At 36.2% G+C, this 69,939-nt stretch overlaps 7 protein-coding genes and 1 long non-coding RNA gene across 12 annotated transcripts; 3 read left to right on the top strand and 5 right to left on the bottom strand.

The window, feature by feature from the left end:
* Positions 1 to 2,386: 2,386 nt before the first annotated feature.
* LOC117615359 lies at positions 2,387 to 6,496 on the top strand. Its single transcript, XM_034344433.1, has 4 exons — positions 2,387 to 2,458; positions 3,072 to 3,139; positions 5,698 to 6,062; positions 6,120 to 6,496. Exons 1-4 carry the CDS (start codon positions 2,387 to 2,389, stop codon positions 6,494 to 6,496), a joined length of 882 nt encoding a protein of 293 aa, XP_034200324.1.
* An 8,665-nt stretch (positions 6,497 to 15,161) lies between these two features.
* On the bottom strand, positions 15,162 to 16,364 carry LOC117629077 (putative CCR4-associated factor 1 homolog 8). The gene has a single exon (XM_034361597.1). The coding sequence runs from the start codon at positions 16,349 to 16,351 to the stop codon at positions 15,296 to 15,298; it is 1,056 nt and encodes a 351-aa protein (XP_034217488.1). The 5' UTR covers positions 16,352 to 16,364; the 3' UTR covers positions 15,162 to 15,295.
* A 7,344-nt stretch (positions 16,365 to 23,708) lies between these two features.
* LOC117629086 (protein EMBRYO DEFECTIVE 1674-like) lies at positions 23,709 to 26,403 on the top strand. Its single transcript, XM_034361602.1, has 4 exons — positions 23,709 to 24,183; positions 24,282 to 24,355; positions 25,141 to 25,285; positions 25,545 to 26,403. The coding sequence occupies exons 1-4, from the start codon at positions 24,043 to 24,045 to the stop codon at positions 26,076 to 26,078; spliced, it is 894 nt and encodes a 297-aa protein (XP_034217493.1). The 5' UTR covers positions 23,709 to 24,042; the 3' UTR covers positions 26,079 to 26,403.
* Positions 26,404 to 27,062: 659 nt separating this feature from the next.
* Positions 27,063 to 30,701, bottom strand: LOC117629097 (vesicle transport protein GOT1-like). Its single transcript, XM_034361607.1, has 8 exons — positions 30,561 to 30,701; positions 30,320 to 30,375; positions 30,120 to 30,166; positions 29,727 to 29,818; positions 29,502 to 29,582; positions 29,278 to 29,375; positions 29,116 to 29,197; positions 27,063 to 27,499 (listed from the first exon to the last, which is right to left on the bottom strand). Exons 3-8 carry the CDS (start codon positions 30,148 to 30,150, stop codon positions 27,461 to 27,463), a joined length of 423 nt encoding a protein of 140 aa, XP_034217498.1. The 5' UTR covers positions 30,151 to 30,166; positions 30,320 to 30,375; positions 30,561 to 30,701; the 3' UTR covers positions 27,063 to 27,460.
* Positions 30,702 to 31,441: 740 nt separating this feature from the next.
* Positions 31,442 to 37,574, bottom strand: LOC117629051. Of its 2 annotated transcripts, XM_034361574.1 has the most exons (8): positions 36,636 to 37,571; positions 36,308 to 36,363; positions 34,983 to 35,092; positions 34,717 to 34,876; positions 33,811 to 33,903; positions 32,386 to 32,517; positions 31,876 to 31,951; positions 31,442 to 31,777 (listed from the first exon to the last, which is right to left on the bottom strand). In XM_034361574.1, exons 1-7 carry the CDS (start codon positions 37,450 to 37,452, stop codon positions 31,904 to 31,906), a joined length of 1,416 nt encoding a protein of 471 aa, XP_034217465.1. In that variant the 5' UTR covers positions 37,453 to 37,571; the 3' UTR covers positions 31,442 to 31,777; positions 31,876 to 31,903. The 2 variants fall into 2 exon arrangements, with proteins under 2 accessions (XP_034217465.1, XP_034217472.1); XM_034361581.1 differs by lacking the exon at positions 31,876 to 31,951 and having other exon boundaries at positions 36,636 to 37,574.
* A 1,720-nt stretch (positions 37,575 to 39,294) lies between these two features.
* On the bottom strand, positions 39,295 to 49,080 carry LOC117629063 (CMP-sialic acid transporter 2-like). Of its 2 annotated transcripts, XR_004586032.1 has the most exons (17): positions 48,730 to 49,080; positions 47,973 to 48,180; positions 47,065 to 47,181; positions 46,364 to 46,420; positions 46,001 to 46,078; positions 45,387 to 45,431; positions 43,843 to 43,902; positions 43,525 to 43,647; positions 43,336 to 43,413; positions 42,597 to 42,666; positions 41,493 to 41,600; positions 41,160 to 41,293; positions 40,916 to 40,995; positions 40,264 to 40,309; positions 40,107 to 40,168; positions 39,711 to 39,777; positions 39,295 to 39,548 (listed from the first exon to the last, which is right to left on the bottom strand). XR_004586032.1 is itself a non-coding variant. In XM_034361587.1 (16 exons), the coding sequence occupies exons 2-15, from the start codon at positions 48,138 to 48,140 to the stop codon at positions 40,118 to 40,120; spliced, it is 1,215 nt and encodes a 404-aa protein (XP_034217478.1). In that variant the 5' UTR covers positions 48,141 to 48,180; positions 48,730 to 49,080; the 3' UTR covers positions 39,295 to 39,777; positions 40,107 to 40,117. The 2 variants fall into 2 exon arrangements, 1 of the variants encoding a protein (XP_034217478.1); XM_034361587.1 differs by having other exon boundaries at positions 39,295 to 39,777.
* Positions 49,081 to 54,695: 5,615 nt separating this feature from the next.
* LOC117629104 lies at positions 54,696 to 58,079 on the top strand. 3 transcript variants are annotated; one of them, XR_004586035.1, is made up of 6 exons: positions 54,696 to 55,733; positions 56,277 to 56,476; positions 56,780 to 56,859; positions 56,996 to 57,139; positions 57,536 to 57,593; positions 57,673 to 58,079. It is a non-coding gene; the product is annotated as an uncharacterized LOC117629104 (long non-coding RNA). The 3 variants fall into 3 exon arrangements; XR_004586034.1 differs by lacking the exon at positions 56,277 to 56,476 and having other exon boundaries at positions 56,996 to 57,093; XR_004586033.1 differs by lacking the exon at positions 56,277 to 56,476.
* Positions 58,080 to 60,963: 2,884 nt separating this feature from the next.
* LOC117615349 (monothiol glutaredoxin-S17-like) lies at positions 60,964 to 69,630 on the bottom strand. Its single transcript, XM_034344421.1, has 3 exons — positions 69,478 to 69,630; positions 64,272 to 64,331; positions 60,964 to 61,461 (listed from the first exon to the last, which is right to left on the bottom strand). Exons 1-3 carry the CDS (start codon positions 69,628 to 69,630, stop codon positions 60,964 to 60,966), a joined length of 711 nt encoding a protein of 236 aa, XP_034200312.1.
* Between the last annotated feature and the right edge of the window lie 309 nt (positions 69,631 to 69,939).

Here is a 69,939-nt window from a genome sequence, read left to right as displayed (position 1 = left end):
AAAAATTTGTTATAAAACATTGATAAATAAATATATCCAAACCCTTTTGATACAAAGTTTGAAAATTATTGACACAAAACATTTTAAAAAAATGAAAATGATACACAATTTGACCTAAATATGTAAATGGCGCCAAATCCTTGCGCAACGAGTCACTCCTCATGGCGCATAGTTTGTGCGACGCAGAATCCACTCGTCGCGTAAAGTTACAACATTGCGCGACAACCTAACATCCGTCGCGTGATGAAATTTTGCGCGACGACAGGATACCTCTCGTCGCGCGAATATATACACACATATATATATTTGAAATTGACGATCGAATTGGTTCATTGTATTCATATAGGGTCAATGAGTGTAGCTGTAAAAAATCATCAAAATCGGAGTTAAAATAACCGTTAAATCATGACTTTTCATTTATAACCGTTGAAAAGTTTTGTCCCGTTACTTGATCTCTGAATGTTTTTTTTTTTCCGATTTTTGGGGTCTAAGATCTCGAAGTATAAACAAACAAGTTTGACGGCTGGATTATTGAAACTAGTTTGGTAGAATGCGTATGCCATCAAAACCATATATTCACCAACAATGAAGAGTTTATTTATACTTTCGTTAAATATAACATAAGATTATGTGGTATCCCCTAGTGTAAACATCTTAAATTGAAGATCAAATTCAGTCATTGTATTCATATAGGGTCAAGAAATGTAGCTGTAAAAAATCATCAAAATCGGAGTTAAAATAACCGTTAAATCATGACTTTTCATTTAGAACCGTCGAAAAGTTTTGTCCCGTTACTTGATCTCTTAATGTTTATTTTTTCCGATTTTCGGCGTATACGATCTCAAAGTATAAAAAAACAAGTTTGCCGGTTGGATCATTGAAACTAGTTTCGGTTTTAGGGTTTAGGGTTTGCACGATGAAAAACGTTTATCCGTCATGCAAAGTGTGCAAAAAACAGGCTTGCGCGACAAAAATATTCCTTCGTCATCGCGCAATCTCAGTCAGACCTTTCACTCTCTCCCCCTCTTGAACACTGTCCAAATTGTTGGCGAATCAAAATCTTGCGCGACGAAAAGAGTACTTCTCAGTCGCGCGAAGTTTACAGAAAATAGGCTTACGTGATGAAGTGTTACGTCTTCGTAGCACAATCCCATTCAAACCTTTCACTCACTCTCCCCCCTGAACACTTGGCCCAAATTTTTGGCAATCACAAGTTTGCGCGACGAAAGGGGTACTTGTTCGTTGCGCAAGGTTTTCACCTTCTCTCCCGCTAAACCCTAAATCCCAAAATTTTGGCAGAATGACAACCTTGCGCGACGAAAGATATGACTATGCATCGTGCAAAATCCCACAACCCTAAACCCTAATTCCAACTTTTGGTGGACTCACAACATTGCGCGACGGAAATTAAATCTCTTTCGTCGCGTAAGAGTCATTTAAAATATTTTGCGAGACGCTTTTAGTTATTCGTCGCGTAAAATCGAATAAAATTTCAAAAACGACTCGAGTGCCTCCTTCTTCCCCAATTTGTGATTTTCTGCCCTAACTCTCTCTCTCTCTCTCTCTCTCTCTCTCTCCGCCGTCACCATCGAGCCTGCCGCCGAAATTTGCTGGGTTTTCACCGAATCTTCGCCGGCCTCGTTCTTTCTCCTCCAGCCACCAAATCCGACACCTGAGGTATGGTTTCTGGACTATTTTTTATGCTTTAGCTGATGGTTAGGTAGGATTTCATTAATTGTCGCAATAGGGCACTCGAAATTAAAACCTAAGTTTCGGCTGGTTTTCGAATTTAAATTTCGGCCACTTCTGGCCTTTTTTTGGGGTAGGTCCGAGAACAATAGTGGCTCCAATTGATGTTTTCAACCTAGGGTTGGAACCTTGGCCCTTAGTTTTTAAAATTTTCCGGCGATTGTTATCGCTTTGGACACACACGCATTGACGGCGCATGGGATATTGTAGCACTCGTGCATTGGATCCTAGTGCAATTCCCTAGTTGTCACGAGCGCGTAGGTGTTTTCGGATTGGAATTTGGTTACTGTTTGAGTCTCGAACGAATTTTGCCTATTGTGCGATTTCGGGTTTGATATGTTCGGACCGTTAGATCAAAATCAAACTCACGTATATTGTACCTTTTATTTTTAGGATCGTGTATGATTTGACGGATCTTGGATTGGAATCCCGGACACTACGAACTCGCAAATCTTAAGTCAAGAATCTTAATAAAATTATATGTGCTTACAAATATTCGTATATTTTATTAATTTGTATGTGTATTAATGAAATTGTGCGGTTGTCAAACCTGATTAGAGGTCGTAAGGCGGTGATGACTATATAGAGTTCGGAGCCCCTGGCTCAGCCGACATCTGCTGCCACTGCGCCAGCACTGATGGACCACTTGGCAGTTGGTCCCATGGGGTCCCAGGCGCCTGCTTTATTGGCTTCATCAGTGGCGCAGCCTGTTAGCGCTAGGCGGCGTCATCGGCCAACCAGCACCACCAACACCACATTGACTGATGCGTTGGGGTCACAGCCAGATATAGAATTCCTTCAACTCCAGTTCTTTCTTCTTCTTCTTTTTTTTGTTTTGTTTTGTTTTTGTTTTTGTTTTTGTTTTTGTTTTTGTTTTTGTTTTTGTTTTTGTTTTTTTGTTTGTTTTTGTTTTTGTTTTTGTTTTTGTTTTTGTTTTTGTTTTTGTGTGTGTATTTTATAGTTAAATTTTTTATTTATTTAACATTAATGTCATCTTTCTTTGCAGCCAAGAAGAACACCCGAGGGCCGTGTCGGCAGTTGAAGACGGCGAAGGTCACCCGGGTGACCAACAGTCGTATCAACATCGGATACGACGAGCGACATCGGGCTGCACCGACGGCGGAGTTGCATAGCTCCTTGGCCCACGACATTGGTCATGTCGTTCGGAGCCATTGCCCGATGAAATGGAAGTCTTGGAAGGTCATGCCTGACGAGATCAAGACGGAGGTTCGCGGCCAGTTGTCGGTATGTAGGCCTTTTAATTCTTTTTCTTTCAAACTTTATATTTCTATTATTTAATGTATGTAATTAATTTATTGCAGACTAACTACAACTTGAAGGACCTCGACGACGAGTCATTGGCATACATCAACAAACTCTTCTCTGAGAGGTACAAACAGTGGAAGAGCAACTTGCACCACTATTTTGAGGCGTTTGATGATCCGCAAGTCACTCTTTAGGAGGGTTACCGAAGGAGCTTGAGGGGTGGGAGGATAGTTGGGCGTGGCTCTGAGCTCATTTTCAAATGCCCGCTTTTGTGGTAATTTGTAATATGAATTTCAAATTTATTATATATTTCTTACTAATGTTTATTTAATTTTTTATATTTCATTTCAATTTCAACTAATACGTTTTATTTTTTGTATAACAGAATAAAGTCAAAGTCAATAAGGGCAATAGGAAGAAGAAACTCTTCTCCATCATTCAGGTTTCAGGCCATTCTCTTATAGGATGGATGCACGGAGGCAGGTAATAATAAAATAATTTTTATTTAATTTATTTTTTTCGTACTAATATTTTTCTTCTCTTGTTCAATTTAGGGGGGTCCAAATTCCCAAAGATCGACATCTTTGCCGACGTTTATGTTCGACCTGGGAATGAGTTGGCCGAGTCCCTTCATGTAAGTATTATTTCATTTAAATTCTTATGTTACGCATTCAAGTTTAAAGGTTATTATATGAATGTTTTAATTTATTTTTTATTCTATGCTAAACAGACGACGATGGTGGAGAGGAGCCAATTGGTTCTTCAGGAGTCCACCTCCCAACTTCCTCCCAATACTCTGATCGAGTCTGTGGATCCTCCACAGGATGCTGGGTTTTAGATCTTGACGGAGACTTTGGATCAGACTCTCGGGAGGAGGCCGAGGACATATTGTTGAGGGATGGGGAATGCCAGGAGGAGGGAACCTAGACCATGTTCATTAGCGCAGTCAAACAGTCAGGTGACTACTTTGACATCACAGGTGGTTACTCTTCAGAGTCAGATGTCGGTCATTCTGCAGTCCCTCGCACAGTCCGGCATTCCAGTCGCTCATTTTGATGCGCCGACCTCTGAGCCCGTCCACCCCGAGCATCCCCACCAGACGACGGCTCATGTAGACCCCCCGACTTCCGAGCCGCATGTGCCAGATGACAATGTAGATTTTGGAACATTATTTGATTAGTTTATTATTTTCATAATTATTTTTTAAATATTTCTCTTGTAGTATACATTTATTTTATTTTATATAATAAATGTGTTCTTTACAATTCATTTTTTTATTGCAATTTCATTTTATTACCAAAAAAAAAAAAACACCAAATTTTTTTTTGACCAAAAAAAAAACCTAATATTAAATTTAAATAATATATTCGCGAGACCATTACCTTTTTTTTATTTTGTAATGAATTTGCGCGACGAAGTCTTTCGTCACACGAAAAGGATATGCTCGACAACGGCAATTTCGTCGCGCAATTTCTTTTGTCTGGTAAACGTTGGAGACACGAATTGAGCGACGAAGAACTCTTCGTGCCGCAAATATCTACGACACGAATCGTGCGACGAATATTATCCGTTGCGCATTATTGTCGCGACGAACAATCTTTCGTCACGCATAATTTTGTGCGACGAACAGTTGTGTCGTCCCTGAACCTTTTGTGCAACAAAGGATAACCATCGTATAGTTTTGCACGACAAATGAAAAAATTGGTCGCGCAAAGTCTTTCTTCACGCTCTTTGCGCGAAGAATTTTCTGTTGTGCTTGAACTAGGTTTGACTTGTAGACCAAGTGTAATAGGTACCCCTATGACACCTTAACAGTGTATGTGTAAAAAAAACCCCTCCTCCTTCCTACAAAAAGTTTCAAAGAGATGAAGGGTATGACGGACTTGTCAATGTAGTCACAAGTGATTGTTTTGACCCGTAAGTTATGAAATAGTAAGTATGTACTTGATTGCAACAAAAAGTTTATTACATAAACATGACTGATAAAATTGAAATTACATACAACTGATACAAAAAATCAACCAAAATGTAGACAAAATGTGTCATTTTTCAACAACAGCAAAAAAATATAACTACACGTTTGGATGAGGAAATTTAAGAGTACAAAGGATTTCATAAATTATGGAATTTAAAATGACGGAAATTAATGTTCTAGAGTTTGTAAAGTTTCTTGTTTGGGTGACGGATTTAAAACACGGAATTTAACCTTTATTTGTAAAGTTATGTTTTTTAAAAACTCAATCGCTCTTGGGATTTTAGAAATGACGACTTTAGATAGAATTTAAAGTTTGGATTTATGATCTTCAAATTCTAAGTTTTTTCCCACAAGGAATTTCTAAATTTCTATGTTTTTTTATCCAAACACGGGAATTGGTTCATGCCAATTTAGAAATTCTGAGTTTTGTCAAAATCCCAAGTTTATTTTCCTCATCTAAAGGGACCGTAAAGGAAAGTAGATGTGCTCCCCACTCTGCACCGGAGTTCGAATCCCCTTCCCTAGTTTAGATTAGATTAAAATAGAATATCGCTTGTATAAAATATATTAAAAACCGAAGGAAAAGAAACGGACGCACCTGACACCTTAAGCCTTGGAGGCACAGGAGACACTGGCTACGCTCTTCTCTCCAATGAAAGATTTGAGGTGTGCGTTACTGTTCAACATCGAAGCCGAAAAACTTTCAGGATTTACGGTTCCAGCAATGGCTTGCTTTGTCTGTCATATGAAAAATTGAACGTCAACAGTCCTATATGGATATATAACCCATCACTTAAGAAACGTGTGACCCTACCAAGGACCAGTTTGTTGTGGCAGCTCCTTCCAGGGAGCAGCATGTCGTGGCGGCCTTTATTCGGATATGGCATGACTCTTGCATTCGGGTTCCACCTGGGTTTGAATGATTACAAGGTGGTAAGGAAGGTATCAATTGATGTAGAGGAGCTTCTCTCTGCAGTGGAGATTTATAGTTTAAGCACAAAGTCTTGGAAGATGGTTGATGTAATTCCTCCTTTGATAAAGAGCATGAAGTGGGTTTGTGGATATGGAATGTGTAATGGAGTAGCATATTGGACTATGTCAAACTAAAAGGATTATCTTGTGTCTTTAGACGCCGGCAATGAGGTATTTCAAGAAATGCAGCTACTGGAGGGTATTGCCGGTGGGATTAACTCTGTTGAGGAGTACAAAGAATCAATTTGCTTGTTGCAACTCAACAAGGATGGGCAAGAGGAGCATATTAACATCTGGATTCTCCAAGAAAATTATTTTAAAAAGTTGGTCACTGTTGGTTTTCCTGGAATGAGTCTTACCCCATTGGGATTTAGAATGAAAAATGAACTTCTTCTCGAGCTTCATGAACAAGATAGTAAAGGATCTGATCTGGCTATATATAATCTTGAGTCCAAGCAGCTCACTCAAACTGGAATTAGGTTGGTGAAAAATTACTATGATGCCTATTCTGTGGCTACTTACGTTGAAGTTTAGTCTTACTCATGGATTAGAAGGAAGAATTTCAAATTATTATAGGTTTGGTATGTGTGTTGTGTTGTTTTTTTTTTGGGGAGTATTTTCATATTCATGTTTTTTTTGTTGGTCAAAATTCATGTATTTTATGTTGCTGCAAACATTTTTGTGACAGTTTTTATGTATTTTATGTGGTGTTGATCATTTTAATATTCCAAATTAAATTATATAGCATTTGCTTTGTGATTTTGCTGAATAATGATAGAAATCTCTATCTGAGTTAGTTGTTAACCATCATTTAGGCTATGGTTATTTGAGAGTTGGTTAAGTTAACTCTATTTTAACTGAGAGAGTCTGTATTGAGAAGTTTAGTTGAGAAATATTGTATTCTGTTCTTATCAAATAAATAATAGCACTTTGTTGTTCTTGAGATATTGAGTCAAGATAGAAGGCATTTTCTTATATTTGTAAATATTAGCATCATCAGTGCACTGAAGTTAGACATATTATCATGGAAAATACTTCTCTCCTTATTATGTAAGTAAGAGCTTTTACATTCCTGCCAATAACAGTGTGATATGTGCGCAGAAGTTTTTCTTCTTATGTTTTTTATGAATTATTTTTACATATGTGTCAAACTGTGATTTGCAAAGAAGAGTATCTCTTTACAGGGAAGGAGGCAATGTGACAAATTGAAACTAAGGTATAAATTCAGGTGACATTTCGACAATTAATATATAATATACATGTAAACCAAATTTAGGGTCCTTAAAAGATTGGGCCCTTGTGTGATGGCACTACTTGCACTACCCCAGAGCTGGCCATGCATGGGAGCATATAAAGTTGTTGGGCTTGTCACATAAATAGCATGCTCTAATAGACTAATACTACACAGGGATAGACCTACAGCTAGCCCAAGTGAGTTTTTAATTTATTTCTTATAGTTAATATATATATATATATATATATTTTTAAAGGTTTAATCTGGTTCAGAATTTAACAGTCCACTTGTAAGGTAAATTTAGCCCATCTAATTTTGAAATCTTGAATCCATCCGTAATATTATATTAATGGCATGTTTACTAATCCGCAATTAAATTAGGAGGAATTGAATTGATGAGAATTAGATTCCGAATTCTTATTGAAGTTGTTTACTAAACCATATGAATTGAGGAGAGTTAGATTCCGGATTCATTTTAAAGTTGTTTACTAAATCATATGGAATTAGGGTATGCGTCGTGCTAATTACTAAAATGTTCTTGTTGTTGGGTTAAAGTGGATGGCAAATTTGGAATTTTTAAAATTATGTGAGGATATAATGAGTAAAAAAGATGAATTCCTAATAGGTTAGTTTTCCGAGAAATAGGATACCACCTCCTACCCAAGAATTGAATTCCTCCAAAATCAGAAACTCAATTCCTAATTTTATTTGGGTTTCACTTAATTCTTTGATGTGAAGTAAACGCAAGAATCCTTCATAGATGGAATTCAATTCGTGATGAAAATTCCAATTCTTGATTAGTAAACACTCCATAAAATATGAGCATCCAATCAAGAACCAATTCACGATATGGGATACTCTCCAGGAACAAAAACGTTTCGGGATGTACGTTGGAGTATTTTTTGCTTTGACTGCCAGATATATGCATATGTAATCCATCAATCAGAGGTTTATATGTTAGAGATACAATATAAATTCCCTAACTGAATGGAAATCAATAAAGAGCCCATTGGGTTGTTACTATCAGCCCAATATAATCTTTATATTGCATTGAGTTTTTTTTCTTCTTATAAAGCATGTGAAAGGAGGAAATCGAACCTATGATCTATGATGTAAAATAAATGTTCTAACTACTTGAGTTATAAGTCCTTTATAATTTTTTAGAAAATATTTTGTGGGTTTACATTGGCCTTTCCCTTTTTCAACTTGGAAGTTAGAACTTTCCTTTTTGTTTTTTATTTTGTAGGCTTTTTTATTCTTCTCTCCCTGCCCTCTATCTCTCTCCTTCCCCATATATTATTGCCTTCTTATTATTTAATATCGTCCTTCCCTTGTCTTCAAATCTCATAACCCGTTGATTGATCAAATAGAAATAAAAATTTCTTCCATCACATCTGTCCCGCTGCACAGTCGTCAGGCTTCTCAGGTAATTAAGGTTGTATTTTCTGTAGATGTGGATTTTCTTCTTCAGTTTTGCTTTTCACGGAGTTGCAGCTCCAAGTTTACCACTGCTTATATTTTTGTTTGCTCCACATGTTTACTAACTAGACACTTAGAGAATGTCTCAATCAAAGATTTAAAAAATCATTATGACATAAACACGTCTGCTTTTTTCCTCCCTTGAAAGTGGAATTTTTGTATGAGAGTTTGGAAGTTCAAGAACTGTTTATAAGCTGGCCTACATTTTAATATTTGACAAACATGGATCTCCTCTTTATGCAAACGACTTTCCTTTTTTTTTCATGTTCTTCCCATTACAAACTAAAAGTGAGAGTCGATTTTCCTTTTGGGTTGGGTTAAAAAAAAATTTCATGCAACAATATTAGGGTAGAAATTGAACAAAGGACCATGGGTATAGGGTTGGAGAAATTATTGTACGTTACTGGAGTATAGCTACGTGATATAACTTGTACACTTGTTATAATATGGAGTACACGATAGAGTTTTTTTTTTTTCCACCTTTTAGAGAATGATATCAATAATATCCACTTATATTATAACACGTAGCCATACTATCATACTATATTATAATTACTTGTAGGATTGAATGTAGCACTAGGTCTAGAATTATTTCCCAATTTTGTTTTCTAACTTATGTCTGTATTATACCTTCCTCTACGTCCACAAACTGCAAGAATTCCATTTACATCCCTGAAGAAATCTTGATCGACATCCTACTAAGACTACCAGTAAAATCCCTTGTTCGGTTTATGTGTGTTTGCAAATCATGGAGGGATTTGATTGAAAGCTCGAGTTTTACAGGCAGACATCTTAATAGGAATGTTAAAAACCATGGCCTTACTTTTCTAGTTGGTCTCGAGTGCACTGAAGTCAAACCCAAAATTCGCCATTCCATTTTCTCTAATGAAACATTTAAGGCAACATGCTTGGACATGGGAGGTTTTGGGCTATATGGTTCAAGTAATGGTTTAGTTTGTCTGTCATGTAAAAGTCTGGATTTGCATTGTCCTGTAACCATATGTAACCCATCAATCATGAGATTTGTCCGCCTTCCAGTCACCAACGTTTCTTGCCCTCCCAAATACCAGCATCGTTGTGTTCTTACATTTGGGTTCAACTCCAGGCTCAACGACTACAAGGTAGTAAGGTTGGTAACGTTTATTCGGGGGAAGAAATGCAATGAAGTGGAGGTTTACAGTTTAAGTACAAACTCTTGGAAGAGCATTGGTGTAATTCCTCCTTGGATATATGCCTTGGGCTGGCACTCTGGACGTGCAGTTTCTAATGGGATAGCATACTGGATTATGGGACGGGAAGAGGGTGATAGCTTTCATCTCGTGTCGTTTGATACTGGCAGTGAGGTATTTGAACAAGTGTTGCTGCCGGAGGCTATTGTGGAGGGAATTGAAGGCGTTGAGGGAGAAATTCAGGCGTACAAGGAGTCGGTTTGCTTATTGCAATGCGAAAGAAGTGAGCCAGAGCTCCACGTCGGCATATGGGTTCTCCAGGAGAAGTGTTTAAATAAGATGCACACTGTTGTTATTCCTGGAATATGGCCTATGCCGTTGGGCTTTAAAACGAATGATGAACTCCTCGTGAACTATGTTGGAAAGAAAGGTGAAATTTATCTGGCTATTTACAATCTTCAAACCAAGCAGATCAATGAAACCAGAGTTAGCTTGCCCAAGCATTGTTCTCTTGACTCTGATGCTGTGGATACTTATGTTGAAAGTTTACTCTTACTCAAGGGTTGGAGCACCCAAACTTAGAAGAATTTCATGTGTATCTTATGTCCTTTATGCTGTGGAAAGTAATATGGAAAATGTAATATCACCTCGTTTTTTTTTTTTTTTTGAGAGTTTCATTTGAGAAATGTTTTAATTTTATTACAGATATACACTCATAATCATATGCTCCATATGTGCTTTGTTTTTCCTTTTTCTTTCTTGTCATTCCATCTTCACCTTTTTGTGTTCTAACAGCATAAGCAGCGTTTTTTGCTCGATCGCGAATACCTAGGCTTCTTCTTACTGATATTTATGCCTTCTTCCAAGTTCCAAGTTTTTACTTCCGCATGCAGTTTTGCATCTTTCTTAGGCAGGAGAAAAGTGGGTTTATGGCGGTTAGTTCTACCGTCATCACTGGCGGTCGCATCCCGGCTTATGACATAATTATGTTCGTTTTGGTATGAGATTTACAGACTGGTTTATACGCCGATCCACCACATTTTAATATTTGACAAACACTCCTCTCCCCGGAAAGTTCATTCCTTTTTTCATGCCCTTCCCCTTATGACAATTAAAATTTGAGTCATTGTATTTCCTTTTTTGTTGTGAAATAAAAGGTTCTTTTTTAGGTGATGGGTCAAATGCTCTTACCCATTTGTTTTTTGTTGGATTCTATGAATTGCCCATATGGCTGTGTTTCCTTCCTGACTTTGCCTTCTAACTTATTTACATTCGTGCACTTGTTCATGATAGTATCCACAAGACGGAAGAATCCCATCTACATCCCTGAAGAAATCTTGATGGACATCCCACTAAGACGACCCTTAAAGTCCCTTGTTCGGTTCATATCTGTGTGTATGCCAGTTATGGAGAAATCTGATCAAAAGCTCTGAGTTTTATTGGCGAACATCTTAATAGGAATCTTAAAACTCATGTTCATACTTTTCTAGTTGCCCTCCACTGCCTTAAGAGGCACAAGAAACATTGGCCACACTCTTCTCTCCAACGAAACATTTGAGGTCCGCTAAACTATTATTCACCATCGGAGCCTAAAACCTTATGGAATATAAGGTTCAAGCAATGGCTTGCTTTGTCTGTCATATGTTGCATTTGAACAGCCCTATATGCATATGTTGCTTTGTCTGTCACTTGGGAAATATGTGACCCTTCCAATGACCAATATTTCGTGCCGGCCATTATCCGGACATGGCATTACTCTTGCATTCGGGTTCCACCCGGGGGTTGATAACTACAAGGTGGCAAGGATGGTGTCATTTGGCAAGGATAAGCTTGTCTCTGAAGTTGAGGTTTGTAGCACAAGATCTTGGAACAGGGTTGATGTCATTCCTCCTTCTATAAAGAGCATGAAGTGGGATTGTGGATATGTAATTTGTAATGGAGTAGCATACTGGACGATGGCAAACCAAAGGGATTATCTTGTGTTGTTTGACGCCAGCAACAAGATATTTCAAGCATTGCCGCCGCCAAAGTGAATTGCCGGTGGAATTGAAGCTGTTGAGGAGTACAAGGAATCAATTTGCTTGTTGCAACTTAATAAGAGGAGCATATTAACATATATGGGTTGTCCAAGAGAAGTCTTTTAAAAAGATGGAGAAGGTTGTTGCTCCTGGAATGAGTCTTACTCTTACCCCATTGGGCTTTAGAATGAGAAATGAACTCCTAGAGCTTCATTAAAAAAACAGTGAAGGTGCCTATTATGTGGCTACTTGCTTGAAATTTTAGTCTTACTCATGGATTAGAAACGAAGAACTTAGAATTTAGAATTTAGCTTGTTTTTATTTTGGGAGTATTGCATTTGAGAAATGTAATAATGTTTAAGTTTATTTTATGGCAAATGCACTCTAAATGATATACTCCATCTGGGATTTCTTTTTCTTCTTTTTATCACCTTTCACTTCCCTTTGGTCTTCGCATAGCTTAGCTTGATAGCTAATTATATATGCATTGTATGTGTTGTTGCATACAATCTTGTCAAAGTTTATGTACTTCATGTGTTGTTTGTGCTCGCTTATACAAATAGCTTTTGCTAAAATCAAAATTGATGTTGAATTAAGTATGCATCAATATTGACTTGCTCATTGCAGTGAAGTAAAACATATTATACCAATGACTTTTATAGTAATTAGTAATTGAAAGAGAGAAATAAAGAGCCTTTTCTCAAGAAAGAATCAAAAGATTAAGGGCATTTACCACCCTTTAAAAAAAATTGACATTTTGATTCTACAACTCACCCATTTCCAATGTATTTTCAGTTCTAAGGTCCTTATTCAATCAATGATGACAATGGAAAGCTCCATGGCATAACTTCCGGTGCCTTACTCTGTGCACCATAATTGATGAACTGAGAAAATCGAGCTAAAATGATTTGTTCAGCAGCCATCTGTTAGTGTTATAGTTCCAACACTAACAGATGAATAAGATCAAGTGAATAAGATACTCTCAAACTTCTCCCAAGTCATCAGGGATGGTGACCACCTTCTTTTTATGCTCGTCTGCACTTTCATCTTACCGTTGTCCGTGTACCTTCGTTTTCTAGGAATTTGTTCCGTATTTAAGAACTCAGAGTTCGACAGAGCTCGATATAGAAGTACAATCTTTGTGATCCAATTATTAGCTACAAGGTTTTGACCTATGCTAGTTATGCAAATATCATCAAATACAGATCTCACACACTCAGGAACCTCCTGCAGTTTTAACAACGCACACTGATGAAGCCTTTCCAAACCAGACACCGCCTCACCTTAAGAGAAAAGCAGAATTATATATTTCAGAAAACACAAAAGACAATTCCTAACTAGTTGCTGCTAATATGCACACACAGTTTATACCTTGCAAGCACTCAAAAAATTGCCTCTTTGCTTGCAAGCACTCAAAAAATTGCCTCTTTGCATGCTCATTCTCAGGTAGGTAGTACCCATAAGCATAAGTCCATTTCAGCACTCTCCTACACTCAACAATCAACGAAAATGGAAGACAGGCAAAACAAAATTTGTTAGCATTCCATGGCAAAGCAAATCTAATCTGATCTTATAGCTAAACTGTGCACTATAATTCCTTTCATATATTTAAAAGAAAATATATCTTTATATATCTAACAAAAATTATGGTAGTTCCCCACCTGCCAGGTATCAGTTATGAACTTGAGCTGAGACTCAGGTCCTCGCTGTATGTCTCTAAGTTTCTCCATCTGAGAAAAAAAATAGCCAGGATATCAATAAAGTTAATACAGAGTACTTCATACAATTCCATGATAGCTAGGAAGTAACACCTCTAAATTCAGGCTATCAGTTCACATGAAGGGTTTCTGTACAAACACAACTACGCGTCTAAATTCTGAAATCTAAAGGTCCAAAGTGAAAACACAGAAAACCTCATGTTTGTGTTGTTAACCTTAAACTAAACTTAATTTGTAGCATTGGATCTATGAATAAAATAAGTAGAACGTTCCATACACCATAACATTCCAAATCTGCAAAAAGTTTTAAATATGGTTCTAGTTCCACAATACAGTAGAAAGATGAGTACTAAGATTATTTATGTTTTGAACACATTTGTTACCATCTACTCCATTGAAGAATGAAGATAGCTAACACATGAACCCATGTCTGTATGTACGTGCGCACGTAGAAATTTTTTTCTGCAAGTACAGATACTTACATTAACAGTTCACATTTGACGCCAATCCGCAAGAACTTTTTGCCTCGACTGCCAAGGAAGACCAAAAAGATTTTAGTGAATAATTAAACGAGAATAGGACATTTGTATAGGTCCATCAAGAGCAACATTAAGGCTCAGACAATTAAATCCATAAAACTGAAGAACAATGCACAGACAAATACTACAAATTCAGGAGGCTTCCACACTTTTATGTAGTTGACCCAAAAAAAAAATACATAGCCAGGGTACTATAACATTAAGAAAAGAAATTAACGAATTCAAAGCATAGCAGAAAAAACAGAGGAAAATTTGAAAAGAGAATTGTGAATACTAACTGATTTCTTGCCCAACATTCATAATAATGAGTGTATCTCTCAGAGAATGCTTTGCCATTTCTCTTCTTCTCTCAGTTTCATCATACTAGAACCACAATACAAACTCTTATAAACAGAAGAAAAAGAAAACTATGCTTCCAAAAGGCAAAGAAGAAGAACAAATTCTCAGAATGAACAAAAAGAAACTGCAAAATCCTTACAACTCCCTTTTTATTAGCTGCTTCATAGAGGTTACAAGCATAGAAACCACCTGTCCTCTCACCATGATCTGACCATGCACCAAGGCATAGCCTGCAAGATACATATAATTCATTTAGAACCAGATATAACTTAACATTATAAGAGCATAAGCCATAGAAAAGTTTCCTCAAACCCTTGGTTTTTTCAATAGGTCGCTTACACTTTGGACATGGCTTGGAATTGGCTACATCCTGAGTGTCATCAACAAAAGTTACCACAGAACAGAAGATGATATATGAAATACCATCGCTAATAGATGCTCTAATGTAGCCTACCACAAGAAGAACAGAAGAATTATATCCGAAAAATGATTGGTGTTACATTTGCGGAGGGGGAGGGGGATCAAGGGAAATTTTCTACAGCTAAACAACTAAAGACAGAACGTTAAAGAGACTTGCAATTCCAAGCTCACATTCTTCATATTCAAAACAAGAGATTAAGATGCAAGTTTCTTGTATCTGAGTCGGAAACTAGGTAAAATACAACCCATTTACTTCGGCAATAAAAAGAAACAAAGTAGGAAATTTCGGTAGAAATTAAAGAATTGTATTATAATCTTTTGGTGTAAAAAATGTTGTACATACAAAATGAATACGGATCAGCCAGCTAGTCACTTGACTGTTCACCAACTCCAAAAAATCAGAATTTACAAAACTAACTACATGTGTACATAAGTGGGAAGAATAGGACTATGAATGAGACGAGCACCGTAGACACGAGGTGCTGCAACAGGAAAGCAAGGGCGACGGAGGATCACAGGAGCGGGCTGCCAATATCGCACGATTGTTGGGCTAATTCCATACAAGCAGCCTTGAGACATCCCAGCCACAGACCTAAACGTTGCGTTCATCTTGGAGAACACAGCGGCAGTCAACAAACTGTCCGAACCCGCTTGATGAGCTTCACCGGAACGCTCCACATCAAGAAGCTTGGCCACCCTTGCCAATCCAATTTCACCGCCAAAGAATCCCCGGCAGTAGCGAGCCATGAATTTGACATCATAAATGGTGCCAAAAACTACACCAAGAGCCTTAGCAAACATCACCACTGAATCGGGCAGAGGCTTTTGGGTCAAGAGCTTGAGCAAATAGGCCAGGTCATACAGGCCATGAAAGCAAACCCATGTCAAATCATGCAACCCTCTGTGGAATCTAAGGACACGCAGAAACCCGAACACAAACTCCGCAACAGAAATCCCAAATTGCCCAAGTCTCGCAAAATCAAGACCGTTCCTTTTGAGTAGAGAAATGGAAGCGACAACATGAGGGTCAGATTTCTCATTAAACCCAGACAAGTGGAATTCCCAAGTTCCCCCAATGTTGCCATGGGCGTCGGACAGAGTGAATCCCAACTGGAGCAATTTGAGGGATTCAACATTGAATTTTACATCTTCGTAACGTTGATCTTCGAGTGCGTCTCGGGGAGTGTCTCGGAGAAAGCCTGGAAATTCGGTATCGAAAGAGATGACGGGGAAGCGGTGCAGGCAGTGATCGAATTGAGACAATTCTTGATGGAAGTTGTGGGCCCAAACTCCTCTGATCTTCATGACTAGCAGTGTGAGAACAAAGAGCAGAGAGCATAAAGAGCAGAAAGCGAGCACAGAGTAGAGAGCAGAAAGCAGAGAAGCAACAGAGAGAGAGAGAGAGAGAGAGAGAGATGGGTTTGAAATTGAAAATGAAATTGAAGGGAAGAGAAGGAATTTATAGGATTTCATTCCTAGAGCTATTAGGATTTCATTCCCAAAGCTATTAGGAATTCATTCCCAAAGCTATTAGGAAACCCAACTCCGCTTTAACGCGGTTTAACTTACCGTTGCAAATGCTAACCCTAAGCTGGTTTCAAAAGAAGATTTTATTTACTAAATTACCCCTAATGTGAATTTTTCCTAGAAAATAAAAGTAAGAAAAAGACGAACCCGTAATTAATTTGGTTGTCGCAGGTTTCTATCGCTAGGAACGAAGACAGCCAGCGTGAGCTCGTCTCCTCCATCATCTTCTTTATCTACTTCATCCCCACTCCCACCGTTCTCTCTCTCTCTCTCTCTCTCGGGGCTTTTTTTTGGGCATTATTTCCAACAAATTTTTTTCATAATTTTTGTTCATTATATTTTAATTTATCGGAGAATTTAATTTTATAGCTTAGCCATATTGAAACACGAGTTTAAAATCAAGTTTTCAATATTCTATAGTTCATTATTCTTCGTTAATTTACGGTGATAAAATAACCTTAATTGAACATTTAATTGATTCATTATTTATTGGTTTATTATTTTCTGAAGTTTCACTGATTTTTTATTTAATTATAGTGTGTTTGTATCACAAATAGTATACGTTAAATTACTTAGGTAGCGTGACCCTGGTTTAAATATATATATATATATATAGAAGTTTTAAAATTGAAAAAATCATCTCTATGGTGTGGAATTTGGGTGCATGGAAAGTTCAACCTAATAACAAGCCCAAAAAAGGTGTGTAGAGCTCCATTTAAATCTCCAATTTAATATAATAATTAAAAAAGATATCCCTAATGTTTGTAAGTAAACGTCAGGAAAGTCATAAACGAAAATCATTCCCTTTCCTCTCGTATCCAATACTAATACGTAAACACATGTCCAAAGTGTTAGGAGCATTAGCATTCATTTCAGACAAGCAATTCTTCTTTATTTTTGTCCTCTGATTTTGGATTAACAGTGACATAAACCCTCCAACAATTAAGGACCACATGATGAACTTGTCATTTTGCATAATATTAGTGGCCACTAAAACCCCATTAATTTTCGAAGCTAACAAAATCTTTAATGACACACACGCGCACACACTTTATCTCAAAAGAGCAAGACTGGATTGATTAAATTAGTAGTTAATTATGTGATCAAGCCTTTGGCCAGTCAGTATATATGCTTAAGCCTTTGGCCAGTCAGTATATATGCTTAATCTATAAGGTTTCAACTTCCACTGTAATTATGTGATAAAGTCTTTTCATGATTACCAATAGCAAACTAGCAGTGGCAGTGTGTAAGTGAAATTCGAACGTACAGAGAAGAGAGTAAAGAGGGAGCATAGAGAAATAGAGAAGATAGTAGAAAGTCGAGAGATGAAAGGTGAGAAGGAGAGAGAGAGAGAGAGAGAGAGAGAGAGAGAGAGAGGTGTTTAGGCCCAAAAAAGTCACGAGAAGCCCAAAGACATTTAAAGCCCAATATAACATTGTAGGGGACTTTTTCTTCCAGCAGCTGTAAATGGGCTGGGCTGCCGTAAAGGGTAGACCGATGAAATTGTCCCCTTTGTCTGAGTTCGAAAATTAAGCCCCAAAAATACTTCGAAAGGGCAGCAGAGCCTTGTGAAGTATTTTGGTTACCTTTACCAGCCAAAACAATAGCAACTTACAGGTAACTTTTGCATGCTTACAGATAAACATTTGAGCTTGGCATGGGAGGCATGTGGCATGGAAGCAAAATCAATATGAGTTTAGCACTGAGCTTTTTTTTGGGCTTTTTTTTTCTCTCTCTCTCTCTCTCACTCTGGGCTTTTTTTGGGGCATTATGTCCAACAAATTTTTTTCATAATTTTCGTTCATTATATTGTATTTATCGGAGAATTTAATTTTATAGCCATATTGAAACACGAGTTTAAAATCAAGTTTTCAATATTCTATAGTTCATTATTCTTTGTTAATTTACGGTGATAACATTTAATTGATTCATTATTTTTTGGTTTATTATTTTCTGAAGTTTCACTGATTTTTTATTTACTTATAGTGTGTTTGTATCACAAATGGTACCTAAGCTTCCGTTAAATTGCTTAGGTAGCGTGACACCTGGATTATATATATATATATATGTATGTATATATATATATATATATATTAGAAGTTTTAAAATTGAAAAAATCATCTCTAAGGTGTGGAATTTGGGTGCCTGAAAGTTCAACCTAAGAACAAGCCCAAAAAAGGTGTATAGAGCTCCATTTAAATCTCCAATTTAAAAAAAAGGGTATCCCCAATGGTTGTAGACATGCACAATTATATATGTGATATGAAAAATAGTTCCATATATGTGAAAACATTCTTAGTTTTATGATCTTCTACAATGCTAACATGAAACAAAAGTTGGAGTGTCTTAGAACTTCTTGGCGTGAGTTTTTTATTTTTTCTAAGGTTTGAGATATTTTGGAATTATGGTAAAGTGATAAGGGTATTTTTGAAAGGTTTTAAGGGAAAAAAGAATGGGAATCGGATACCCCCTCCCCCTCCCTAGTTGATTTGATTCCTGATTTTGAGGGGATGTGATTACGGATTTTGAGGTGGGGTTCACATATTTTTTTCCATTCCTAATTGCAAGTAAACATCAAGGAAATCATAAACGAAAATCATTCCTTTTCCTCCCATATTCAATACTGATACGTAAACATGCCCAAAGTGTTAGGAGCAATAGCATTCATTTCAGACAAGCAATTCTTCTTTATTTTTGTCCTCTGATTTTGGATTAACATTGGCATAAACCCTCCAACAATTAAGGATCACATGATGAACTTGTCATTCTGCATAATGCTAGTGGCCACTAAAAACCCATTAATATTCGAAGCTAACAAAATCCTTAATGACACAAGCACACACACACTCTATCTCAAAAGAGCAAGACTGGATTGATTAAATTAGTAGTTAATTATGTGATAAAGCCTTTGACCAGTCAGTATATATGCTTAATCTATAAGGTTTCAACTTCCACTGTAATTATGTGATAAAGTCTTTTCATGATTACCAATAGCAGACTGGCAATGGCAGTGTGTAAGTGAAATTCGAACGTACAAAGAAGAGAGCAAAGAGGGAGCACAGAGAAACAGAGAAGATAGTAAAAAGTCAAGAAATGAGAGGTGAGAGCGAGCGAGAGCAGAGAGGGAGAGCAGAGAGGGAGAGTAAGCGAGAGCTGGAGCGAGAGAAAGGTGTGATCTTGAATATTTGAAGCTATTAGAAGAGAAGAGAAGGATTTAAGTGTTTCCTAAAGCTATTAGGAAATAGGGCTTTGAAATCAAACCCTAAAGAAATATTATCGTTGCAAGAGCCTCACCGCTTCAACGTGGTTTCACTCATCAAAACCAAATCGTGTTTTGATAATAACTAAAATAAAAAACCAAATTGTATGTAAATTGACTAAACTATCCCTCACCTGAAGTTTAAGCATTAAAATATATAAAATAAAAAAAAATTCTGAGCAAAAATAGAAACTAAAATAGAACCTGTAATAAATTTGCAAATGAATTATGTTTTCATCCCCTAATTTTCATGACTACTAGTAGCAGTAGCAGTTGCAATGTGTAAGTGAAATTCGAAAGCATAGAGAAGAGAGCAAAGAGGGAGCATAGATAAACAGTGAAGGATCATCTTCCAAATCAAAAGAAAAATGGGTCGTTGGGATAGTTAGGCTGCTCAAGAGAGCAAAAAGCAGAGAGATGAGAGGTAAGAGCGAGGGAGAGAGAGAGAGAGAGAGAGAGAAAGTTGTGATATTGAATATTTGAAGATATTAGGAGAGAAGAGAAGCATTTAGGTGTTTCCTAAAGCTATTAGGAAATAGGGTTTTGAAATATGATCATTGCAAGAGCCTCATGGCTTAAACGCAGTCGCAGTTGCTTTTTCACACATCGAAACCAAATTGTATGTAAATTGACTAAACTACCCCAAACCTATATTTTAAGCAAGAAAAAGAAAAATTCTGAGTAAAAAAAAAAGAGAAAAAGAACCTGTAATTAATTTGCAAATGAATTTTGCTTTCATCCTTTGATTTTCATGACTACCAATACCATTTGTAGTGTGTAAGTGAAATTCAAACCATAGAGAAGAGAGCAAAGAGGGAGCACAAAGAAATAGTAAACGCTCGTCTTCCAAATCAAAAGAAAAATGGGCTCGTTGGGATAGTTGGGTTGCTCAAGAGAGCAGAAAGTAGAGAGATAAGAGGTGAGAGCGAGGGTGTGTGTGTGTGTGAGAGAGAGAGAGAGAGAGAGAGAGAGAGAAGGTTGTGATATTGAATATTTGAAGCTATTAGGAGAGAAGAGAAGCATTTAGGTGTTTCCTAAAGCTATTAGGAAATAGGGTTTTGAAATATGACCGTTGCAAGAGCCTCATGGCTTAAACATAGTCGCAGTTGCTTTTTCACGCATCGAAACCAAATTGTATGTAAATTGACTAAACTACCCCACACCTATATTTTACTCAAGAAAAATAAAAATTCTGAGCAAAAAAAGAAAGAGAAAAAGAACCTGTAATTAATTTGCAAATGAATTTTGCTTTCATTGTCTGATTTTCATGACTACCAATATCATTAGTATTGTGTAAGTGAAATTCGAACCATAGAGAAGAGAGCAAAGAGGGAGCACAAAGAAATAGTGAACGCTCGTCTTCCAAATCAAAAGAAAAATGGGCTCGTTGGGATAGTTAGGTTGCTCAAAAGAGCAGAAAGCAGAGAGATGAGAGGTGAGAGACAGAGAGAGAGAGAGAGAGAGAGAGAGAGAGAGAGAGAGAGTTGTGATATTGAATATCTATTACGAGAGAAGAGAAGCATTAAGCGTTTCCTAAAGCTATTAGGCAATAGGGTTTTGAAATATGACCTTTGCAAGAGCCTCACGGCTTAAACACGGTCGCAGTAGCTTTTTTAAGCCTCGAAATCAAATTGTATGTAAGTTGACTAAACTAATCCTCACCTATATTTTAAGCTAGAAAAAGAAAAATTCAGAGCAAAAAAAGAAAGAGAAAAAGAACCTATAATTATTTTTTGCAAATGAATTTTGCTTTCATCCTCTGATTTTCATGAATACCAGTAGCAGTATACGATAATTAAAAATATATATTAATAAATATATATAACTTAAAATAAAATTGCAAATAAATAAAAAATTATGAATTATAAATATAGTGTAGCATATTGGGCTTTCTTTTCTGATTCTTTATATTTTTAGGCATGTATAACTTTTTTCACCCAAACATGTCATTACCCAAAGCCCATTTTAATCCTATTGCTTAAGACCCAATCCCATAAACAGGTCTATGAATATATATATATATATATATATATATATACAAATCCTGTTTTAGCAAACGACTTCGTCACTTGAGATAATAGAAATTAGGTCAGTCAACATCTTCTTCTTCCTCGTGCGTGCCGATCTCTCTCCTCTCCCTTTTCACACGCAGGGCCAAGGGGCTCCTCAATAGCACCTCAACGGCAAGCTTCGCCCAGAGGACGGTATCCGAAAAGTCAGATATATGGGATACGCCACTAAATTGGCGTATCCATGCTTCTTAGATTAGGAGAGAAGAGAAGTATTTAGGTGTTTCCTGAAGCTATTAGGCAATAGGGTTTTGAAATATGATCGGGCCTCAACGCAGTCCTAGTTGCTTTTTCACGCATCAAAACCAAATTGTATGTAAATTGACTATACTACCCCTCACTTATAATTTTTAGCAAGAAAAAGAAAAATTATCAGCAAAAAAAAAAAGAGAACAAGAACCTGTAATTAATTTGCAAATGAATGTTGCTTTCATCCTCTTATTTTTCATGAATACTAGTAGCAATGTGTAAGTGAAATTCAAACGCATAGAGAATAGAGCAAAGAGGGAGCACAAATAAATAGTGAATGCTCGTCTTCCAAATGAAAAGAAAAATGGGCTCGTTGGGATAGTTGGATTGCTCAAGAGAGCATAAAGCAGAGAGATGAGAGGTGAGAGCTAGAGAGAGAGAGAGAGAGAGAGAGAGAGAGAGAGAGAGAGTTGTGATATTGAATATTGGAAGCCATTAGGAGAGAAAAGAAACATTTAGGCATTTCCTAAAGCTATTAGGCAATAGGGTTTTGAAATATGACCGATGCAAGAGCCTGACGGCTTAAACGTGGTTGAAGTTGTTTTTTCACGCATCGAAACCAAATTGTATGTAAATTGACTAAACTACCCCTCACCTATATTTTAAGCAAGAAAAAGAAAAATCCTGAGCAAAAAAAGAAAGAGAAAAAGAACCTGCAATTAATTTGCAAATGAATTTTGCTTTCATCCTCTGATTTTCATGAATATCAGTAGTAGTAGTAGTAGCAGTGTGTAAGTGAAATTCGAACGCATAGAGAAGAGTACAAAGAGGGAGCACAGAGAAACAGTGAACGCTCGTCTTCCAAATCCAAAAAAAAGAAAAGGGCTCGTTGGATAATTGGGTTGCTCAAGAGAGCAGAAAGCAGAGAGATGAGAGGTGAGAGCAAGGGTGTGAGAGAGAGAGAGAGAGAGAGAGTTGTGATATTGAATATTTGAAGCTATTAGGAGAGAAGAGAAGCATTTAGGTGTTTCCTAAAGCTATTAGGCAATAGGGTTTTGAAATATGACCGTTGCAAGAGCCTCACAGCTTAAACGCGGTTGCAGTTGCGTTTTCACTTATCGAAACTAAATTGTATATAAATTGACTAAACTACCCCTCACCTATATTTTAAACAGAAAAGAAAACCCAAAAAAGATAAAGAAAAAGAAAAATTCTGAGCAAAAAAGAAAAAAAAAAAGAACCTGTAATTAATTTGCAAATGAATTTTGTTTTTTTCCTCTGAGCAGCTAAGTGAGGTCAACGTCTTGTCTCTTCCATTAGTTTCATCTGTAGCAAATCGAAAAAGCTAGTGAAACTCATTTCTCTTTCTCTTCACACAAATGGGTTTTGCACATTTCTTTTAAACTTTGGGTTTTGTAGAGAGTAACTAAATGGTCATTATAAACTTATGGGTTTGGAATTATTTTCCAATACATTCTTTTTCCTAATTGTTATTTATTGTTTTATTATAAATATATAAAAAATGCATACGAACTGAGGAATTTAATTTGATGATCATATTAGGGACTAATCCTTCATTTTATAAAACTTGATTATAGATTTCGTTAGTATTCCATACTCTAATAACAAAATATAAAAAGATAGGACATAATTTCAGTATTCCATAATTTATCATTCTTTTGTTAATTTACAGTAATAAAATAGCCTAAATCTAACATTTAATTCATTCATTATTTCTTGGTTTATAAGTTTTACTTAAAAACTTTAAAAACATTTATAGGATTTTCATCATAAAGGTTCTCGAAATAGTTACCTTTCGTCATTAAGGTTTTATTTTGACATAATTGGTCCTTAAGGTTGCGCTTTGTACATAAAGTTGGCCTATGTAGGAAACCTCCATCAATTTTTTTCTGTTACCCTAAAAAATTTCAAATCTCTAATATACAGCAAAACTTGTCAATTCGTTGTGAGTTAGAACTTTAAAGATTAAATTATCTTGTGCTAATTTTAGTTGCCAATAGTTCATCCGACTAGAATAGGGAGCAAAACTCTTGAATGCAGTGTGACTTTTCAGGAATCAGGAGGAAAGGAAAAAATTACTGCGATTCAGACACACAGCAATGGTGACGACAAGAAGACAGGCGGCCTCTGCAACTCCGGACCCGAAAACGCCCCAAAATGCTCCGAATCCCAACCCAAATACCCGAAACCCTCGAACACCATTTTCCACCACGGCCATCATCTCCGCCTCCATCAAATCTGTAAAGTCCCATCCCAACACACTCCTTTTGATGACATTTATACATGTGTGCTTTGTGCTTTAATTTTGCTTGGGAAATTTTTTGGTATTTTTTGGTAGGTCTTATTGCATGATTGGTGGCTGGTAAAGGCAAAAGGAAAGGGCTTGGCTGTTGGAGGTCTTTCTTCTAGAGAGTAATTTCTTTCTTTCATACTTCACTCTATTATTTTAGATTTTGCTTTGAGAATTCTCTGGTTCTTTAGGAATCTTAAGAGTTTAAGGAAACTGAACAAAACCCAGAAATTAATTGGAAGATTTTCCGGTTTTAAGTGTGAAGAGCTTAAAGAAAAAGCTCTTCAGTTTATGCATGGACGTTTATTCCATCTTCTGCTTTGGTGGGTAAGAGTAAATTTCTTTAGTAAAAGGGGAAGTGTCCTACTTTGCTCCCAAAACAGCTTGAATTGTTTTGAAAATTTGCCTTCTCCTGCAATTGATGGCTATATTTCTCTTTGTTTAATTAGCATATTTTTGGGTTTATGTCCTCTTGGTCTATGGATTATTTGGAAGCATTGAACAGGGATTTTATGAAATAAGTTTTGTGATGTGTGTCTCTGACCAGTTACCATTCCCCTTTCCTTTTTGTATTGTGAACAGGTGATAAGAAATATTAGTAATTGGAGACAGAAACTAGTATTTCCAATTTCAAAACCAGCTCTAATTAAAGAGATTCTATCTTGCTGTTTGTGACCGTTGTTTATCACACACAGAACGAAAGCTTACTTCATTGATCAGCCATTGCTTTTTACTTGATTGACCTGTGACATCTCTAGCACTCTATAGAGTTTTGGCATTGGATTTGTGCATGAATATTGACTTAGTACATCTCTGTCACTCAAGTTACTGTGTACAATTTTCTGTTTTGAGATTAATGTCTGAAGATGTTAATAACATTTTCTTTTCTTTTTTTTTCTTAGGACAGTGGACTAGGAGTAAGAGTTTTTAGCTCGGCAGAAATTTCCAAGAGACACACGGCCACTGTTCTTGAGACAGCAGATGGGATCATGGTTACAGTTACTGGCTTCTTAGATAGGTCTCGCACGCATCAAAATGGCCTTCCCCCAGAGGTATGTAGTTCCCTTTTGTGTGCTTACATCTTATAGCTTGACTTAAGAAAACTGAGCCTAAACCCTAAATGCAAGGGGATTGACAAAGATAGAAAATGGCCATTTATAACTAGATACTGTCATTGATTAGAGGATTACTATGTCCTAATTAATCGTCACTCCTATTTGATAAAAATAAATAATGAAAAGTTCATTACTGCTGTATGAATGATTTGAAACTTCTGAATATTTATACTTTTTGGAACTGCTAATCTGTCAGCTATACAATCACTTTCTGCTTGGATTTCCATTTAACTGGGAGGAGTACGTTGCTGTTGATCCGGGTGAAGATTCTACTGACATAGGTGCATCATTGAGGAAATCAGCTTCTCAAAAGTTCAACATGCCTTCAAGAAACAACGAAAGGAATTCCTTACCATTTTCTTTAGATGATCTCTCAGCGACAAAGGGACGAGATATATTAATGTTAGGTTATGGAGACTCCGATTATCGTTCACTAGTGAAGAATATTTTCAGTGATATACTGGGAACATCCAAGGACAATGCTTTTGAGCGTACCGGGTCATCAATCAATTTAAATGTGGAAAATAGTTGTCCGGTTGAAAATGTAGATTCTGGAACAACTAAAACTCCAACAAAGCATAAGAAGGTTATTGTTCAAGATGACAAAAACGTGATCACGGAAACCAGTAGGGTAGGGGTTTCCACAAGAAGCATGACTAGGAGTGTTTCCACAAGCAGCATGACTATAAGGAAGATTTCCACAAGAAGCAGCACCAGAAGAAAGTTGTAGCCCACCAGCTTTTCCGTCAGAGCCTACGGGAACTAAATCGGAGGGGCAAAAAACAGTAAGTGCTGAAAATTTGAGTCATGCTGCCACATCATCTGGTGAGGGTATAGGGGCTGAAGTCAGAATATGAAGTGCAAGGCTGAGGAATTTTGAAAATATCTGCAAGGCACATCTCTAAATTACAACTGTAACTTTTTGGAGTGGGTTCTTATTTTGATGGGTTTTGATCCTTGGAAGAATGCTACACTTACTGAAATCATATGTACAAATCAAATTCAAAAGCACTGTAGTATCCTTGGTTTCAAGCAATATGCATATTTTCTTGCAATATCAACACTCACAAGGAAAAAAATAGTTCATAATTCAATTAAATAAACTCTTAAAATTCTCTCTTTTAATATTTTTTCTACCAATTGATTATGCATACTTAAAGCATTCATCAAACTCGAATTATTCTGAAATTAATTAAATTATCATAATTTGAATATATGTGCCCCACATGCTCTGCACGTGATATTCTGAACCGCAAATTGGATGGAATCTGAAAAATCTAGAGATATTTAGTGATATACCCATTTCTAGCACTAATATTATAAATAAACCCTACACAATTGAATTCCTATAAACAAACCCAAAAAAAACCCAAAAAATGATAGCTAGCCTTATTGAATTTAATATTGATTATTAAATTACTTTGATGCCCTATTGAGTGCTTTGGGTATTTTTATGAGATTTTGGGGTTGGGCTTGTTTTAAGAAATTGATGGCAGTTTTGTAATTTATAAGAAGTTAAAAGCTTTTTTGTTATGTTGTAAATGGGCTTTGGGTGTGTTTCTAAAGTCCATTTTATATAAGGTATTTTTATAATTTGGGCCCCCATATTGGGTATAATAGTGAATCTCCCAAAAATCTAACCACAAGTACTACATATGCTATTTTCATATAGTTTAAATCCTTAATTTACTCGGAAAAATGTCCGGAGATTGAATTAACAATCATGAAATAGGTGGGGGTAAACCATTGTTTCCTTGGTAAGAAATATTCAAAACCCCCGACCAGAATCAATGACAATCTTAATAGAGGAACGTGCACCCAAGAGTGTCCAAGTCATCAAGAAAAAAAGAATTTTACATTCAGCAACGGGAACAAAAGAAGCAAAACCAACAAAGATAGAGCTCATATATCATTTTGTTCACTTCTTTTTTTTTTCTTTTTTTTTTTTTTCCTTTTTTCAGTAAAATATAAAATCCCATTAACTGAGAGATCATTTCCTACAGTCAATTTGGAAACTGAATTTAAAAAGAATTATGCTTCTCCATCTAGAAAGTATTTTACAAGAAATTACAGGTTCGCCTGCCCCAGATTTGTGGCACTCTATTTCCTGGCTTACACAGGCACCCGTCGGCCACGGTATCGGTCAAAGAACTGCAAATCAGAGAGAAATCAATCGATTACTTGCATTAAGAATAATCGTACAGATAAAGCTCATATTCAGGCAAGAATAAACATTATAGAGATTAGATCCTCCATTCTTTGAACTTGTGGTTGTGCAATTAGGTGCCACCTGAACTTAGGACATACTATAAGGTGCTACCACCATGGCAGAGAGTAGACTGCACAGTACCAGGGAATACTTAATTTGGACACGAAACTGTGGACTTCGCTTATCCTGACCAGACAGGAAGTTCAAGCATTTTGGACATACTGGGTCTTCAGTACACTTTCTAAGAGAGAATGTCCACTATCATGAAAAACTTGCCTCTCTCACAAGGTAATATAAACCAATGATGGAACTAAACCAAGTAATTGTTGAAAGTCATTCTCCAAGAGAACAGATACATTTGAAACAAATTACAAGATGAATGTCCCCACCAAGGTAATAATACAACCTACCCAGATGATCATTATCTAACTAAAACAAAACACAATTCAGACACAACTCATGTTTAAATACTTATAAGGAACTTGACAAATAAATCCTATTTTTTGCTATTACAAAGACACAAGGTTCACATTTCAAATTTGTTTACAATTTTTTTTTTTAATTAACTTGAAAAACAACATGTCTTAATTTCACCCTTATAATACTGTATGTATTTTTATTTCACCAACTCAAATACCAAAAACATAGAAGAAATAACAACAATTTACACAAACTTGTTTTAAGGAAAAAAAGTGAAAAATAATAGCTATAATCTAAGAAAAGAAAAAAAGTTGTACCCAGAAGCTTCTAAGACATGCACACGAACTTGGAAAACTGTTCTTTTCTCATTTTGAATGGATAAATAATAAACCGTGGATATCAAAGTTCTTTTTTTTTTTTTTTTTTCAAAACAATGTGCCCCCCAATTTTTTTCAAATATTTTCACTACGTCTAATGCCCTAAACAGTTAGGATTACCCAAATCTTTGCACAAAAGTTTTAGAATTACTTAGAAAAAGACTACTATAAATTGGATTTATTTGTCTGTTGTGAGAAATAATTTGAACGTATTTGGATATCCAAAGAAAAAGGGGTCCCCATATTTCAATCAAAAATTAATTCCAGATACACATGAAACCCAACTATATACAACACAATCCCAAATTACCCACTGACATTCCTAGAAAGGGATTCTGGTTAACAAAAACAGAGTTAAAATCATGATTACCAAAAATATATCATATTATGTCCCACAGTCTACCCCAGTCTATCTATGTAGATACACACATCCATACGTATGGATGTGTGTGTGTTTATGTGCAAACAGAGCTCAAATTGCATTGCCTATCAGTTAGTTTACATTATCTCTTATTGAACAATGGCTCCTGATTCCTATATGTTTTTCATCATGCTTAACAATAATCAACTAACTTTTATAGACATAAAAATGGCTAGACTGACTCCCATGCAAAATCCAAACATAAATCATGTTATGAAAACAAACAAGAAACCAGGACTTCCCAATTGTCTGAAATGGTATTCATGATTGTGCAAGTCAAGAAGATATTGCATAAAAACTAATCCACTATTATGAACAATAAATACCGAAATAAACATACCGATCTAATATATGGTTGTTGAAATAGCCAACCAAGAACTGGAATCTTCTGAAGAAAAACTGCCAGTGTTGGCCAGAAGCCGCTGCACAACATACTCCATCAGCAATTTTATATAAGCAAAAAAAATTTATTACTATGAATCACATTAAAAATCCTATAGACCTGAAGAGTACGATGAACCCATATCCCTCCAAAAGCATGCCCACAATAGGCCATCCTATGATCACACAGAAGAAGCCAAGACTAAAAGAGATTGTTCCCTGTAATTAACGAACAAAACCAGGTGAAAAAGAAAAGTTAGAATACATGCATGGCCCTGAAAAGAAAATAAAACATGCATGGAAAAAGTCGTGCAGAAATGGAGAGAAACATTAATGATTACAAACCTTATAATTTTGACGTTTCATGAAGAATTGCATCGTGGGCTTAAATCCAATGGTTAAAGTCACTCCTGAGAAGAAGAGGATCTGATTAAGTACCACAAACAAATGAGGAGTGTTAAAACAGGTATCATGTACAACAATAAATAAAACAAAAACAAAAAAATTGCAAACACAGCAAAAAATACGTAACTTGAAAAGAGATTACATATAATTATTAAAGTTACTTACATTTCCCATTGCAAGTAGTCCCTTGTCGAAGAAGAAAACGATTCCCAGGCATGAGAAAAATATGCCAAATCCTGTCAATCCTAGTCCAATCTCTGTTTCATTTCAGAATTGAACAAATTAGAGGTCACACCAATTTACATTTAAAAAAAGATCTCAACTGGCACCTTCAGTATTACTACACCAAATTATTATTCCAGTTTTAAAGAATTAATTAGTATTAACAATAACAAGTTGTTCACATAAACAAAATTATGTATACGTATATCAAACAAAGTACTCAAAAGCATCCAAAAATAACAAAAGATTATATATGAATGTATCAAACCAAGTAATTAAAAGCATCCAAACCTCTTTGAATATTATGACAAAGTAAAGATAGACAAAATTACTCACTTTTCCGATCATTCATCTCGAAGGAAACCATTTTCGCCGACGATTCACTGCAGACCACAACACCAAAAATTAGCATCGGAAAAAGAAATTAACATATTAAGTAAATGAATCGGATTGAAGAAAAAGCGAAAGGTAACTGAAATTAGGGCTTCAATTGAGGAATTTAGGATTGTAGAAGAAAAATTATGCGGCAACACTACCTTGAATAAACCTGAGGCAAGCAAACACGAGTTGACGACGAAGATCTTAGAAGAACCTGTAGAAGAGAGATTGCGATCAGTTTACCGAATTAGAATGAGCAGACAGCGAATCTAGAGCTCCAATTGGATTCCGTGAGAAAGACAAGAAGAGAAAATAAAAATCGCGCCCTAATTCTTCATTTTCTTTTCTTTTCCTTGGGTTTCGCGGCCACCAAACGGAGTTAATAGTGTCGAGGCTTACAGAGAGCGAGAGCGAGAGAGAGAAACTGTGAGACTGATGCAGAGAGACTGAGAAGGTTGGAGCGGAAATGGTTTGTTAAGAGAGAGAGAGAGGGATGGGCGCGTGATGGGCGCGTATATGTTTGTTTTTCTGCAACTTCTAAACAAAGGAAAGAAAGAGGTTAAGAAATGTGAAGTCAGTGCGTGGCGTATTTTAGTTGAACGAGCAGTTGTCCGCTAAAATGCGCAAACAGTAAAGTCAATAGGGCTCAATTCAATTGTATTGGTTAGACAACATCACCACCTTTTCTTTCTTTTTTTTTAATAATTTTATTTATTATTATAGTGAAATAGGTGGGCAAAAACCCCGAAGACAACATCACCACTTGAACCTTCCTCTCTGTTTTCCAAACAACAACCAAAAAAAATATATATATATATATATATATATATTTGGTGACAAGTTGTTTGATATGTCGAAATCCCTGAACTTGTAGCTAGATTTCAATTTGTCCCAAAACTTTCTTTTAGAATAATTGTGTAGCTAATTTTCGATTTGCTCTTAAACTCTTTTTTTAATTTTTTATGATACGAAAATAAAAAGTTACAAATAAAAGCCTCTTAAAACAGGAAGGCCCAAAGAGCTCAAAATAAGAAGATGAAGCCTATGCTCCCACAACATAGAAGAGTCGTTCCATGATGAAAGTGTCATAAATGGACCACTGATGTGAACATTTATATTAGCCACACGATTTATCTGAATAGTAACTTCACTTAAATCTAACGAAATGATCTTGTAGCCTATATGGTCTACGTTAGGGGCACTAGAATTTCCCTCTATTCAGTATGCACAATGAATTTGGCCAAAAATAGGCTGCAGGTGCAAATTTTGGTACAATCACATTCTTAGAAATTATTAGTAGGCGATTTTCAAATAATTTATTGTGCAAATATACAGTATAAACAGCTGGGCTGCTTGAACTTGATTCACAACAGTAACTGCACAAGATGCTTTCTTGCTAAGCTATTTTCCCAGCATAAATACACAACGTAGATATAAGAACTAATAGCTATTTTTACAATGTACTTTTATTGTTCATTACAGCCAACAGTGTAATTCTTAAGTGGTTACTAAAATTGACTCGCAATAATAAATACCCTACGTGATTTCTGCATGGCTTTTTTCGCGGTATACCATTATTGTTCATCATCCTCACCAGCACCTATGAAAGATGATATCTGCAAGGGAAATGGTAAAATTATTAGGAAAATAATTACCGATAATCAAGTCAATGCTTAAAAGTTAAAATTGTGGATAAGCTGGTGGGTATCAACACCTTTGAGCTAACGGGATAAGGGTGAGATCTATAAGGCATCCAAGATTTCCCCGTCCAGCCCAGATAGGTCAAGATTCTGTCATAAAAAAATTAGCAGCAAAACCAACACCATCAAGAACTCAACACCATAAAAATAGCAAGAAATCAACACCAAGTGGTAAGGAGTCCTAGAAAACTTTTCTTTCAATTTCTTGCTTTCTTGCTTCACAAGGTTCAAACCAACGGCGACTGCACTTAAGCTAATCCATATAAATGGAATCTACAATTCTTTGAGATACTTCTAAAGTTTATGCTACCAAACAGACCCATAAAATGCGGGACCAATAATTATGGAATCGGTGACCCATATAGCTCCGACTCTCTGCAAGTCAATTGTTGAGTTATGTCTGAATACTAAGTGGGTGGAGCTAACATTTTAGAAAAAGTTTTTCATAACTAATCAATATCAAAGATTCATCATAATATTTGCACAAAATTAAATGAATTTGCAAAGAGACTTATGATGCGTACCAAACCCAAAGCTTCTGCGACTCTTCTTTGGCTTTCTTCACTACAAATGCCAACAAGCATGCTCATTAGAAATTGCCTCTGATTCAATTTCAAGTGTTTCGCCAAGCCTCGAGCCACCATCTCCATCTCTGGCTGCAGAATAAATACAAAACCATCAAGAATCACAACCAGTACTACTAACAACAGTAGTATGAAAGCCTCTCAGTTTCTGATGTAACATACGTAAATTATAGGAACCAAAGCAGGCCAAATAAAAATATTCCATCACATGCATCGAGGCATTTGCATAGATTCATTTGAAAACCTCTAATACCAGACCATAAATGAGAGTCTTGAAGATCATGCTATACATGAAAAATGGAGCAGAACATAATTTTTACCAATAATATGTAAAACAATTGTAGCTCTGTGAATATACATACAAGAAGAAAACGTTTTTCAATTCAATAACCAAGATACATATAGGAAACGGTAAACTACAATGTGTCTGCCTAAACTTTAAAATGTGCCATATTGGTTCCAAATTTTGAATTTGTTCTTAGCAAGGACAAAAATCTAATTTCAGTTTGAAAAAATTAAAAGAATTGGCCATATGTCCAGCACATGAGCACTTAACCAAGGACAAATTGGTAGTTCTCTACTCTTCCCTACCCTCTTATCCATTCCCTAATATCCTGTCACTTGTAAATGCCTCCCATCAGTTTTAGCCCCAATGCATGTCAGCCAACGCTCTGGACAATGCGACTGCTAAGGCTTTATATTGATTTTAAAAAAGCTTGTATTTCCAGAAGCCACTTTTGGAGTGGGGAAAACGAGGTGCCGACCGTAATACACAGGTTCCTGACCTGACGTGCCTCACAGGACCCATATTAAGGGCAAGCACCCATGTGCACGGTTCTTTTCATTTACAACTTGATCACTGCTTGACTTAGCCTCGTTCTGAGGTAGAAGGTTTACTTGAGCAGGTGGCAGCTGATGTAAATGCCTACTTGACTATTGAATACATGAGACATACCAAGATTGCATAAACGAAGGATGTCTAAGACTCTTATTCAATAGGGCAGAAGTCTCGCTTTGAGCTAGAAGCACATGCTTCGGTATGCCTTGGAGCATTTCACCAAACAGCGGGATGAGAAAGGCTATTTTACTCCACCTTGCCTCATCACATGCTTGGTTTGAGAAAGAGGCTTTGCAAATGATCAGAGAAGGGGCAGATAGAGGAATGAGTCAGAGGGTAAGGATGGGTAGAGAATGACCACTATGTCCTTAGGTGGTCATGTGCTGGGTACATAATCAAAATTTACAGACCAATATAGTATGCTTTTAGAGTTTAGGATTTAAAAAATATGAGTAAATTCCGAAAATTAAAAAAAGAAATGCAAATATCAGATATGGTTATTATTCACGAATAAACAAAGCACATACAGAGGACTCCTCGGGAGGAAATATCCGCAAAATAAGGCATATCTTTGACAATTCCAGTACTGCTTCTGCATGTTTACCTTGCATTACCAAAGCCTGCAATCAAACAATTAAGAAATACAACCATTTAAAAATTCAAAGAACGTGATAAAGTGTTTTCAGAAAGGTAAAGAAAGGATATTTTCCATCAGAGCCATAAAAGAATATACTTGAAAATACAAAATGGAGTATAAATCGAACTTTTATAGGTCCCAAATTCAATCTCACCACCAACGTAACATATGCCTTAAATTATTCTCTAGAAAACTCCCAGGAATTCAAAACTCATAGAATCCAATAAACCAAAAAATTAAAACTACCAGGACTCCAATTAAACTGACATGTTAAAGTCTACTCCAATTAAACTGACATGTTAAAGTCTAAAATGTTTTTAGGTCAACATTTCTGACAAAGTGATGAATTTTTGTCAGAAATGTTTACCTAAAAAATTTAGGCTTCTACACTACAAGTTAAAGTCATATGTTAATTTAGTTCCAAAGCCTGCAGACCATAACTAAGCAACAAAGATACGAGGCAGCAGGCCAACAAAACTAGTGTACTGGAGAATTCAAAACATACAATATAGCCTGAAAAAAAAAGAAAAAAAACTATCCCTAAATTCTGAAGCCAACGACCTAAAGAGCAAAGAGATCTAGAGTTCCCTAAAGCAATTATTTTTCAAGTAATCTTCTTTATTCTCTCAGAATTATTCACAAAATATTGTCCAAGAGTTTTCTATTTACTTTTTGTTTTTTGGAGAATATGATGTCAAAATAACTGCCTGTGCCACAAGAGGCACTTAAATTGTTGTCAAGTCTGTGCAAGCATGTGACATGGCCATAGTCAAAAGAAAAAGAGTGAAAAAATTACCCACGCCTGCAAAAAGCATGAACGTGTACGTGCAGCAACGGCTGCAGACACAATTCTTGCAGCACGAATGTTGTCAAGCCCAATATTCTCAGCAAGCCCAGCAACAAATTGACAAACATCTTCGCCATCAATCTGAACATAAGTAGAGCGATTTGGGGCCCTGCCACACTATAAATGTTGAAACACCAGGAGAAAGCAAAGCACCCAAATAAAAAGTGATAATATAAACTATTAGAATGTTAATGTATTGCATCCAAGAATCAAACCTGCTGCAAGTATTTAAGACAAAGTCAACAGACACACGGTAGAATGAATCTCGTGTATTTGTTGTATCAAAGGTGACCCGTACTCTAGATGCCCTGCATATTTGACGTAACTGCTCACCCACTCAGACAAAAGTATACAATGTATTATGAAAGATCAGTTAATGCAGCACAAAATTGTAATTAAAATTTACAAAGAAAGAAATTGTGGTAATGATTCAAATTTCATATAATAAGAATGTTTTCCCAGCTGAAACGAATCAATGATATAACAAATATTCCAAATAAAAAGTTTAACATCTTACTGAAATTCACAAACATTACATCAACCAAACATGCTCATCAAAATCTCTCACGCACATAACCTTTTAAAAGATAACTATCTAGACTCATTTAGCATTTGGTTTAACTTCACATGATGCACTGCACATTGATTCTTTCAACATCCACCACGCTTCATATGCTTAATCATTTAAAGGAAGAAGCACCTTTTGATGAAACTTTCGAAAACATCATTTAAAGGAAGAAGCACCTTTTGATGAAACTTTCAAAAACCAATAAAAGGCCCTTGGTTAACCAAAATGTTAGACAAAAGAAATTTAAGATGGGAAGTTTAAAATCATAAATAAGCAAGTAAAAAACTATAAAATTAGTGTTTTTAGAATATTAAAATAATAAATATACGGAAGAAAAAAATCCAATTGGCACATATTTACTTATGGGGAAAATGTTTGAAGACTGTTTCTGAGGTTTAAATAAGCAAGGTGTATGATAAACCTGATGCCAACATGACGTCTTAATTCCCATATATCAACAAGGTTTTCACATACAGACATTAATACAGTAAAATCTTAAAAACCATAACGTTCATGTATAGCAATATAGTAACAATCTGCATAATCCTTGGCTACTATAAATATCCAGTCTCTCATGGTGCAAGGGCTACTACCCTCCTCTTTTATTAGCTACACAATAAATGTATCTAATATTGTATCTGTATGTATAAAAACATGCTTTCAAACAATTAAAGTCACTAACACTAAGATTGATATTACGTTACACTTTTTCTAAGACTATCATTTATAAACCATCAAGAAAAGTACTCTAACCTGAATTTTTGCTACATATACATCTCATGTATGTGCGTACAAAGTGTGTGAACCTACAAAAAAATGTATGTTTAAGCATCTACCTATGTATTTATCAACAATCATAGTTCACACGGAAAAAAATAAAAGGGAACAAACTTTGTAGGAATTTTGTCATTCATGAGACTGCAAATGTTATAAAAGTAATGCACAATCAACTCGATACATAAAAGCACTGACATGAATAATATCATCCTCCACAATGTCCTTTCCGCTCATTCTATTGTCCGTGATCGCTGGAAATCAAGTGGATGAGTTGCGAATTAAAGATGTAAAGTGGGATAAAAAAAAAATAGCTACAAAACTCTGAGAAATGTGTGACTTTTACCTACAACAAAAGCAAACCCACCAACAAAATCAAGTCAGAACCTAAACTTCTTATGTAGAATTCAAATGATAGCAGACTCAGAAATGTTAAAATATGATTCTAATGTGATTTTGGTAAATGCAGTAACATATGATTTTATATGAAAATGAGAACTGAGAGAGAAAGAGCCAACAAACAGACCTCTAACCAATCTATCTGCTTCGCTTTGATAATAATCCTTATCCACCACCGAACTCTGCTGCGGCATGGAGCTTGGCCACCAACTCGGCAGCTTTTTTTTCTCCCAAACCCGAACCCGGCTATTCAAAAGCCTCCCCAAACCATCCACCACCGTTCTCTTCGGCATCGACAGAGGATTGTCCAACATCCCAAAACTCTTCTTTTTCCTCACATCAACTCTATCCTTCTCTACCCTCCCCACCACAACCTCTTTTCCCCCAAGACTCCTATCCCTCCTCACCACCGTCCCCTCCCTCCCATACCCGGACCGACCCCAAAACCCTAACCTCACCAACCCAACCAAAACCCTAAACCCCAAAACGACGGCGAAGGTCATAATCACCAAATTTCCGACGAAACGCAGCGTTGAAGGGCGACAGGAGACGATGACGCGATTATCGGCGTCGACGGAGACGAGGGTCCGAAGGTCTTGGAGGGCGTCGGAGGAGGAGGAGAGGAATTGTTGGAGGCTGTAGTGGGAGGTGTGGTAGAGGTACTGGAGGTCGAAGGTGGCTTGGAGCGTATCAGGGCGCGATGGCGAAGAAGAAGGGTAGAAGTAGGGTTTTGTGGTGGTCGTGGTTATGGTGGTGGTTGGGCGGCTAGGGTTTCGGTTGCCGCGAGTTCTGCGATTGCGATTGGGAGGGCGAGGCATGGAGCAAGAGAAGGAGGAGGATTTGGGAGAGCATGGGTTTGTGGAGATGGAGAAATGGTGGAGGTGGACGTAGGAGTTCATATCATGTAGCCAAAGATTTTGTGTGGGGCTGGAGCTCACTCTCATTCTCACTCACTTTTCTGAGGAAGTTGTGTAGTTTCTCGTTTTAGCTTTTACTCGGTTCTGTTTTTAACTTTTTGGCTGTGCTGCTGAGACAAGCTCGTCCCCTCTCACATCTTGCTTGAAAAGAACAGTTGCCGTAGAAATTTTTTTTTTTCTTGGGAAATGCTCAACTACTCTCCTTAAAGTTCTCATCAAAATTTCATACATGTCATTGGTTAAGTTGGATAGAACCCGTGCTCCATATTCTGTATTCGAGTTCGAATCTCTCTCCTTGTAGTTTAGATTAATTTAAAGTAGAATTTCAATTTTATAAATGAAATAAGAAAAATTTATCATCATAATTTTAATGCAAAACTAGTATTATATAATAGGTATGGAAATTTGAACCGTTAAACCGAATTTTCGTTTTTCAGTCCATAAATTAAATCGCTATCCATCAAATCAGTCACGCTTCAAGATATTCTAAACTTTTGGTTCATATAATCAAACTAACCAATTAGTGTGTTTGCGAAATTTTGCAAAAATATGCGCCCTAGGGAACTCTAACCCTTGATATGGGGTTCAAGTGAGGTTATCTTACCACTCGACTACTTGGCTAGTTGAATACAAATACATTTTCAATTGGATGACCCATCCTGACCCTATCAAGCCTAAAAGGTCCGATGTGTGTGGGTGAGCTTAGGCTGAGGCATTGAAACCTAAGCCCGATACGGCTTAGGTTGAGGATTGTTTTGTAGATCTACACCCACCCATAATTATGAAATTAAGTGGTTTCTATATGTCAATGGGGTCTAGTCCAGTGAAAAAAGATCTTTACTTGCAAATAAGAGGTCTCAGGTTCAAACTTCCATGCATTTTAGTTGAATGTCTATGAGAAATCCCCTTCCCTTTTAAGCTTTAGACTATCACTTGTATTAAACCAAAAAAAAAAAGGGTAGTTTCTATCTAATGTGAGAGAGGTTTCTAGAAAATGTGGTACTCCAATTGGTCTATACAGAGCTTCTTTTCCAAATCTTGAAGGAAATACTATCCAAGTTTTGGTATGAACGGTTGGAACCTATTTCACCAAGAAATGTTTATGCAATAGAAAGGTTCTACTCATCCTTGGATGATGTGGATCAATTAAACCAACTGAAAACACTGGCTGGTTAGAAGTGAACGTCTGCTAGTTCAACATGGTAGCGATACCAAAATGCCTTTAAGAAAACACCTGTGAGATCAAGATGCATAAAATAGCGTATTGGATAATCCAGAGGAAATTCCTAATCCAACAGTTTTTATGATTCATTCAAAATTACTTTCTAATTCAACTCAAGTGTAGAGATTGTTAAACCAGAGCTAAATCATTATTTGGAAGAGTATCTCTTACCTAGGACTCTTGGTTTTGATATATTGTCATGGTAGAGAACAAATGACATCAAATGCTCTTGTGCAACACTTGGTAAGGAAGCATGTGAAATAGCCTTCCGAAACGAAATCCATCCATCTGCCTAACATTCTGAGTATTACTTCCCCATTGTTCATCTGCTGTAAGGACCTAACCGGAATCTCCAAAACACAACCAAGGAATCTCCATATCACCATATTCTCACTCCAAGAAACATCACCTGGTTTGAGTTTATGGCCCTTGAATCCACAAGAATGAACTCACATCCAAAGACATTTTAACGTTCCTTGTGGTGGACATTATACGACCGCATAAAATTCACAATCCTAGTTAGATATTAGTGGCCTAAAATGAGGATCAACCCTTGATCTCTTAAAACAATAAATCATGTCTCAGATTCCGCTAGAAAAGAAAAAGAAATAAATTCAAACACGTTTGATTGCAATGAGAATGAGGCGTTAAGTACACAAACAAGATTTCGTAGACATTCTCTTTATTTTTCTGAATGCTGTCCCATACCAAAACAAAATCTAAGTCTGTATGAAATAAAAAAAATAAAAATACAAAAATTGAGATTTGGGGTGAAATATCTATGTGGTCCACGGTAAGGAATACAAAAGAACGCTAATACAAATCACATTGGTAGATAAAGTGCAGGTAGGAAGGAACCAAATCACTGTGGACATGTTGCTATTCTCTCTATCCAAATCTTCTGCAGCAAAAAAACTAGGATCAAAGGCATGTATACTCTGAATTCGTTTATATAAACTGCTTTACACAACAACTTAGGGAAACCCTGTGACATGGGAAAGGGATCCCCGAAAACAGTAGAAAAGTATTCTTCTCAGATTAATTTATTGAATGTTTGAGGAACCTTGCTTATCCTCTTGTATTGTTTAATTCCTCCCAAAAGAATTCCTTCAAAGAAAAAATAAACCAACCTGCAACAACAACAATAAGCAAAAAAACAAAGCCTGATTATGTACGGATAAAAGCCAGTTATGCCAGTTTCAGGTTGACATTTTATGACATAAAGGAACGTTATGTCTCATAAGACACTAATTGCACAATGTAGCCCTTCCAAGATCTATAGGCTTAATTGGTTACTGGATGTGACAGCTATTTTAATTGCTGCAAAATGTAAGAAAGACTGCTCCAATTTAATTGTGGTTCAACGTGGCGTTGGTAATTTTTTTGCTCAACATGGTTAAATAGATTATGCAGCAGATGCATGTAGCAAACAATAAATAGTTAAAGAACAACAACATACTCCAATTAACTTTAGGTGGGTAAAAGCGGCTGTCTTTCATCAGGTCCCACTCGGTGACTAGCCTGGAAAAGGTAAATTTATAAAAAGAGTGAGAAATATAAAATAATTAATTAATTAATAAATATTTAAACGAAAAAAGTTATTTGCAATTCTAAACCTCTTCATTTGCCCCTGCTGCCATATTGATAAAGGAATCCTTTGACCTAAATCAAGAAAAGCATCTACATTAGTAACCATCATGAAGAAAAATAAACAAATTATTTTTCCATGAATTTCTCCTTCATAATAACAACTAGCCTCTCACCCAACGACCCCACCCCCAAAAACTCATACTGGAGGCTCCTTGTTTCCTTTTCTTTTTTCTTGATCTATTTATTGTGAGGTATAAGTGGTGATGAAGAGGTCAACATGAAAGAGTGGCACCAAATTTCAAATTTCAAATTTCCTTCTAGAGAATCAATTGTTCAAAGCAGGAATCAGAACTCTAGGTCTGCCTCAAAATTTACATTATTACTGTAGAAATGACCAAGTATCAAAAGTACAAACTATAAAAATGGCGAAGTATCAAAAGTAAAAAAATTCTTCAAAACGTTAATTCCTTGGTGACTTATTCTTGTTAGGCCTAACAATAAAATATCAATGGTTTAGTGCTTGACTAGGTGTTTCTGTCAAGCATACAACAGGAACACAGTAACATGTACAAGAAAGTGGGTACGCATCTGAACAAGGAGGTTTAACTCCCAACTAATGCTGCCATGCCACACCACTATCCTATATGACCAAAATGAGCAAAAAGAATGAGCAGATACCTCTGTTTATCATCGACATCTATCATTTCTAGCTTCCCATTTTGTTCCTCTTCTTTGACTTTCGAAATGGGAGAAAAGAACTAAATAGAAAGTGGAAACAAACAAAGGTCACCCAACGAAGTAATCAGAAGAACAAGAAGAAAAAGAAAGAAAGCTCTTTTTAATTACACATTTTCTTGTTTTGAAACTCTCTCGTTCTCTTTATTATTAACTAATGAAAAAAAGAGGTCCATTATTAGGTTACCTGGTGCATCGAGATGAAGACAATAGAAATTCCTAAAACAAAGTTCATCGTCAATTTATGACCAAACAGCAAAGCAGATGCTATGCCTGTGAAGATAGTGGCCACTGTGGACGAGTACTTCTTTAGAATCGTATCTGAAAATATTGAATAACATCTTCAATGAAGAGTGACGAGAAAAATGAAATTTAACAAAAAGTGATGGTTAATGAAACCAGAAGCTGAACAAAAGAATCTCGCTCTCATTCCCGGTAGCAATCTCTATATTACAGCAAATTGTCCATACACAAATTGGCATGACACCTACACCTGAAATTGCTATTGCGGAAAACTAACCTGCATATTTGAAGAAAAAAGAGGACAGAATTCCTTGTGCTGCATTGTTAGCTATCAGAAACATTGTAGCTCTTGAATGACCATGAAGGATATCAAAGCTACTTGGACCTGAAACATTCATACAACATGAGGTTAGACTCGAAACACCCATTTACAACAATAAATTTCCCAAGTTTCCACCATAAAATACCACAGTGCAAAAGCGCAATGAAGAAGTTTATCTGTGAAATGGCCCTCTTACACCATTCAACTATATTAAACAATAATTATATTCCAAAACTATATTGATCGGGAAAATATAACTAACAATATGACTTCCTTGAATAAGTACAAGTGCTACTAGAGTCAATAAATTTGAATCTGACCATTGAATATTGCTTTCAGTTAGTTCTCAGTAGTTGGAGGTAACAGTGATAGCATTTTTTGTTCTTTGTGAGGAATGGGAAGTATAGTGAACTGGAGTCTACAAACTATCTTAGTGTTCTCTAATTAGGGTTTAAATGCATACTGTACCCTTGGAAGGAAATTTGGAGAATAAAAAACCCCAAAGTGGTGGCATTTGTTGAGAAGACTTGGTGGATAATTTTATTCAGAGAGCAAGGGCATTTGTAAATAGATGATACAGGTGTAAGGAAACATACAAAAGCGAAGTTCATCTTTTTCTCAGAAAAGCCCTTTAGATTGGAAGGGGTGAGGAGTTGTCTTCTCTGTTTGGGGTTAATTGTTTCTTCCAGGTGCCAAGATCAGTTACTGCTTTGATCTCAGGATGACACAGCAGATTTTTGAAAGCATCTAATAAAGAGATTTCGGGAATAGACCCTTTAGTTTTTCCTTTAGAACTTGTGGTTAAATAGAAAATTAAAACAAACCGCTACCAAAGCCAGTGGACCATCTTAAAATAGCTGAAGGATAAAGTTTAAAGGTGGCATTCTGAGCTATGAAACTCCCTTTCATTGCTTTTTGATTTTATACTTGCTTTATGCTCTCAAATTGTTGCGTACTACTTCTGTACATGGGACTTTCTTTCAGACTGTTTTTATTCATCAAAATAAATAAATAAACTGATTTCTCTGCAAGAACAAATGAACATAGTGTAGTTCATACCTTTGACAATGGCCATTACCAATATTCCTAGAAAGTTGAATATAGCACCATATCCATATAAAAATAAGTTCTGCACAGCCAAAAGAAGACTTAAAATGAAGAAGATAAATTGATGACTTATATTTCTCAGTTTTCAATAGCTGTCCAAACATGAATTTAACAAAGTATAAACAATGGGAAACTTGAGATAAAAGCTGCTAAGATATGTTTATGAAGCTCTAGGTTCACACTGAGGCAATTGATCTTAGATGAGGTCACACATCTAAACCAAAATGAGTGGAAAAGGGTATGTCCTTCCACCTTATTGCCGACATCTCGGCAACATGTTGCCAGCTTGTCCATAAGCTTCAACATCAGTGAAATACTGAAACTCCGAGTCAAAGAGGCCTTATTTTCCTTATAGACTCCCAAAAACCCATAGAAATTTTGCCAAAATTCCAACTTTCTTGGTATAACCTAAGCTACCAAGAGATTATATGGCATGCTCTTCATTTGCAAATTCCAGCCCAAGCCCGACCATATGGATAAACCACCTATTAAATTTAGAGAAACAGAATAGATAGCTCCACCCAAAATAAAATCATTAAACAGTAATCAAGATCCAAATTGGTACTAGATCACTGACTGCATGTACAGAAGCAAATGGCCATTTGCTACCTTTAGAAAACCAATTCCTCAACATCCTTTAATAATAACACCAGTTACTTTCATGAGCAAATTATAAAATCCTATATCTCACCTGGAGGTATATACTTGTGTCATATTGGCTCTTCAGAGCATACTCGTTGTAAACAGAGGCCAAGGATGGAACTGTTACCTGTAAAATGAATCTAAGATAAGTCGATGATAACATTATTAACCTAAAAGGCACGTGTTAAACAGGATGACATTCACTAGTAAAAACAACAAAATATCATAAATCACTTACAAAGATCAAAGTGTATACATATGCGCCTGTCGAAACTGGAAGACCTAAAGCAGTGGAACCCTCCGGTAAAGATCGCAACTGATTTACGCTAATCCCGATGAGCAACAAAGCAAGGGCTTCCCACTGTATCAAAGTAATATCAGTTTGATACCAAATAACAAAGCATAGCATCAAAAGGATTATGTTCAAATAAGTTCATCCAAAGTTCTACAAGTGACTACTCCCCCACCTAGTAGGAACCAGAAAAGAACATAAATGCACAAGTAGTAAAAGTTCTTCTTTTTCTGGCTCAAAAGATTAAGAAACTAGGATACTAACCTGAATTATTGAAAATCGGCGTTTCATTATCATTTTTAATAAAACAGCAATCACCAACACCTGCATGTCCATCAAACTCCAGAAATTTAACAACTGATTAATTTAAGACAAAAATATATCAAATTTGTTAAAACGAACAGCAGACTTTCTACAGGTGAAACTAAGTGAAACAAGAACTATCTTAGCATATCTTTTCAAGCCAGATAAATATGCATCGCAAGCAACTCCTGTGGAACAAACACCAGCGTGCAGGGTATTTTTCATTGAGGTCACCATGTCAGACATCTCATGCCACTATCACTGGGTTTGGTGTCATGGAACATCTTTAATTGCTCTAGTAAAATTAAAAGACAGAAGGCATGAAAACAATAGTTTCGAGAGGCTGGAATAACGCATCTTTTATGAGACTGATTGTAGGAAGATTGTAAATGCATAATGCACAAGCTTCCCCCCAAGAGGACTGTTTCAGAAAGAGTCCTACCACTGAGCACTGGGAAAAATATCTTCCTCGCCAGATGTATTCAACCAGCTCAAAATGAAGATTGGGAACCATAGGCGTGGAAAGACCAAAGAAGGGGTACTCACACAGGTTTATTACGAAAGCGATACACTCACATACCCTAATTAAATATTTTACACGAAAGACTAACACATTGCCTTGGAAAATAAGTTATTGTACTAAACTCATAAATCTCATTTCAGCTAGCCACAACTTTGCAATATATGTACTTGTTTTTTATAGTACATAATTTTTTTTATATATCAGAAATTCTGGCAGTTGACTGTATCAGAAAGGCCCTACAATATAATATATGTGTATTTATATATAGAGGGAGAGACAGAGACAGAACTTATTAAGAGGGATCCCTATAGATAAATTCCAAAAGGGTGTATATATAAACAACTAAGAAACCGATGCACATGAAAGCTAGAAGTCTTTGGAATTGCAGGGTGTTCGCAGTTTTTTGGGTTGAGCAGAATAGAAAGATTTTTTATGATTATTCAGGAGTAGGTATGGATATGAGACTTCGGGATCTGGTCTGCCCTTTAGACTTCGTATAGTTCAGGGACTCTTCCTTGCTATGGTTCTTAAAAGTTAAGTATGAGAAGTGAGAAATTATGTCCTACCAAGTTGTTAATATCTCTTGGTTTCTCTAAAAAGATGTTTTGTTTCAAAATAAGGTTTGAAAACAATGTGTGCATTCCATCTTCATGCATTGAAGATATAAGTGTGTGTGCATAAGTAATAAATTGAAGCCTATTTGTTGATTTGAAGTATGCTCTAATTTATTGAGTAGTGAGTCCAGATAATATCGATGCACCTAACACATAGAGGAATTGGTGACAGTCTTCAACTGTATCACAATCCCTTAGGGTATCCAGGCTATTAGGTTATGTTTATGTTTATTAAAATAAGTGAGAATATTGTTGTTAAGAGGTTTAAGATAGTAGGCGTTCCGGGGCAAAGCAAGGCTAAGCAAGTCATGAAAGAATCGTTAACATCACTAAGATGCCGATAATAAATATTATGAAACTAATAGTACCTTCAAATTGCTGAGCATCTTCACAGTTGCAGGATTGAAATATAGCTGCAAAATAAATAAGGTTAGGTTGTGAACAGTAATCAATTGACAAAGCTCTCCAAAATTGATGAATAGGAAACGTCCGATGAATATCAGGATAAACTTTGGATGACCTAGTAGCATTACATGTAAAAATTCCCATAAAGCAATAGCAAATTCTGGTAGCTCATACTACTCAAAAGAATTAAAAGGTATACATAATCTGGTTGCTCACACTCCCTCCTAGGCAACTAAGCAGTTGCGGCATGAATATATCATGTCGCACACAAAGTGTGGTGTAGTGCATGGCCACATATCTCTATCCAAGAATTTTGTTTTGTGCGACCTTTTTTAGAATATTACTTGGACCTTAACACTGCAAAAGCTACTTTTTATAAGTAGACCTGCGAGATTCAATACATCCTTTCAGAAGGGCTCAAAAACTACATGAGGGAGAGTCCTTAGAGCTAAAAACCTTGGTCATATCACAACTTCTCTATAGGAATAGCATGAGTCCCATCAATCATACTCAATTTTGAATATATGCTACCCGAACACAGAGATGAATGCTAAGAGGATCTATGAAATTACTTTACCTGCATGGTGAACTTTAAATAGTTATTAATAGCATAAAGAAATGCTGGAACAGCAAGAAGCACATTGTTCCTAGCCGCCTGCAAAAAGAGAAGAATAATCTTAGTGGATCACAAACGACCATGTTTCCCTTCTTAAAGATATAAACTCTAAAGAAGCTTACAAGCAAAACAAGATACTGAAAAGGAAATGAAAAAGAAAAAAAAGACTAAAGGATCACATAATGCTTCCTAATAAGCAACCATGCAGAACAAACTAAAGGAGGGACCAACTTCCATTTGTTACGATATCATGAACAGACATAAATGTTATCAAAACAAGAGCTTAGAAATATCAACAACTGTAATGTCAGTGGAAAAGGCAACCTGCACGAATGTTGAAATTGAGAGAAGAGGCTTCTCCCCAACTTTCTGATTCCTAGCCTGCAGAATTAAAGAAAACGTCAATAAGAACACAAAACAAATTAAGCCCATTACAAATAAAAGAATCATAAGTACTTCACAAAATACCCGTAATATAATCTAGAAAGCAAGCGTTATTACCAACTATCATTCATCTCTTTCCCTCCACACCAGATATCTCTCTTCATATACAATTTTACCCCTCAATTTTAAACAAGCAAAAAACACGTGTAAGCAAGTTTGTCCTTTTCGCATAATTAATTTCACTATCTTCAATACAAGGGAGCTCCTAAGTTCTCAACCTCGCATAAAAAGGGCGCTCAACCAAGTAACTGCACCTCACATGGCATTAAGGTATTTTCTGGCCTCATCTCAGAACCTAAACACACCATACAGGAGTTGATGCCTTTGACAGCACAGTATAAAATTTTGAAGTAAATTTCATATTGGACCTTAATCCAGTTTGAACCAAAACCCAGAGAAGATGCTGGAACTTAACAGCACTGGGGATAACCGTAACTTAATCTGAAATCTTCTTTCTCTTGGAGAATTGGATTTTACTAATAAAACAACTCGTATTTGTTTTTAATAAAAGTGGAAATCAAAAGGCATGAATATTGTCGTGCTTATTTGAGTAAGGGAGAGGGAAAAGATGTTGACAATACCTGCAACAGCAGCATGACAACCGCAAATAGAACCTTTGCAGCCTCTGTCAAAAAGTTTACACTAATCGGGCTAAATTCGAATTTTCCATCGACCTTGGACATATAAACCAGAATAGGCTGGTAGAGAAAGTAAAAAAATAGCCATGTCAGGTGATAAAAAAATTGGGATGAAGATCTGCACAAAAAATTTATAGCATCGACTAAAGGACTTTTTGAAACAGTTGTTAGTGTTATTGCTTCTACAATATGATCAATCAACTTGATTCCAATCTTTATATGCTTTCTAACATGTTTGATATTTAAAATATCTTCATAGTCCAAAACAAACAAATGAAATTGATAAGTTAAATCAGATCAAATTCAACAAAAGTTACATGAGTTTCTGAGGGCAGGAATGATAAAGATAATGGAAGTAACAACAGTAGAAACAGATATGGCATTTGCAACAGTAATATCATCATAATCATGGCAGGGTGGTGAAATGGTAACAGTGGGGGCAGCGGTCAAAGGAAGTTAGCATAATGTTAGCCACTAGGGTAAAGGTGATGACAATAAATATAGATGGCAATGCAAGGAACAGTAATAAGGTGGCAGAAGCCACAGCTATGGCAATGATGATGGTCGTGGCGGTGCTGATGCTAGTTTGAGGGTTGGTAGAAGTATAACAACAGCTCTTGTAGGCTGACAATGATGACATTGGTAGCGGCCTTGGTAGTTGAGAAAACATGCTCAACCTTGTTAAATCATGCAGAAAATATTGGAAAACTGAATTATCAAATACATGTTTAAAAATTCCAGATTTCAAATATAATAAACTTCACTACTTGAATTTGAATACTTTATCTTGCAATAAAAAATTTGATTGCTACGAAAAGATAAGGAAAATAAGTCCATATACGAAAGCAAACCTGTAAACCGACTAGCATACAATCACCAACGACCAAGAGGACATTGAGAACACGTTGCTTGGATGATAACCTGCTCTTGTGGCGGTCATATGCCCTCGAGAAAGCTTTAGTGTTCGGGGAAACCAACTTTGAATGGCATACACTGCATTCTATCATCCCGTTCTTCATCAATTTGTCCCGCCGTCACACTCGACAGAACAATCAAAATCTACAGAAACAAAAAATAAAAAAAATCCACAATTTATAACTATATCCCATAATTACATGCCCTCTTAAAAACTAATAAACATTCTTGGTGAATTATTAGTATGCCTAATCTAAACACAATCATTGAGAACGAATTATATATGACAAGATAAAACTCTCAAAATGCACACTTCAGACCATCCAAATAGATTAGCCTTTGAATCCCCAAGAAGACCATATTATTAAACCATCTTTATATATTCCCAATTTCATTCCTTTTTCCTGTGCTACACTTTCTTAGCAACCAAATAGAAGGCAAATGGGAGCTCAATTCGATCAAATACCTCAGCAAACTCATCTACCAGTCGAAAATCAGTATAACTGAAGCAGATCTTGCCTTCAGAACAACCAAAATCATATAAAAACTTCAAAAACCAGCTAAGATCCTTGTAAAAACCCTAAAAGAAATCAAATTCAACTAAAGATAATACAAACGCAGACAGGGCTCAGATCTTGTCAATCCAAAATTTGAGCTGAAAATATATATATACAAAAAATGAGTTTAACTAACCGAATTATAGATACGACGGGACCTAAATTGCCTCCGAACAAAGCATTGATCTGAGGCTTCAATTCGCTTCGCCTGCCAGATCCACACTCACCGGAGCTCAATCAATTCCACCTCTCTCTCTCTCTCTCTCTCTCCCCCCAAAACTGATTGATTGAAGCACGAACACGGAAACAGAGAAGGAAAACTTGGGAATTTAAGAAGCCGAGAATGCGAGGATTCGAATTCTAAATCCTCGTTTTTCTACTTTGATGAGAATTCGAGTTCCCAAAGATGCGAGGAATATGCAGAGAGATAAAATTTGTGGGCATGTTTAACGAAAGAGCTTCTTTAACTCTCTCTCGTCTGGAAATATTTTTGTTTAATTATTATTTTTATTTTTATTTTTAATTTTTTGCTTTTTGCTTTGAGTTTACACAACACGGTCTTTGTGCGCTGGCCTGTCACCGATTGGAGCATGCAAACACTGACAGACCAATGAGGTTTCAGATTTGGGTAGGAAAATGGAAAGTCAACGTCGGTGACGAACTGGGATTGTTAGGTTGTTCGCTGCTCTTTTTTTTTCTTTTTTTCTTTTTTTGTTTAGTTTTTTGGTGTGTTTTTCGGGTTAGATGTTTCTTTCGCTTGAATTTGTTGTACTTTTAAAGTAAGCTTTTGTTTGGCATCATCATGTGAAAAAGAAAAATAAAAATTGGAGCTTTTGAGTTTTGATTTGAATCTTGATTGGAGTCAAAGCAGCAAGTGCTACGTGTACTTTCGAGTGAAAAGTTGAAAGGTATGTGAACTTGACGCTTGGTAAGTAAAGCCAATTCAATTTCTACCACTTTAGAGTATGGTTTATATGAAGCATCAATCCATATCACATATTATCCAAACGAGAAGGGTTTACTTGATATTCAAGCTTTAATCCCAAATTTAGGTCTTTGATTGAACTTCAGAGTTCAAATCTCGAATTTAAATTACCCGAAACTTAGAAGTTATGGCTACTCACCCATTTTTAGTGTAGTAGTCGTCTTATAGTTATTTTTTTTATATTCAAATGCATTTTGTCAATATAGTTTATATTTAATTTTATTGTCATACAACAATGAGCTCTTGGTTTAAATCATTTTATCCAAATGGACCCTAGGTTCACTTTGGATAAAGAGATTTTAAAAAGTTTGTTTAACCACCTTAAATTGGTTAGAAAAACTACCTACCAAATAGAACATAATTGAATGATTAGATACATTGTAATATTGAATCTATTTCGAGGAATGATTTCAAATTTAGGAATATAGTTAAAATTATACAATTGAATTTTTTTTTTTTACTAGATTATTAACAATACCAAATACTTACGTGTATTGATAAAGGAACATATACATAGGTTTCAAATTATTATCTAGTCATTATAAATACAAAATCTTACCTGTATTAGGGTTTTAAAATCTAAAATGGATTTGGATTCTCTCTACCATGATTATTCCTACTTTTCAATTAGGGGTTTTTTTTTTCTTTTTTAATTATGAGAAAATTGGATTTTGTTCCAAAGATGATGTGTCAACTTAAAAACCTTTGAATTAAATTTTAATGAGGTGACATATGCAAAAAAGAAGTCAAGCAGATCATGACAGAGAAAATCCAAAGAGAGAATCCAGATTCATTTCGGATAATGTGTATCTAGTTAACTAATTTATTGTTACTCCTACTAGTTAACCAAGGGAATTTTCTAGTATTTTGAATGTTTCACAATTCTTTGCCTTTTGCTTTATATATATAGATAAAAGAAAAACTAATATACTTTTTTTAGTCAAAATTCAAATCATTACGTCCTTTTTGTTTTCAGACCTTTCCTCCTTTGTTACAATCGGAATTGGGCATGCCACATGTCTACGAACTCATATTGACGAGCTTTACGCAATGGTGCCACTTATTTCTCCAAAATCCTTCCGATAAAAAAAGACCAAAGTGACCCTACACCATAAGGGCAAAATTGTAATTTCGCAATTACATAAATTGATCAAAATGATTAAATTGGGTTAGGGGTGTTATATACTTCTTTAAGAAGTACGATGCTCTTGGGGTTTTGAGTCTTCTTTCGGAGTAAAAACTTACAGTTGCATTACGGAAGCTTCTATATGGGACATCTATAGACCAGGTGGATGAGATTGCTAGGATGCGGAAATCAACTCTCCTAGAATGCTTGGTTAGATTCTGTGATGGAATAGAAACTCTTTACATGAGGGATTACCTTCGCAAACCTACGCCTAGGGACCTCCGAAGGCTTCTATGAAAAGTCGAGGCTCGAGGTTTCCCAGGCATGATTAGAAGCATCGACTACATGCACTGCAGTGAAAGAATTTCCCAACTGCTTGGCAAGGAGATTATGAGAATAAGAATAGCAAAAAAAGTAGAATTCTGGAGGCCGTTTCATTATTCGATACAAGGATTTGGCATGCTTTTTTTGGAGTTGCCGGATCTCAAAACAACCTCAATGTGTTTGGTCAATCCCCAGTATTCAACGATGTCTTAAGAGGTCATTCCCTCCAGATCATGTATCAAATCTACAATACCATACTTGGATACATACTACCTAGCCGACGTAAAAAAAATATGAATCCCTAATTGTAGAAGGGAAAAAGCCTTGCTGCCTTTCAAGAGAGTTATAGGAAAGATGTGGAAAGGTTTTTATATCCTATAAGCTCGTTGGGTAATTATTAGGGGTGATGCTCGTATGTTTGATGAAGAAGTGCTTCAAAGCATCATGATTACTTGCATAATCCTCCATAACATGATTGTGGAGGATGAGTATGATTATGATGCCCTAGAAATGTTGAAACCCGATCCCATGAACACGGCATTGACAAGAATTTATGAACAGCCCGTGGGAGCAAATGGACAGCCACTGGAGCATGAAACGTTAATTAGGCACGGTCGATACAACAACCCTATGATTGACTGTTATTAGGAAATGCAATCTTCATATGTTCACAAGAGACATCAAGTTGACTTAATCAAGCAATTATGGGAGATGAAAGGCAATCACAGTTGATGAAGTCAAGTTTAATGCTTTGTTTTGAATTATGCTTTGTTTTATGCGTTGTTTGTAATGAATTAAGGTTTGATTTTAATTATGCTTTGTTTTGTGTGTGGTTTGTAATGAATTTAGGTTTGTTTTGATGTATGAAATGTTTTTAATAAATAGCTATATTATTTAATGCTTTCTTTATTCAATAAAAGAGAAACAATACAACAAATTAATACAAATGACGAATTTTTCAATATAACCTAATGGTTTTGATCATTTAACCAATCCGTTTGCTAGGTCCATCGTCATGGAAAAGCTTTCTTCTTATAACATCCATTCGTTTTAGCTTCCAATAGGACTTTGTTTCAGGACACGTATGACTTGTATCCATGGCCATGATTTTCATCTCTCCATCCTCTATGTGTTGTTCTTGTGCCTGCTGCTTTTCAATTGCATATGCTTCAAATCGTGCCTTGTTAGCTTTTTCTCTTTTCAAGTCTCTCTCAATTCTTAGTGCGCCATTCTTAGCAATTTGCTCTAAATTTTTTTGCATATTCATTGTTCGAAGTGCTCCCTCTCTTGGCTTTGCCGCCTTTCCCCTAATAGGCCTCGGCTCATGTTGGATTAGTGAGTCTTGATCCATTGGGGAATCCAATGGTGAATCAGTTGCCGGTGAATTGTGGAGCGACGTCTCATTCAACACAATTGTCAGACCAGTGGAAATAATTTTGAATCTCGAACAATTCTTCACAACGGCCCAACATTGGTGATTGATGAAACTTTTTTTGCCTTGGCCAATGGCACTGAACCACATTTGTGTTTGAATAATCTATTATAAAAAATGATTGGAAATGCAAGAAAATATAAAAAAATGGTGACATTAAATTGAATAAAACGGCATTTATAAATATTTTACCTCGTCGGCAAGATTTTGACCGCTTCGAATGTTGTCCATCGTTTTTGCCAACGCATCTCTCCATTTTCCTATCTCTTTATTCAAAATTTTCCACCTACTAGCCAATGTCATTTCCATACGAGCCAAACCCAATTTTTCACAAAATTCTCCATGAATTTTTCTCCATATACGAGAGGACTTCATCTCATTGTCCGTGATCGGGCAGTGAACAACTTTGACCCAACACTCACACAACAAAATATCTTTCACGGTTGTCCAATCGCTTCCGGCTTCGTTGGAAGATGCCATTTGTATTTTACGCAAATGAAATTTAGTAGTATAAATTTTTGTGTGGAAAGTGAAAAATATTGGAAGGAGATGAATTTGTATGAAGATTTGGTGTGGAAAATGAATAATATTGGTAGGTATTTGTAGAAAAAAATTCCAGAATTTTTTGATATCTTTTACAAATTTTTTTGATTTTTTTTAGCTGAAAAATGGGCAACCGTTGGATTTGACAAGATTTTTGGATTGGAGGCTCCAGGAGAAGCCACATGACTTGTAGCCATTGGTTTCTGGCAGTTGTGGGTCAACATCCCGAAGGCAAGGTGACGCACCAAATCTCCCCTTGTGCTTGCCCGGGCTGGAGCTGCTCCCAAGCCTACGGCCCCGTCCTGCCTGGGTTGGCCTCTTGCACTAGAGATGCTTTTATAAAGACCTCACTCTTTCTTCTTTCTACTAATGTGGGACAAATGTCCTTGAATTTCATTCAAATTTCCAACAATTCATCCGAAAATTTAATAATGCGGATATCAAGTCGTGTATCGAGTCATATCGGAAATTTCCACCCATAGTTAAAAGAATTGACGAACCCTAATTTTTTTCAAATGCTTATAATAATAAAGCAATGTCATCCTAGTGCATTATTCCATATTTTCTGTTTCTAATTGATCACCTGCTTCAGTTTAAGGCCCTCAAATTAGTTTAACAGTTTCACTCCTTCCTGAATTATACCAACCGAAACCCCTCATTCTCACACACACCACCACCACTTTGCTGTCGTCGCGGCCGACTACCCTTGAGCTGCTTGCTTGCCTTGCCTCCTATCATTTCAAGTTCCAAGTGAGTGGAAGAATTTATATTTTTAATGAAATTGATATATGTAGTGTGTTTGATGGATTAGAAGAATTTATTGATATTGATTGTTATTTGGATTAGAGTATAATATAATTGATTGATATTGTTATTGATATATAGCACACAGACAAGCTGTTCTTTGCTTACATTGAAGAAAAATTTGTTCAAAATTTAGGTTTTATTGTTCCCTGATCCTTGTTCATAGGTAAATTATTGCTCTAATTTTTAGTTGATTTATTATTATTGTTTCTAGCCTTCTTGTGTGTTGATGTGAATGTTGAGATTTTTGTTTGGAAATTAAAAAGACAGAGAAAGAAAAAGAAGAAGAGCTTGCTCAAAGTCTAAGAGTAGGATCTTTGAATAAATCTTTTCTTAAAACAAACAATGCTTCACTTGAAAATGGACAAACAGAAAGATATGCTCTTTTTCATTTGGTTTAAATTATGTATTTCTTGTTGGGTTATATTATTGATCTGTTGTATTTGCCTTGAATTCTACTGAAGTCCAACCAAAAAAAAAAAAAAAAGGGCTGAAAGGGAAAATCTGAAAAATTGGATCTGTCCTAGGCAGTGAATATATTAACACGACTTACACTCCGACCGCATGATTTACACTCCGAGGAGCCCACTTCCAGCACACCGCCAGGCCCATTAGTCATACCCATTTTAGTTCGTTTCAGCTCTTCGGTTGTACCGCAGCTTTGGGTTGAAGAAGCTTTCTTCAAGCTGAAACTCTGAGACGCTTCTCCGATCTTAGCCAGCCTACCGCAACGACAGCGCTTCGATCAATGAAGAGAATTAAACTACCATCAACCAACAGAAACAGACCCCCAAAACAAGAAGTCGACGATGAAGAAGAAGAGCATGAACAGAAACCCTACCTTCTGCAACTGCCAGAGCACATAATAATGGAGATCTTCTGACAAAAACTCTCATCCAATGCAAGCGAGTTCGCAAGTCTTGGCGTCGTTGGCTCTCAGACCCTCAATTCACCAAAGAACTATTTTCACGAACTCCCGCTTCCATTTTGATCACTGGATACTCGTGCCTGGGTCACTTCTTGGTCGACCTTGACAGGACCTGCAACCCAAAAGACGTCGTGTTGAAGCTTTCCTGTATAAACAAAAGTCTCCGAACTTTATGTAAGAGCATTGTAGGCTCGTGCAATGGCTTCCTCTGTCACCACGAAGTCCATCATCTCCACATCTCCAATCCTGTTACTGGTGAGTTTTTATCTCTCCCAACACCTTCAAAGCCTGATACGGTTGGAGGACGTTATGGTTTTGGGTTCAGCCCCACCAGTGATGTCTATAAGCTAGTTCGGATTATGCCTATACATAAACAAGTAATGGTTTTGACTGTTGGCTCTGGGATTTGGAGAGACATTGGGCACCCTCCCGACTCTTTTGATGGAGAAACGTTGGGGAAACCTTGTGCCTACCAAAACTATTTTGATAGTATGAATGATCATGGGACTTATGTCAATGGGTTTCTTCATTGGATTGGGTTCTTCATTGGATTGGGTAGGGGGACCCATCTCGTTTGGCATGGGCCTTTGATGTTGAAAGTGAGCGGTTCCAAGAGTTACCACTACCACCCTGTTCCTATGATCCGAGAACAATTTGTTTTAAGCTCGGAGTATTGAAAGGTTGGCTCTCTGTCATTAACTTGAGTGATGTTATCAGTGTTTGGGTGATGAAGGATTATGGGGTGAAGGAGTCTTGGTCTAAAGAGCACGAGTTTAAAGACCCAGTTGGTTATTTTGTCACTTTCATGTTGAAAGCTATTACTGAGGAAGGGCAAATTTTGGGGATACATCGGGATAGATTGCAGGCTTATACTACCACAACAACGGGCCTTGTGACGGTTGAGGTTGATGGATTACCTTCGTGGATTTCGGAGGCATGGGACCTTGTTCCGAGCTTTGTTTCACTTAAGGATATTGCCAGAGGGTTGCAGCTTGAAGGTACCATATGTCAATTCTAAGCATTTTGTATTTCTTGCTCTGTGCAATTTGAACTTTTCAAAGTCATTTTTTGTTTAGTTTCTCCCATTTAGTTGCATGACCCCTTGTGTTATGTTGGATCCATCCAATTATTGTTTTGTCAGCTGTTACTGAGAAATGGGTATTAGAGGAAAGAGATTTGTTTATTTCTTAATTAATGGCTTAACATTCTAACTTCTGTCAAATGTTATTCTAGATACGAAAGCTGCAGTGTCATAATTAATTTTGCCTTCTTAAGCAAGATGTAGTTTGTCGAATTAATGTTCTTTTCTCCTCTGCAATTGGTGGATTACATGCCCACTAAATTGCACAGTTTTCTCTAATGATGTAAACTTTCATATTTTCGTTTCAGAAAAAACAAACTTCTGACAAATGTTAGTTTGGATCTTGTAATTTGAATTGATGGAGAGGAGAGTATTTTGGAATTGGTTTCCATTGTTGCAGAGTTGGAATATTTTATTTTCCTTGCCCTTGTTCTTTACAATTGTGGTGGAAATTGTTTAGGGAGATGAAGCCAGATGGGTTATCCCAAAGGGGTGTTTTGAAGTTCTGATCACCGAGTTTGAGGGTTTTGGGAGGAGGAAGAAAGCCAAAACATTATGCGGGTGTTGCTTGTTGACATTTTCCAGGAACAATTTGGATGGAGCGCAATAAGAATATTTGAGGATTATAAGGACACGGGGGTAAATGAACTCTGGGACAGAGTGAGTTTCTGGGAATCTTTCGGCTATGTTTAGGGATTATTACCATCCTACTATAATGTTGGATTTGTGAGCAGTTGCGAAGTGAAATTGGATATTTCAAATTTAGAGCTTTTTGTTTCTTACCTTTTTTTTTTTTTTTAAGTGTTTTCTCTTTTACCTCATATTATGGAGTCCTTATCCACTCCTTCTAATTAGCTTTCCCACTTATAACTTAGTAGTCATTTTCATTTCTTTTTGGTTTCTTCTTAATACCCTACTTGGTATTTTTGGTTGTTCTTTGACATGAGTTGGTTGAAAATTTAGGTGAAAACGTTGAACCAGTAGAGCTTGAGGAGGCTGCCATGAGAAGTAGTCTCATTCAACAAATTGTTGTGGTCGGCCAGGTTGAGTTTCAGCAGCTTTCTTTTGTTCTTTTCCTTTTTCTGTATTGGACTTTCCAGAACTGTAGTTATCTATATTCTGGCACTTTTAAGAGGCCACGTACTGATTTTATGCATTTGGTGGCATTCCTGTATGTAGGATCAACGGCGACTTGGGGCAATAATTGTTCCAAACAAAGGAGGTTTTACTTGCAGCCAAAAAGTTGTCTATTGTAGATGTTAATGCCTCAGACCTCAGTAAGGATAAAATGACAAGCCTGCTATATGAAGAATTAAGAAAATGGTAAAATTTATTTTTCAATTATTTCGGATATAATGGATGGACTGTGTGACTGTGCATGTCAAACCTTGGCTCAACATGCAACTTAATTGTGCTTACTAGAATTAATTACTCAATGATAGGTTATCTTGGAAATAAAAATATGTTTCTTCTTATATACTCATGCAAATAATTGTCGTAATTAAAAAACCATCAAACACCCTCGTATCGTCGAGGTTCATAAAGAAAAAACATAAATCCATACGATTTAAACAATCATAGAAAATTAAGAAACCAAAAAGGACTATGGCCTATGGCCCTCAGAGGCCATCCAAATCCAGTAAGGAACAATAGCAGACCTTGTAGGCTATTGCACTCTGATGTTTTTTTTCCTTATAGTTTTCCTTTAATTTCATGCAGGACTTCAGGGTGTTCATTTCAAATTGGACCAATCTTGATTGTGGATGAGCCCTTTACGGTAAAATATCATTGCAAGCATTGTCATTCCAGTTACAAATGTGACTGGCTGGCTGATTAATTGTACATTTTTATTGCAGATTGATAGTGGTTTAATGACTCCAACTATGAAAATACGAAGGGACAGAGTTGCGGCACAGTACAAGGAGCAAATAGAGAATCTGTACAAGTAAACCTCTTTATCCAGGAATTTGCAGAAGCACTTTGAAGTGCATGTACTTTTTATGAAATAAGTTTAGCAAGCCCTTGGTGTATAGCCGTTCCAATAAACTTTTGAGTCCTTATTTATGTAAGTTCCTTGCTATCTCTTCAAACCTCATTCATTATTAGAATCTGTATATGAAAAGCAGCATATATCCTAGGTACAAGGAACAGTAGCCAGTGCAAGACTTCCAACTTCCTTTGATTATTTAAGTTCCTGGCTTTAATCTTGAATACGTTTATATGTAATATTTGTAATAATTTAATGTACTTTGTACAGTACTTATCTTTGGCCTTCGTATTCTGTAACAGTAACAGACAAGAATGCTTATGTGTGCATTTCTTACTTCATACCTGCACGGGAGGTAACTGTGTGCGGCAGCAGTTGCATACCCTACTCAGTTTTGTTTACTTCATATTTTTCTTTCTGAGACAAGGTTAGGTAAGCCCCTTCTTAAACAGATGTTGCCAGAGGGAGGCGTCCAATAGATTAAAAATACAAATCAATTTTGTTTACTTCATATTTTTCTTCCTGACTTTTTTTGTTTTTGTTTTACCCTCTGCTACTAATTTTCGTGATGTGTATATGATTTTTAAAACAAATGGTATTTCCCATAAACAAATTCCTCTTTTATGAGTTGACTCACGACGATTTTGAATTTCTTTTAGCCCCGTTTAGTTTATGGGATAGAAGACTTGGGGATGGAAAATCAATTGCCTCTGATTTTTATTCAGGATGCATGTCAGTTGATTTTATGAGCCCTGGTAAGGCTCCATGCACCCCTAGTTGCCCCAACAACATTCATCATTAAATCAATGAGAATAATTTGTATGTAAATGGTAGCACCATGTAGTTTGAGTTTTCTTTCCATCATGCTGGTAATTGTAGGATTTATTTTGAGTGTTGTTATTTCCACTTTATCTTCCTACTCACCGTGTAAATTTAAATATTTTTTTATAAAAAAAAAAAGAGAAAAAAGATACCAACACTCTCTTTGCTTGCACCTTGAAGATAGTAGCTTATGGTTTTCCCATCCTTTAATGAAAGAAGAGATAAAATAAGAAGTGGAAATAGCAGCACTCTTCATTTTAATATAAATTGTTAATAAGGAGATTCCAATACACGTGGGGAGCACATTCGCTCTAACCAACTCGGGCAAGTCCATGTCTATGTTAATTTCTTGTGTAATTAGTTCTACAAAAGAGTGTAAATTAAAATTTCCAATTAATTTAAAAATCCAAAAAATTATACCAAAATGTTTCATACCTATTAGCCAGGCCCCGTTTTTTTTTTTTTTTTGGTTCTATTGAATTTTATAGAAACCTCATAAACATAGGCAACGAAAAACAAAGGGAAAGTAAACACCATAAACGAAACCAAGGTGGAAACAGGGCCACAGAGAACACACTAGGAGCTCATACACAGCAAACCTGTTTCCCACAGAAAAATAAAAAAGTTGGGGAGCAAGGCAGGCCGTCATACACCAACACATAGGGGCGGACAGATTGAGGGACAAGAGGGGTCGCTTGACCCCATGAACTGGCCGTAAACATGGCTGTGGAGGTCTGAACAGACCCCATGGTCAGCAGAACAACGACCCCAAGATGCACGCAAGGTGCTCGACGAAAGGCCACAAAGGCCCCTGCGCGCTGGGCAATTTTTTGTTTTCAAACTTCTTGGCCAAAACGACGTCATTTTAGTCCAGGAGGTTTCAAATTTGTTTAATGACCTGGTTTTGTTTGAGCCAGGCTTAAATAATAAAAAACCCAAGGCCCCCAAAACCCTTTTTTTTTTTTTGGATCAAATAGAAACTTCATCAGATAAACTTCAATGTTACAATTAAAGACATCAATAAGACATCTAAAATACCAATCCCACAAGGGCAACAAACTAACTTGCTAAAAGCAAAACTAAAGCGGACAAAAGCCGCACTAAAACTAATAGCCCACATCATCACAATTAGCCATAATCCCAAACAAAGCCCAGAAACCCAACATAACCAAAACCCTAAATCAACCCATGAGTCTAAACAAACTCTACCACCACCACCTAAAGAAGTGCCGTCAGGCCACACCCACCACCGCATCCATAACATATCTGGGGAAAATATGATTTCCAATGATCTACCTGCGCATAAGAGCGAACAAATAAACGAAAATAATAACTTTGCCAATAAACAATTGAGTGATTTGCAGCAACCTTCGTCAAAGAAGATGTAAATCAAATTTAAAGAACATGAGCGGCGTTAGGGAGCAGAGCCAAAACCCTTAATTGAATCCTAGTTAGTTGCTTGTGGAAAAATATTTGGCTCATAAACCCATTAAAATTTGGAAGAAAACTTACAAGTATGTCAAACAAAATTTACATTATTTTGACGTTTAAATATTCGTCAAACAAACTTGCATTATTTGACGAATAATGTTCACCCACTTGCATGTTTAACGTCAAGGAACGCCTGAAGAAGAAATCAAAGTTGCCATCAGTGAACAACTGCGTGCACCTTTCCATGGTACATACATAGACCACATGTTACACATTTTCATATCCGAAAAAAAATATAATATAAAAAAGAAAAAAAGAAAAAGAAAAGAGAGGACACATTCGTTACTGAAAAGAAGAAAAGATTTACAAAATTTTGTTATGTTAAGCTCATGGTTCCTCTATACCAAAGGTGTCTAGTTCTTGATTAGTGAGATGTCTATTATTCCTATCGGAATTTGCCCAGAAAGACATTTATGATGAGTTTATACAGTTCAATGGCTTCATCTAATTTCGAATGCACTCTAATTTCGGATGCGCTCTATGTTTGATGTATAGTGTTTTGTGTTCTATGAGAGCACAACTAAATTTACAAGTTGCTTTAACATATATATACAACATGTCAAACGGTCTAATAAAAGAACACTAACCATATGACAATAATATAAGCTCCAACCAAACGAGTATAGAAATTTGTAAAAGATAAATGATCTACCAAGATTTCAAATAAAAGCTGCGATATCATAATATTAAAAAAGTCACTACATTGCAAATCAAAATCCAACAAAGGCTCACTCTCTGGGGAGCCAAAAATGAAAAGTTTCACTCTTCTTTCAAAATCAAAATCACCTTACTTTCTCTTGTGCAGCCTTTCAGAGTTTTCCCTTGTGCAACTTTTCTTTTGTGCATTCTAATAAAAAAATTCTTTTCTTGTGCTTTCACTTGGGCAACTCTTCATTAAAGTTCCTATGTGACGGAAACCACGAGCTCTCCCTTGGAAGTAAATCTGTGGTAATAGAGACCAGTTAGAATACTTCTGTATCCCCTCCAGGACTTCATTGTCCGTAAGAAGATCGAAACTTCCAAATTCGACCTTATGTTTCTTAAAAATGTTAACAGCCATTTTGCTAAATCTACATTTGGGCTCCTCAGGGGTTCCTTTCATGAAAAGCATGACTCGATTAGAGTCAATCAGCTTCTGCAGTCGCCTTTTCAAGGCATCATCAAGGCCATTTTGAGCTTGAATTTGCTCCTCAGAAGATCCAGTTTCTTTTGCTAACTCTTGGACTGTGTCAAGGTTGGCAGGAGCAGCAGGTTCTCCAGCCTTAACTGACCCAACAACCCTAGCAACTTTAGTGGCCAAACTAGGTGGATCTACACGTTCTGATGTATCAACGACCTTTCCATCCTGACAAAAGAGAACACAAACAAAAAATGACCAAGAGAATAACAAGATACAGAACAATCGTAGAACCCAAGCCAACAACAACAGTTTTATCAGCAACAAAGTTCTTTTTCCAATCATCATTTAACTCATACTTGCATGCATTTCTAGTTATCCAATTAAAGTAAGCGATATATTGCATGGGACATCTAAGTTTCTAGTTCATCTTCTAAACTGTTGAGTTAATGATCATAAATCCTGTGACAAAAAACGCAACAGTCCCAGGCTTGAGCACATGATTCATAAACACCTAAAATTCTCTCGAATCTAGTAATCACTTTTGGGGGTGGATATAGTCGTTTGAATTGAATTGATAAAGGTTTCACTACCACAATATTGAGCAATAATCACTATTATTGTAACCCATTCACTAACTAATGGATGTTTTAATAATAAAAACAAGGGATGGGTGGTTCACATCTCTCTTCGGCGTCGGCCCCACTACCTCTCTCTCAACTCTAACTCCATCTCTCTCTCTCTCTCTACGGTACCCTTTTCTACCAATCCTCTCACATTCCTTAAAACACCTCAAGTTACGTCGTGTGCAATTCTGCATGCTGTTAAATTCTTCATTATCTTCGTCTTTTAGTTTCTCTCTATCTGTGTTTTTCTCTTACAAGTTCAATTTTTTTTCACTGATTTCAGAGATTCCAACTCTCCAAGAATCTCAAATTGCATCTATGATCCTGTTTTCTACACCATTTAAAAAAGGTTTTTATCACAAAACGTACCTGACGTTTGCGAAACTATCATATTGTATCCTTAAAGTTTTTTTGTATTACTCGTGGTCCTTAACGTTAATATGGGTACTCTTAAATAGTCCATCCATCAAAAAAATCGTGAGATCAACTCCCTTTTACTACCTCACGCTTCAAATATATTTTCTCGAGGTCGTCGTCAACATCATCAGACCCATTTCTATGCTTTTTCTGAGAAATGAGGTTTTTCAGTCGTGGGAAATTGGGCAGTAAAGCTTATCTATAGAAGTGATTGAGAGAAGATGGATGAGCAAATGAAAACTATCTAAAGGGGGAAGAGCTCAAGCAAAGTGTTCATATTTGGTTTGTTTCATGCGGTTGGTGTATGTATTTATTATAGAAAGGCTTTGAAATAGGTACTGTTGGTTTGTCTTATGTATGTTATTAGGGATTCAAATAGGTAATGAAGGAAAAAAGACTTCAATTGTTGGGATTGATTAAGTGTTTGTTCTGGCAGATCCTGACATGCTTACTCTTGAGATTCACTATGGTGGTAGACTGATGCAAGTTGCTATCGGAAAAGGGGAATATGAAGGGCAAAATGAGGGACAAGATGGGAATGGTACTAAAATTGGAGAAGTTAATGTGCAGGAAGAAAGGGAAAGAGCTGGGAATGCTAAGGGCAAATGAAGAGGGTGATGAAGAAGATGGAGGGAAATGGTTCCAAATTGGTGGCAAGTGGGTCTGAGGTAGGGATGAAAAAAATTCCCGCGGGGGCGGGTCCCTATCGGGTCCTCGACCCTAACTGGGGGAGATTTCAAGGCCAAATGGGTATCAGATAAGGGGATCCCCGAACTTGAAAAATCCCCAACGGATATGGGGAGGGGATGGTATTGGCGTCCCCATCCCCGAACCCGACCAGAATAAATATATATTTATATTTAAATAAATAAATAAAAAAATAATTATAATATTTATGTTTAACCCTAAGTTAACCTCCCTCTCCTAATTCTCCCTAATCTTCTTTGGAATTTCATATTGAAGTGATTTTGAATAGTTGAGTTGAACTTTATAGTTAATTTGGATGTGATGAATGATAAATTAATATGAAACTTAATGTTAAAATGTATAATAAATTTATTTTATACAAAAAAAAAAAAAAGGGGACGGGGGGAGATTCGGAGTTGGTATGGGGGATAGTCCCCCGACGGGGATGGGGACGGGGACGAGGATGAGGATTCCTTGAAACCTATTAAATAGGGATGGGGGTGGGGATGGTATTGTTATACCTGACCCATTGCCATCTCTAGTTTGAGGCGTTGAAGAGGTCAAAAGGGAGTTGATCTGAAGATTATATCCCTCATAAAATGGGGATTTAACGATTTTTTTTGACGGAGAGACTATTTAAGAGCACCTATATTAACGTTAGGGACCACGAGTGATACAAAAAAAATTTAAAGATACAATCTGATAATTTCACAAAAGTCAAGGACGTTTTGTGATAAAGCCTTTCAAAAACCCACAAATCTTCTGTGGGTTTTCAGATTGATCCGAGCAGCAGAGTCGCCATTGAAGTTCAGAGAACTTCATTTGTGTATTCGGATTAGATGAGGAGTAGAATATGTAATGTATTAATTGGCTGAGTTTTTTTGGTTTCTTTTTCTGGTATGGATATATGGTTATGTATTGGACGCCATACTAGTGTTTATATAATGAATGGCTTGTTGGATGAAGATGCTTATAAAGTTGGTTTTGCCTAAATTCTCGTTGTAATTACTCTTTTGATTGATTCTATTATTGCACACTACCCCAATATTGCAATTACAAATTATAAACCCCACTCTCACATTTTGAGTTTGGCATTATAACCTGAGGGTTGGTTACATGCTTCTAATATTGGGAGTTGAATTACATCCATTAAATATGTTAGTTGTCTTTTATATATAATCCAACAACTAGGAGATTAGAAATATATACTAAATTTTTAATTTAAATATTTACCGGAGAATCTCCCTATATTTATCCATAACAACAACAACAAATAAGCAAGCAAACATATATATATACTATGCATACCTTCACAAAGACAGACACATCAGAAACCGAATAAGGCTCAGGCTGTTCTTCAGCTTCAATCTACAATATTAATCAACAATTGGAAATTAAAAACAAAACACCATAAAAAAAAAAAACCAAGTTAGAGATGAAAAGTGGGCAAAGACCTCGTCCATGTGCTTCCAAGCCTCACACCTCAAAGGCCAAACCACGCTTCCAAATTCTAAACCTTCCCAAACGCACAAAAACAAAGAGAGAGATGGAGACAGAGAAGGAAAAGACAGACTATATATAAAGGCATAATTTAGGGAAACCCTTTTTTTTTTTTTTTTCCCCCCAAACAATTTACAGAGACTTTCAAAATATTAAGAAATACCATTTATTAATTAGACTTCTAAAACAAGATAACTTAATTAATATGAAATAAAATAAAATAATAGAAGCGAAATTTTAATATATAAAAAGTTAAACATAGTAGGTATTTTTTTTTAAAATATTTACTATCTTTGTAGTTTTTTTATAATTATTTTTATATTTCAAAATCATATTCCTTCTGAAAAAAGACTTTAATTCACAAATCAATATTCACTATCTTTATTGCTTTCGTCCTCTTGACGTTGGTCATATATCTTCTTTTTTGTTTTAAAATTACAACCTATTCAATTAGGATAGTAAAAGTCTAATGGTATTCAATTGAGATTTTAAGTAATTAATAAAAGTCTAGTGGTATTCAATTATAATTTTTAAATAATTAATAAAAGTCCGGTGGTATTCAATTAGGACTTTTAAAAGATAAGAAAAAGTACCACGGTATTCAAAAACTTATTGATTTTAATGTATTTCATTAAATGGTGTATTGTGTTAGATTTTTGAGTGTGTGATATAAATACCAAATAACATAACAAATCCCACCCACCTATGCCTGATTCTCAACTATGCTCTCATTCTTTTTTTTTTTCCCACTATTTTTTCAAGATTTCTACTGTACAAAAAAATAAATAAAACCTTTCATAAGAGAGACGATAAAGACACATTAACAAGAGATAAGATATTGCCTCTTCTGGAGTTAATAAGCATTTTCCAATGGCTCTTCTTTCCTTAAAGACAAGCTTCTTTGGAGCAAAATTATTTTTTCGGTGCTTTTTTAAGAATCTCCTACTTTTTGGGGATGAAAATATCGAAAGCATAGATGTTAAGAAGTCATTAGATAACATTAATTTTCCAAACTTTGGCCTCTTGAACTATTTCAAAATCTAAACCGTTGAAACAAATAGTTGTCAAAGTGATTGTTCAAGAACAGCTGGTGTAAAGGCATAACTACTTGGGTGACACTCAAGAACATTTCACATATTCATGATGATTTTCTATCTACATTCTTGATTCAGCTCTGACTTGCTCTCATGTCACAATCAAGATATTTCCTTGTATATAGTGTAATATTGGTATATATGCCTTTAGGTTATGTATTTATATGAATGATGCTGGGTGATAGAGTTCAAACTTGTATAGAAATAATATAAGTAAAATCCTGTAATTGCAATATATTAAAATCATAAGTAAAATCCTAATTGAATTAAAATCATAAGTAAAATCATGTAATTGGAATCTATTAAAATCATATAATTATAAATTTGGCTGAAATTCGTTACATTAAAATCATGTAATTAAAATCTCAATTAAATACACCCAACGTGTTGCTTTTTTTTCTCAATAAAGTTTTATCCCTATTCTTTATAAAAAAAGGAGTAGGAGGAGTTAACACAAGAAGCGAACCCTGATACTACCCCATGTGCAAAATGAGATTTCTTGAATAAATAATGAAAGAAATATATATGTGTTTTTATTCTGAATAATAAAACCCGCCACTGTAGATCACCATGCATGCAGGGTGGAGAAGTTATTTTGCATAATTCATTGGGACTTTAAACCCAAACGTCTGTACGACATTGTGCTTATTAAGAAAAAGAAAAAAAGACAAAGAAAAAGGCATGTTTTTCCCAATGGATAATTATTTACAATTATTTTTCTGTTTCGTTGACTTCTTTTGTTGTTTTCACTAAGAAAATGGAAAGGGCTCGTCCGGTAACGTTTTCGAAGAATATTTTCAGAGAATGAAAACAAGAAAACGAATTTGCATTATCAGAAAATGAAAATGTGTCTGATAGATTAATTGGAAAATATTTTCAGAAAATAAAAACAGTGAAAATGTGTCTGGTAGAACAATTTAATAATAACAAAAACAAAGAATTTGTAATTTTAATTAAAATGCATTATTTTTTTTAATACAACATTATGTAAATCAATATGTGAGTTTCAAAAATAAAAAATAAAAAAAATCGCATGTATATTAGTTTTCAAAAGTATTATTTTAATCATCTAAAAGAATATCATTTAAAAAATAGAATAAAATTCTAAAGTATAAAACTAGAATTATCTTTTAAAATAAATTAAAATGAAACCTTAACCCAACCTTCTCTCTGCAAACCCACCCTAATTCTATCGCTTCCCACACGCCCCCATTGAAGAATCAGACAAACCCCCTCCCCTTATTTTTCACTCTCTCTTTATGCCGACGCACCCTCTCTCTGTCTCTGTCTCTGTCTCTCACTGCAACCTCACCTTCCAGTAGCTTCCCAGCTCCTTCTCCTTTTCTTAGACTGAAAATTGATTCGGCAATTAGTTGTTCAATGATGGTGGTTCAATTCAATTGCGTAGAGATTCTGTTGGGTTCAATTGAGTGGCGGTGATGTCATTCTGGTTCGATGGGGTGGTGGTGATTTTGATTGGTTGATGGTGGTGGTTCAAGCTCTGTGTGTGGTTCTGTGCTGGCAGCACTTGATGGTGGTTTTGGTTTGATGGGGAGAGAAGATTGAGCGAGAGAAATAGTGTGTTTTCAGTGTTTGTTTCCTGTGAAAATGAATAACAGCTTTTTTCTGTTTTCTAGAAGTACATGTGAAGTTGTTCTTATTTTCTTAAAATGTTTTCCGTGTTTTTTGTTTGTTTATGTTCTCTCAAAATGAAAATGGGCTCTCAAAACTTAAATGAACGGGGCCTAAGCTTTTTACCCAATAAAATTCAAATTTTTACTCAGGTAAAGGGATGGGGCACAACAAATATCGTTGTTATCTATAATAAAGGTTGCAAAGAAATATATATTGGTGTCGGTACGAGGTCTACATTTGGTGGGATAAAAGGATCTATAGTGGGTGAGGATGCAAAAAAAAATTTCTTTATGGAGAGTTGCAATGTATTTGCAACTCTGATGGGTTATTCCAGCGAGAATGCAAAGGTAAAAAAATCCCACATTCACTGCCCCCCTCCAAATTATTGGTTTTGAAGGGGAACCTCAACTTCCTTCATAGTATTAGAGAGACCCAAGTGTGAAAGCCCAAAGGCCACATGTGCTTCATGTCACCCTATATATATTGTCCAAGTGTTGGGCTTGAAAATTCGCCACACATGCTGGGTAGGGATGGCAACGGGTCAGGTAGGGACAAGGTATGGCAATACCATCCCCATCCCTAAACTTATCCCTGTTTAATAGGTTTCGGGGAATCCCCGTACATGTCCCCGTCGGGGAACTATCCCTCATACCCGCCCCGAATTCCCGATTTCTTTTTTTTTTTTTTTGCAAAAAATATATATCATACATTTGAACATTAAGTTTTATATTAAATTGTCATTCAACACATCCAAATTAACGATAAAGTTCAACTCAACTATTTAAAATCACATCAATTCAATTGACAAAACAAATATATATATAATCCAAATCTTGATCATGATCATCTTACAAATTTTGGAATCTCACAAAAATAAATAAACCTACAACTTAATAAAAAGTAAGCGCAAATATTATAAATATGAACATATATTAGGAAGAATTAGAAGAAGGAGGTTAACTTAGGGTTAAGTATAAATATTATAACTATTTATTTATATATTTAAATATAAACGTATATATTTCTAGGTCCTCTCCATACCCGTTTTGCCCTGAAATCTCCCCCTACTAGGGTCGAGGACTGGCCCCCTTGGGGATTTCTGCCATCCCTTTGTCGTGGAAGAATGTGAAAGTAAAAATCCCACATTATCAGAATTTCATACATTGTGAAAATATGTAAGATTATGTGAACGACTACTTAACATCATATGAGAAAATAGTCAATGGCATCCATGATGCACCAAAAATAACCCATAAGTATATTCATGATTGGCAAAAATTGACACAGAAATTATTTCAGGGATCTATTTATATGGTTGGATGGGATGCAGATGGTCTTCTTCATGTATATAAAGTTGATTCTTCTGGACCAGTGATAAAATCCAAATTTAAACGTTGCTATGGATTTGCGAGTGGAATCGGTGGTAGACAAGTTCATGAAAACTTCAAGAGCTTTATCCAAACTTTGCTATGGATTTGCGAGTGGAACTGGTGCACTACTACATTTTAGTATTTGCGCGACGAATCCAATTTCGTCGCGCAAATTAACATATAGTCGCACAAATAAAAGCGTGACAGAAAAATCGTCGCACGTAATCTGTTGCGCAAAGATCGTGAAGAAAGACTATGCGCGACAGATTTTATCACTCGTCGCGCATTTTTGTGCGACGGTTATCCTTCGTTACACAAAAGGTTCAGAGGCGACGGAATCATTCGTCGCACAAAATTACGCGCGACGAAAGCAGATTCGTCGCCACAACAATGCACGGCGAATAGTTTTCGTAGCGCAAGACGTCCCGTAGACATTTGCGGCACCAAGAGTTTATCGTCGCGCAATTCGGTACACGTATTGCGCGACGAAACTATGTTGTCTCGTTAGCTTTTGCGCGACGGTAAACTGCGTCGCACTGTACGTGCCTAAAAATTTTGCGCGACGCAATACTGTTGTCGCGGTAATCTATTTTAGCGATGAAAACTTTCGTCGCGCAAAAATAATTATATGTATTTAAAAAAATGAAACATTATTTTTTCGGAATATATAAATTTGAGCGACGACAAACCTTTCATCGCGCAAAATTAATATATAATTATAATATTACTTTTGTTTTATTTTATAAAAAATAAATTTGGTTTTTTTTTTTTGGGTAATAAAATGAAATTTCAATAATAAAAAAATTTAAGTAAATAAAAAATTTATTTTATAAAATAAATGTATGCTACAAGAGAAAGATTTAAAAAATAATTACGAAAATAAAAAAACTAATCGAATAATGTTCCAAAATCTACATTATCGTCTGGCACATGCGGTTCAGAGGTCTGGGGATCTACACGGGCCGGCATCTGGTGGGGATGCTCGGGATGGATGGGCTCGGAGGTCGGCACATCAAAATTTGGGACTGGAATGCCGGACTGTGCGAGAGACTGCCAAATGACCGACATCTGGGTCCGAAGTGTGGCCACCTCTGCTGTCAAAGAAGTGACTTGACTGTTTGACTGCGTTGATGAACGGGGTCTGGGTTCCCTCCGCCTGGCATTCCCCATCCCTCGACAATATGTCCCCGGTCTCCTCCCTAGAGTCTGATCCAATGTCTCCGTCAAGATCTGAAACCCAGCATCCTGTGGAGGATCCACAAACTCGATCGGAGTATCGGGAGGAAGTTGGGAGGCGGACTCCTGAAGAACCAACTGGCTCCTCTCCACCATCGTCATCTGTTTAGCATAACATAAAATATAAATTCAAACATTCAT

The sequence above is a fragment of the Prunus dulcis genome, chromosome 1, assembly GCF_902201215.1.
Source record: "Prunus dulcis chromosome 1, ALMONDv2, whole genome shotgun sequence".
Lineage (NCBI taxonomy): Eukaryota > Viridiplantae > Streptophyta > Magnoliopsida > Rosales > Rosaceae > Prunus > Prunus dulcis.
This window is presented reverse-complemented; position numbering and strand designations above follow the sequence as displayed.

Coding starts and splice junctions, on each gene's coding strand:
- LOC117615359 (XM_034344433.1), top strand. CDS start 2,387: ATGGACCACTTGGCAGTTGGTCCCATGGGGTCCCAGGCGCCTGCTTTA. Junction 2,459..3,071: donor CTTCATCAGTGGCGCAGCCT/GTTAGCGCTAGG, acceptor AATTTATTGCAG/ACTAACTACAACTTGAAGGA. Junction 3,140..5,697: donor AACAAACTCTTCTCTGAGAG/GTACAAACAGTG, acceptor AAAAACTTTCAG/GATTTACGGTTCCAGCAATG.
- LOC117629077 (XM_034361597.1), bottom strand. CDS start 16,351: ATGAAATCCTATAAATTCCTTCTCTTCCCTTCAATTTCATTTTCAATT.
- LOC117629086 (XM_034361602.1), top strand. CDS start 24,043: ATGGTGACGACAAGAAGACAGGCGGCCTCTGCAACTCCGGACCCGAAA. Junction 24,356..25,140: donor GGAGGTCTTTCTTCTAGAGA/GTAATTTCTTTC, acceptor TTCTTAGGACAG/TGGACTAGGAGTAAGAGTTT. Junction 25,286..25,544: donor AAAATGGCCTTCCCCCAGAG/GTATGTAGTTCC, acceptor CTAATCTGTCAG/CTATACAATCACTTTCTGCT.
- LOC117629097 (XM_034361607.1), bottom strand. CDS start 30,150: ATGGTTTCCTTCGAGATGAATGATCGGAAAA. Junction 29,376..29,501: donor TGAAACGTCAAAATTATAAG/GTTTGTAATCAT, acceptor CGTTAATTACAG/GGAACAATCTCTTTTAGTCT. Junction 29,198..29,277: donor GGGTTCATCGTACTCTTCAG/GTCTATAGGATT, acceptor TATGTTGTGCAG/CGGCTTCTGGCCAACACTGG.
- LOC117629051 (XM_034361574.1), bottom strand. CDS start 37,452: ATGAGAGTGAGCTCCAGCCCCACACAAAATCTTTGGCTACATGATATG. Junction 35,093..36,307: donor TGGAGGATGATATTATTCAT/GTCAGTGCTTTT, acceptor GTGGGTGAGCAG/TTACGTCAAATATGCAGGGC. Junction 32,518..33,810: donor TTCCTCCCGAGGAGTCCTCT/GTATGTGCTTTG, acceptor TTTATTCTGCAG/CCAGAGATGGAGATGGTGGC.
- LOC117629063 (XM_034361587.1), bottom strand. CDS start 48,140: ATGAAGAACGGGATGATAGAATGCAGTGTATGCCATTCAAAGTTGGTT. Junction 43,648..43,842: donor GCCGATTTTCAATAATTCAG/GTTAGTATCCTA, acceptor ACTTTGATACAG/TGGGAAGCCCTTGCTTTGTT. Junction 41,601..42,596: donor GGTAATGGCCATTGTCAAAG/GTATGAACTACA, acceptor TGAATGTTTCAG/GTCCAAGTAGCTTTGATATC.
- LOC117615349 (XM_034344421.1), bottom strand. CDS start 69,630: ATGTCGGTCATTTGGCAGTCTCTCGCACAGTCCGGCATTCCAGTCCCA. Junction 64,332..69,477: donor CGCATGTGCCAGACGATAAT/GTAGATTTTGGA, acceptor TTAATATTGTAG/ATTGAAGCTGAAGAACAGCC. Junction 61,462..64,271: donor ATGTGTCTGTCTTTGTGAAG/GTATGCATAGTA, acceptor CTCTTTTGTCAG/GATGGAAAGGTCGTTGATAC.